This window comes from Phyllobates terribilis, unplaced genomic scaffold (assembly GCF_046119375.1).
Source record: "Phyllobates terribilis strain yellow unplaced genomic scaffold, ASM4611937v1 Scaffold_4__5_contigs__length_816908805, whole genome shotgun sequence".
Classification (NCBI taxonomy): Eukaryota; Metazoa; Chordata; class Amphibia; order Anura; family Dendrobatidae; genus Phyllobates; species Phyllobates terribilis.
The window spans coordinates 101,277,366-101,349,454 of record NW_027362764.1 but is presented as its reverse complement, the minus strand read 5'-3'; the positions used below and the strand labels follow the sequence as shown (position 1 = coordinate 101,349,454).

Below are 72,089 nucleotides of genomic sequence, written 5' to 3'. Positions count from 1 at the left end.
ACTCCATCCTGAACTGTCGGATGCGTACATATCGGTTAGCTGTTTCAGGTCCAGAATCGGACGTAGAGAGCTGTCCTTTTTTGGGACGACGAAGAGATTTGAGTAAAAACCGGAAAACCTTTCCTAAAAGGGAACCGGGACTATGACTCCTGAGCGTAGAAGAGAAGTGATGGCTTGGAGGAAACCGGGAAGCAGAGATGGTTGTGGGGGGCGGGACCTGAGAAAACGCGATTGTGGGCTGGAATCAAACTCGATTTTGTAGCCGGAAGTCACAATTTCTTTGACGCAGGCATCCTCTTGCCGGGAGCCAAGAATCTGTGAACAGAAGGAGACGGCCTCCCACCCTGGGAGAAGTCCCAGGTGGGAGTGAACCGTCATGTTGAGGAAAACCTGTTGGATTGAGATTGTGATCCAGAGGACTTGGAGGAGCGACTCTTTGGGCGCCAGTTAGGCGTGGGCCTAAAGGAGGGTTTACGACTGTCCCGCTGTGCTGGAGTACGGTCCTGTTGAGAGGAGGGGTTCGGTTGAGCGAACTGACGAAAGGACCGGAACTGAAGGGGGCGTTTGGGTCTGGGCTGGGGGAGGGAGGTGCTCTTACCCCCAGTAACATCAGAGATGATCTGATCTAGCTTGGAGCCAAACAGCCTGGAACCTTGAAAAGGAAGATTAGTTAGAGATCCCGGCACGGGCTCTCGTCTTCTGTAACATGCAGAGTCTGATTGACAGCCGTTATAAGGCTGTCTATCATGTCTTGGACCTTGGAATACTGGTCAGAGTCAGAACCAGAGTCTGAATCTGAAGCAGAGTCAGATCCCGGGGCGACCTCCGGGGAGGGGGTGTGAGATGCAGGGAGCATCTTTGAGTCTGGAGAGCTGGAGGATGAGCTTGCGTGAATCCGTTTCTGAGAACGTGACGTCTGTCTGCCCCTGAGAGGAGGGGGCAGGGGTGCCTGCGAATCGTCTGTGGGGACGTTCGGAGCGCTGGTGGCCGTGGATAACATAGGCAAACGTTCTGGCAAGCGTTCTAAGACCTGCACCAGAGATTGAGAAACCTTGGTGAGGTCAGAGACAGACTGTGACATAGCAACAGCCCACTCCGGAGGGGAGGGGGTTACCACGTCCTGAGCGGCGGGGGGGGATCTTGGGGTGCCAGCATAGCAGGAGGTTTGCAGGTCGAGCAGAAGGCCGCAGTGAGACCCGCGGGCCACTTAGTACCGCAACGAGCACAGACGTAGTATGTGACAATGTGAGAGGGACGGACTGAGGGCTCCCTGTGTTTGGGCATATGTACCTGACCAGGGATACTGCAGAGGGGAGCGCTGTGAGCAGGGAGGGATGGGGACCTTGTGTCAGGACAGGGCCTACCCGATCCTGCAGAGAAGCGGTCCCGTGTCCCCCTGAAGGCTCCGAAGGGGAGGTTGGAGTGGGTCGCAGTAGGTGCCGCCGGAGTAGGGAGCAGCGTGCGGCAGAGTGATGGCGCCGGTGCAGAGGACGCTCGTTGATGACGGAGCGCGCGAGGCTCCGATAGGCAGATGGGAAGGGGGGGTGGGCTTGAGAGGCCACCCAATGATAGGACCGCGAAAGGCACGAGGGCGTGACGGAAGCGTCACTATGCCCCTCGGCCCTGATTGGTCAAATAGGAGGGGGCGTATGGGCGTCGGAGCGGGACCGCCCACAGGACACGCCCCCCCGTCGGAGAAAAGCGCGGCAGATTTGCCGCGCATAAGGGGTAAGAAGGAGGAAGTGGCCCAGTGGAAGCGCTGTTAAGCGCCATGTTAGGTGAGAGGGGGAGGGGGGAGGACCGGGGTGCTGGTACCTGCAGCTGAAAGACAGGGTCCGGTAATCGTCCGTTCCTCTCACCTCTTGAGGATGGTCTCAGGATGCCTTCCTGGATAGGGGGGGGATCCTGGCTTTTCCTCCTTCCTGCACTGTCCGGTCCTGGAGACAGATATCGCCCTTGTAGAATGGGCCTTGAGCTTTGCTGGAGGAGGTAGATCCTGGATCTGGTAAGCCTCTGTAATCGCCCTCTTAATCCAGTTGGCTATTGTGGATTTTGCTGCCTTCTTTCCTCTGTTTGGACCTTGTGTATGGACAAATAGGTTCTTGTCTTTCCTTCCTTCTTCGGTTTCCTGAAGATAGTGGAGTACTATTCTCCAAACATCCAGAGTGTGGAATTACATTTCTTTTTTGTCTTTTGGGTTGTCACAAAATGATGGAAGGATTATCTCCTGAGATTTGAGGAAATTTTAGACCACCTTAGGTAGAAATAAAGGGTCAAGTTGAAAAATTAGACGATCTTCCTGAATTCTCAGGTTTGTTGACCGAAAGGGCCTGCAGTTCACACACTCTTCTGGCTGTAGTTATTGCCACCAGGAAAGCCGTTTTCCAGGTCAGTCTGTCCAGTCTTACGGCTGACGAGGGCTCAAAGGGTGGAAGGGTTAACCCCTTCAGAACAATGTTAAGGTCCCAGGGGGGACTCTAGGGTGGATGCGGGTGGCTGCTGTCATAAATCTTCTCACCCACTTATGTTCCGCTAGTCTTTGATCGAAGTATGAACTTTACGCCGCTACCTGGACCTTAAGAGTACTAGGTCTGAGACCTTTGTCCAGACCTCCTTGTAAAAAATCTAGAATCTGTGCCACATCAGCCCTATGAGGGTCTGGGCGAGTGGGTGCACACCATCTTAAGGCTATGTGCCCACGATGCAGAAATGCTCAGGATTTTTTCCTGAGTGTTTCTGCATCTCCCTGGCAGAAAAAAAGCATGGGGATTGTACATGAGTTTTTTCCTGCCAGGGACATGCGGATGTGAAGCGTTCTCCACATGCATTTCTGCATGCGGGTTGTCAAGCGCTTTCCAAGCGATTTTAACATCACTTGGAAAGTGCTTGTCAACTTGGTCACACTATATAAATCCATGCAAACGGCATGGATTTATATTCTGTGACCTTAAAGAATGGTAAAAAAATAAAAATAAATCTATACTTACCTTCTGGTGGCCCCCGCAGTCTTGCTTCGCTCCGTCCTGGCTTTCCGGCAGCTCGCGGTACACTGAAGAGCCTGAAGTCACATGACTATGATGTAAGCGCAGGTCCTTCAGTCCACTGCGAGTTGCCGGCAAACTAAGACAAGGAGACCGCGGGCCATCAGAAGGTAAATATAATATTTATTTTATTCTTTTATTTACAGGTTCTAAGGTACCCGGGTCCGGAGGAGAGTCTCCTGTTCTCCACACCAGGTTACCATCCGCACTTTGAAACGCATAGAATCCGCATGTACAGATGCAGTGATGTGGAATCCAAGCGTTCCAATGAAAGTCAATGGCGGCGAAAACACATCGCTTCCGCAAAATAATTGGTAGTGCTGCATTTTATTCCGCAATGATAACCCGCAGCGGAAATTTCCACAGCATGTGCACATCACATGCAGATCATTGGGGAACATGGCAGGTCTTTTCTGCCGCTGCAGAAACGCTTAAAAAACGCATCGTGGGCACACAGCCTAAGAAGGTTTTCCACATCTTATGGTAAATGGTGTTCGTTACAGGTTTCCTGCTCTTCTGGAGAGTTTTGATGACTTTCTCTGACAGGCCTCTTTTTAATATCAGGAATTCAGAAGCCAGGCAGTTAATTGTAGTCTCTCAGGATCCGGATGGTGAATTGGTCCCTGGAGCAGGAGATCTTTGATGGGAGGAAGGATTACAGGGCTCTCCACACTCAGACTGGTTAACGTTCCGAACCAACTTCTTTTTGGCCAGAAAGGGGCCACTAGGATTACTCTGGTCCCTTCGGTCCTTATCTTCTGTAAGGTTTTTGAAAGGATAGGCAGTGGGAGAAAGGCATACGCTAGTTTGAATTCCCATTTGTAAGCGAATGCGTCCACTCCCAAGCAAGGGCCGTTCGGATCCAGGGAGAAATATTGAGGTACCTTCGCGTCCTGGTGTCCGGCGAAGAGATCTACCTCTGGATAACCCCATCTCTCGACTAACACCTGGAAGACGTCTGGGTTTAGGCTCCACTCTCCTGGATGAAGCTTTGTTCTGCTTAAGAAATCGGCCTGGACATTGACTGAACCTTTGATATGAACAGCCGACAGGGATAGAAGATGTTCTTCGGCCCAGGAAAATATTCTTGCTGAGATTGCTTTAAAGCTTTCATATTTTGTGCCCCCTTGATGACGAAGGTGGTGATATTGTCTGAAAATATCTGAATGTGAGATTTCTGGACAGCCTCTGCTGCTCTGAGGACTTCCTCTACGGCTTTTAATTCTCTGAAATTTGATGAGCGTTGGCACACCTCTCTGGTCCATACACCCTGGAATAGCTCTTGGGAGACCTTGGCTCCCCATCCCTTCTCCCTGGCATCCACTTTTATGGTTACTAGCGGATTCTGGACCCATGGTACTCCCCTGTTGAGATTCTTTACGCTCAGCCACCAGAATAGAGAGGTCCTTACCCATGGTGGTATAGGGATTCTCCTGTTCAGAGACCGTGGGGATCCATCCCAATTCATAAGGATGTGGGTCTGTAATGTTCGGGTATGTGCCTGAGCCCAGGCCACCATTTGAATACAGGATGTCATAGACCCGAGGACCGACATGGAATCTCTCAATGATACTGATCATCTGCTCCTTAGGACATTGATCTTTGCTTTTATCATGACCTGTTTTTGTTTGGGCAGGAATGACATCTGGCTGTGGGAATCCAATAGTATTACTAGAAATGTTTTTGTCATGGAGGGAACCATATCCGATTTTTTGTGGTTCACTAGTCAGCCTAGAAATGATAGGATCCGAGTGGTCAACTGTAGATGTTCTTGGAGTACTGGTACTGAGGGCCCGATTAATAACAAGTCATCGAGGTATGGTACTATTGAAATGTTCTGACCCCAGATATAAGCCATGACTTTTGTAAATATTCGCGGGGCTGGTGAAATTCCAAATGGGAGAACATGGAATTCATAGTGGACTATTTGTTCCCCTTGAGCCACTGCGAATCTTAGGAACCTCCTGTGAAGTGGATGTATGGGGATGTGGTAATATGCATCCTGGAGGTAGATTGTGGCCATAACATGGTCCTGTCCTATCAGGTCGACCTGATGGATTCCATCTTGAATCGTTGGTAGTGGATATACTGATTCAGTGGCCTTAGATTGATTATAACTCTGTGTGAGCCATTTGTTTTTTTTATTAGGAAGAGTCTGGAATAATGTCCTGTGCCTCTCTCTTGTAGGAACCAGGGATATCACCCCTGAGGACAATAGGTCTGTAAGAACGGATATCAGGGTGGCCTGACGACTGAGAAGAGAGCGGTGTTAATTTTATCCTCTCTGGATAGGAGGAGAAATTTATTTTTACTCCGAACTCGACAACCTTCAGGACCCATGGGTCTGAGCAGATTTCTTTCCACTGAGGGAGAAAATTCGAGATGCGGCCCCCGACTACCCTGACGTCATGGTCTGTTCAGACGTTGATTTTGGGAGAGAAAAGAAAAAGATTTTTGCCTCGTCTACCTCTTGGGTAGCTCCATCGTCCTGTTTTCCCTTTACCCCTATATTGAGGGGTCTGCTCCTTGGAGGGACGAAAAGGCCTTTTCCGCACATTCCTTGGTTCCGGGAGGGCACTCTTGTCTGAGTCCTTCTCTAGGAGATCATTTAGGGCTGGCCCGAACATGTACTTCCCTTTAAAGGGGATGGAACCCAATTTCATTTTTGATGCCACGTCGCCGTTCCAGGATTTCAACCATAGGGCCCTTCTTACAGAGTTTGATAGCCCAAATGCTCTTGCCGCCACTCTGATTCTGCAGAAGCGTTTGCTAAAAACCCGTAGCTTTCTGTAGAAGAGGTAGGGATGCCAAGATGTCTTCTCTGGGGGTGCCCGAGACTAGGTGTTCCTCCAGTTGATCTAGCCAACAAGCCATTGATCAAGCTACGCCCGTAGAGACTGCGTTGGTGTTTAATAGTGCTTCCGAGGTCTCCCAGGATTTTCTGAGTAGTCCCTCCATTTTGCGTTCCAAGGGGTCTTTTAATTGAGAGGAATCTTCAAAGGGCAGTGTGGTTTTCTTTACCACTCGTGCAATTTGGATATCCACTCTTGGGACTTCAGACCAGCATTCTGTCGTCTCATTGTCTACAGGAAATCTATCCTTTAACTCAGTAGGGGTATTTAATCTCTTTTCTGGAGATTCCCACTCCTCTAAGACTAAGTCCCTTATACTCTGGTGTATAGGGAACACCAATTTTTTTCTGGAACGTAGCCCCCTGTACTGTTTGGGGAACTTTTTCTTCCTCGACCTCCATAGTTCTCCTTACTGCCATGAGGAGCTCCTCCAAGCTATCTGATGGAAAGTAATCTCTCTCTCGCTGGGAGTTATCAGGAGTTAGACTCCGTTCACCTTCCTCTGGATGATCTTCCGAGATACAGTACAGACCAAAAGTTTGGACACACCTTCTCATTTGAAGATTTTTCTGTATTTTCATGACTTTGAAAATTGTACATTCACACTGAAGGCATCAAAACTATGAATTAACACATGTGGGATTATATATTTAACAAAAAAGTGTGAAACAACTGAAAATATGTCTTATATTCTAGGTTCTTCAAAGTAGCCACCTTTTGCTTTGATGACTGCTTTGCACACTCTTGGCATTCTCTTGATGAGCTTCAAGAGGTAATCACCGGAAATGGTATTCCAACAATCTTGAAGGAGTTCCCAGAGATGCTTAGCACATGTTGGCCCTTTTGCCTTCACTCTGCGGTCCAGCTCACCCCAAACCATCTCGATTGGGTTCAGGTCTGGTGACTGTGGAGGCCAGGTCATTTGGCGTAGCACCCCATCACTCTCCTTCTTGGTCAAATAGCCCTTACACAGCCTGGAGGTGTGTTTGGGGTCAATGTCCTGTTGAAAAATAAATGATGGTCCAACTAAAAGCAAACCGGATGGAATAGCATGCCGCTGCAAGATGCTGTGGCAGCCATGCTGGTTCAGTATGCCTTCAGTTTTGAATAAATCCCAAACAGTGTCACCAGCAACGCACCCCCACACCACCACACCTCCTCCTCCATGCTTCACGGTGGGAACCAGGCATAAAGAGTCCATCCGTTCACCTTTTCTGTGTCGCACAAAGACACGGTGGTTGGAACCAAAGATCTCAAATTTGGACTCCTCAGACCAAAGCACAGATTTCCACTGGTCTAATGTCCATTCCTTGTGTTCTTTAGCCCAAACAAGTCTCTTCTGCTTGTTGCCTGTCCTTAGCAGTGGTTTCCTAGCAGCTATTTTACCATAAAGGCCTGCTGCACAAAGTCTCCTCTTAACAGTTGTTGAAGAGATGTGTCAGCTGCTAGAACTCTGTGTGGCATTGACCTGGTCTCTAATCTGAGCTGCTGTTAACCTGCGATTTCTGAAGCTGGTGACTCGTATTAACTTATCCTCAGAAGCAGAAGTAACTCTTGCTCTTCCTTTCCTGGGGCGGTCCTCATGTGAGCCAGTTTCTTTGTAGCGCTTGATGGTTTTTGCAACTGCACTTGGGGACACATTGAAAGTTTGCCCAATTTTTCGCACTGACTGACCTTCATTTCTTAAAGTAATGATGGCCACTCGTTTTTCTTTACTTAGCTGCTTTTTTCTTGCCATAATACAAATTTTAACAGTCTGTTTAGTAGGACTATCAGCTGTGTATCCACCTGAATTCTGCACAACACAACTGATGGTCCCAACCCCATTTATAAGGCAAGAAATCCCACTTATTAAACCTGACAGGGCACACCTGTGAAGTGAAAACCATTTCAAGAGAATGCCAAGAGTGTGCAAAGCAGTCATCAAAGCAAAAGGTGGCTACTTTGAAGAACCTAGAATATAAGACATATTTTCAGTTGTTTCACACTTTTTTGCTAACTATATAATTCCACATGTGTTAATTCTTAGTTTTGATGTCTTCAGTGTGAATGTACAATTTTCATAGTCATGAAAATACAGAAAAATCTTCAAATGAGAAGGGGTGTCCAAACTTTTGGTCTGTACTGTATATATCTCCTCTTGAGAGTCTTCCTCCCCTCCTTCTGGCGGGCTAATCTTTCTCTTTTTGGCTGCTGAGGGAGTAGATGTAGAACCCTGACTAGGTGAGGGCGTAGGGAGAGTGACCGAGGCTAAAGGCCCCGTCACACTAAGCGATGCAGCAGCGATCCCGACAACGATACGACCTGTCAGGGATCGTTGCTGCATCGCTAATACATCGCTGGTGAGCTGTCAAACAGGCAGGCTCACCAGCGATGAGGGGAGCAGCGATATCGTGGAAAGAATCGTTCCACGATGTCCTGCTCCCGTTCCCAGCCTGCTGCTTAAGCAGGAGCAGGCTGGTAACTATGGTAAATATCGGGTTACTAAGTGCGCGTGTGCCCCTAGTAACCCGCTGTTTACCATGGATACCACTCTGCTACCGTGCGCTGGAGCCTCCGCTCACAGTAGCAGAGTGGTATCTATGGTAAACAGCGGGTTACTAAGTGCGCGCGTGCCCCTAGTAACCCAATATTTACCATGGTTACCAGCCAGATCGTTGGTCCCGCTGGTCACACACAGCGATGTGTGCTGGCCAGCGGGAGGCCAACGACCAAAAAATGGTCCAGGACACTTTGCAACGATCAACGACCTCACAGCAGGGGCCTGATCGTTGCAAAGTGTCACACATAGCGACATCGCTGGTGAGGTCGCTGGTGAGTCACCAAAACCGTGACACAGCAGCGATCTCGCTAGCGATATCGCTTAGTGTGACGGGGCCTTAAGGAGGATTTGATCTCTTGAGGTACAATCCCCTTTATCTCTTCCATTAAGGAAGGTTGTTCCTGCCTGATAATCTTCTCCGTACAGTCCTTGCATAGGGGCTTTCTATGGGAGAATAGTTTTTTTGTACAGATGGGACATCTGCGTGACGGTTTAACTTGGTCTCCAGATGCAGGTTCCTTGTCCCCCTACAAGAGAGGGGAGAAGGGAAGGGGAGCTATAAATCACTATTACCGGCATCTGGGAGATGGACTACCAGTGCCATACTTACTGGGACCGGAACGGCGCTGGGCTCTACAGATGCAGAGCGAGAAGCTTCAACAGACATAGTTTTGTCCTACCTGTAGATGTGTTCCTGTCCAGGGCTCCTTTATGGGCGACTGGACCAGAATCTCCCTTTGTTTAGAGGGCTCCTCCCCCGGTGTCCAGGTGAAGATTTGTGATCACCGGCGGCATTACCGCTCTTTTCCCCCATGGCTTCTGATGCAGTCCACAGTGAAACGCAAAACTGCCGGAAGTGACATCATCCACCGCCCAGCGTCACGGCGTGCGCTCCACATCCTGGAGCCGTCATCGCCCACGCATCCAGCGGGGGAGAGGAGGAGGAGATGGACCGGAAAGCTCAAAGAGGCCTCCGGTCAGAAGATCCTGCAGACCTTGCCAGAGAGCGCGGACTGCAGGAGAGGGTCTCGAATCCGGAGGAGATGGGAGCAGCGCCCTGAGGAGGAGATGTAAAACCGCTCGGTCCTCCGCTGCCCGGCTAATAGCTTTAGCTTTCCCCAAGTGCCTGTCGCCGGCCCAGCACACCGGGGATGACCTCTTCATCCCTGATAGGGACAGGAAATAACACTGGAGGGAGGATGTGGGAGGGGCTATTTAAACCTGTTCATATTTCCTGTCCCTATTAGGGTGGGGTTACATCCTCCTGTGTGCTGTCGTGGGGGGTTATTAGAGAAAAGGAGATTTTTGTGTACTCACCGTGAAATCTCTTTCTCTTAGCCTCTAATTGGGGGACACAGGACCTTGGGTGTTATGCTGCTGTCCACTAGGAGGCGACACTATGCTTATCTGAAAAAGATTAAGCGTGGCTCCTCCTCTGCAGTATACACTCCTGGACGGCATCAGCCATCTTCAGTTTTGTGCAAAAGCAGTAGGAGGAACGTAACATAGATAACATAACCATGCCTATAAGAAGGCAACTATGTAAGAACTCAAAGGAAAACCAATATGAGAACTCAACTTAACGGCCCGGAACGGGCAAAGGGTGGGTGCTGTGTCCCCCAATTAGAGGCTAAGAGAAAGAGATTTTACGGTGAGTACACAAAAATCTCCTTTACTCTGTCGCCTCATTGGGGGACACAGGACCTTGGGACATCCCAAAGCAGTCCCTGGGTGGGAAGCAATGGACAAATATTGTGTAGACGGGTCCCTACAATTGGGGCACCGCCGCCTGCAGAACACGTCTGCCCAGGCTCGCATCTGCTAAGGACTGGGTATGAACGTTGTAGTGTTTTGTAAACGTGTGTAGGCTAGTCCAGGTGGCTGCCTTACACACTTGTTGTGCCGAGGCCTGGTGCCGAATGGCCCAGGAGGCCCCTACCGCACGTGTAGAATGTGCCGTAATACCTGCAGGAATAGGTGAATTTTTGAGGCGGTAGGCCTCTTGTATGGTGGATTTGATCCACCTGGCAAGGGTAGCTTTAGAAGCTGGTAGACCCTTGCGGCCGCCTTCCAAAAGAAGGAAAAGAGAATCAGACTTCCGGAAGGGCGCAGTCCTAGACACATAGATACGCAGTGCCCTGACAAGGTCAAGCGTATGCAAAGCCTTTTCCACTTTATGAACCGGAACCGGACAGAGGGATGGTAGTGAAATTTCTTCGTTGAGATGAAAGCTGGACACAACCTTCGGAAGGAAGGATGGAACCGTACGAAGGACTACCTTGTCCTGGAAAAAAAAATCAGGAAGGGCTGTCTGCAGGAGAGTGCCGTGAGTTCAGACACCCTGCGTAGCGAGGTGATTGCCACGAGGAAAATCACTTTCTGGGATAGAAGACGGAGTGGGACTTCCCTAAGCGGTTCAAAGGGTGTTTCCTGCAATGCTGTCAGCACCAGGTTGAGGTCCCACGCTTCTAGAGGTCTTCTGTAGGGGGGAACCAATCGGGAAACCCCCAGGAGAAATGTTCTTACTTGCGGTTTATGAGCAATGCATTTTTGAAAAAGCACTGAAAGAGCTGACACCTGGCTCTTAAGAGAGGCCAGGGATAGTCTGGCTTCCAGACCCGATTGGAGAAAACCGAGCACCCTGGGTAGGGAATAAGGGAGTGGGGTCTGGTTACGAGATTCGCACCAGGTAAAGAAAGTTTTCCAGGTACGGTAGTAGATCTTGGCAGAGGTTGGTTTTCGTGCTCTGATCATGGTTTTAATGACGTCTGGCGAAAAACCTGCCTGGGTTAGAACCCAGGACTCAATGGCCACGCCGTCAAATTGAGGGCCTCTAAGTTCTGGTGGTAGAACGGGCCTTGTGACAGAAGATCCGGGCGGTTGGGAAGACGCCAGGGAACGTCTGCTGTGAGTCGCACGATGTCGGCGTACCATGTATGCCTGGGCCAGTCCGGTGCGATTAGGATGGTTGGAACTCCCTCCTGTTTGATCTTTCTCACCACTCTGGAAATCAGGGGGAGAGGTGGAAAAATGTACAGGAGCTGGAACTGGGTCCAGTCCTGAACCAGGGCGTCCGCCGCTAGCGCTCTCGGGTCGCGTGTTCTGGCCATGAAGTTGGAGACTTTGGCATTGAGGTGAGACGCCATTAGGTCCACGTCCGGAGTGCCCCAACGATGGCAGATCTGTTGGAAGATTTCGGGATGGAGAGCCCACTCTCCCGAGTCTATTCCTTGTCGGCTGAGGAAGTCTGCTTTCCAGTTGTCTACACCCGGAATGTGGACCGCAGAGATAATGGAGCTCGTTTTCTCCGCCCAGTGGAGGATGCGTGTCACCTCTCGCATCGCTCTGGCACTGCGGGTTCCCCCTTGGTGATTGACATATGCCACGGCCGTGGCATTGTCCGATTGTACTCTGATGTGAGAGGCTGCCAGTAAGTGATGGAAGGCTCTCAACGCCAGGAGGATGGCACGAATCTCCAGGATGTTGACGGGCAAGGTTGTTTCCGCTGGGGACCACTTGTCCTGTGCTCTGTGGTGTAGGTGTACTGCACCCCAACCCGTCAGGCTTGCGTCGGTGGTCAGGACCTTCCATTGACCTGGGAGAAAAGATTTCCCTTTTGTTAGAGAGGTCCGGATGAGCCACCAGTGAAGGGACTTCCTGGTTGACGACGTCATCTGGAACTTCCTGTCGAGAGAAGAAGGGTTCCTGTCCCATGACTTGAGAATGTCTAGTTGGAGAGGTCTGAGGTGAAGCTGGGCAAATGGAACCGCTTCTATTGCCGCCACCATCCTGCCAAGGACTCTCATTGCAAACCGGAGAGATCGAGGGGGTTTGCCGAGAAGGGTGCGAACTCCTAGACGGAGAGGCAGTGCCTTGTCTTTGGGGAGAAGCACTAGGCCCTTGGAGGTATTGAATAGCATTCCCAGGAATGTCAGAGACTGGTTTGGGGTTGGTGATGACTTTTGTAGGTTGACTAACCAACCCAGGTGACTCAGGGTGTCGATTGTGATTGAGACACTGAGCTCGCAGTCCTTGAAGGTAGAAGCCTTGACGAGAAGATCGTCCAGGTATGGAAAGACTACTATGCCTCTGGAGTGTAGAACGTGCATGGTGGCTGCCATGACTTTGGTAAACACTCGAACGGGAGAGCCACTAACTGGTAGTGGTCCTGGTCGATTGCGAACCTGAGAAATCTCTGATGGGCAGGCGCAATCGGTATATGCAGGTATGCATCTTGTATGTCTATGGAGGCGAGATATTCTCCTTTTTCCATAGATGCAATGATTGACCGGAGGGACTCCATACGGAAGTGACGTACTTGTACATATTTGTTGAGTTGTTTTAGGTCTAGTATGGGGCGTACCCCTCCTCCTTTCTTGGGGACTACGAAAAGATTGGAGTAGAACCCCTGGAAGCGCTCGGCTGGGGGAACGGGTATTAGGACTCGTGCTTGAAGAAGCGATGAGACCGCTTGGTGGAAGGTGCGAGCTTTTACTGGCGATTTTGGGGGAACAGATATAAGGAGTCTGTTTGGTGGTTTGGAAGTGAACTCTATTTTGTATCCTGAAGATACTAGTTCCTTGACCCACTTGTCTTCTGTAATAGGTAGCCAGACTTGATGAAAGAGTAAAAGTCGGCCTCCTACAGGTGGAGTGTCTTCCTGAGTCCGTGAGTCATGATGAGGAGAAATTCTTAGCTTTTCCTCTTTGATTTTGAGTGGCCTGCCTTTGACTGCCAGGATTTGTCCGACTTTTGTGTCGGCCTCGAGTCTTCCCTGCGTGTGAAGCGGCTGTTATTTTGTGGTGGCCGTGAAATGGACCAGCCGGAAGAGTTCCGAAAGGAACGGAAGCGAGCTTGGTTACGCTTGTTATAATTGCGCCTGGGTTTCAGTTGGGGAAGAGAGGTACTCTTACCCCCTGTGGCATTTGATATCATCGTGTCCAAGCTTTCACCGAAGAGTCGACAGCTGAGGTATGGAAGGTGCGTGAGCGACTTCTTTGAGGCTGCGTCCGCTTTCCATTCACGCAGCCAAAGGATACGCCGAATTGTGATGGCGTGTGAAATTACAGCCGCTGCACCCCTTGCAGAATCCAGAACTGCATGAAGCATGTAATCTGCCACAGCTGCTATCTGATCTAATCTTGGTCCGACAGTTCAGGGGCAGGAGCTTGGAGGCCGTTTTGTAGATTTTTTGCCCAAGCCAGTATGGCCTTGGCTGCCCAGACTGAAGCAAACGCGGGGGCTAGGGAGGCCCCTGTGGTTTCGCAAATTGAGCGAGCCATACTTTCTACCTGCCTGTCTGCTGCATCCCTAAGGGTTGAGCTATCTGGCAGTGAAAGAAGTGTCTGTGCTGCCAGTTTGGAGACTGGGGGGTCCACTGCTGGTGGGTCTGCCCATTCTTTGGTGGTTTCCTTTGGAAAGGGGTAACGGGCCTCCAGAAACTTGCGGTTGTTAAGCTTCTTGTGAGGCTGTGAGAATTGTTTTGTGAGGATAGATTTAAAATTCTGGATGATCCAAGAAAACCTCAGGTGGTTTCAGAGCTCCTTCAAATGAAATCTTATTTTGTGGTGCGTCCGGGATCGGATCAGAGATGTCCAGCACCCGATGTATGGACGAGATTATGTCCTCAACTAGCGCTGCATTGCTAGGTGGGATTGGAGTTAGGGATCCATCAGTTTCCTTGTCTGAGTCAGAATCGCAGACGCCTTCTGACTCCTGTGTATCACTAAGGTGTCTCCTAGGTGACCCAGAATGGGGTATTTCTCTGGACGGGGATTGGTGCGGAGAAATATCATGTCTGTCCCTGGTAGGGGACTGTGTAGATGACCTGTGACTACGGTATCTCTCCCTAGACAGGGATGACTGTGTGCTATGGGATGACGCAGATGAGCGTGACCTGTGGGTGCGCTTGCGTCCTGACCCTGACATGGATGTGCCTGAGTCAGTATGTGACTGAGTCCGGCTTTCCCTTTGTTGGGTAGCATTCATAGTCGAGGTATGGCTTTGCAGAGCCTGAAGCAATTTGAAGGTCATGTTATCTATGGACTGTGTCATAGATTGTGACATTTGAGTGACCCATTCCGGCGTAGCATCAGACACTGAAGGGTTGGTAGGGGCTACTTGGGACTCCAGCACAGTAGTCGGAGCACAATCCTTGCAATGCGGATATGTGCAGCCGCTGGGAAGAGCATTACTGCAGGCTGTACAGAAAGCGTAAAAGCAGTCCTGCCTGGTTTTCTTAGACTTTGAGCCCGGCATGGTGCACCTGGAGTGGCTATGCAAGGGGGCTAACTGTGCAGAGGAGGATACAGAGTGATAAAAATTCACAGCTGAGGTAACTCAGACTGAAGAGCCTGGTCCTGTGCCTCCCCGGAGACTTGGCTGGCCTGTATGCGTCCTGCAGCTGGATATGGCCGCCGTGGCTCTTCTCCTGCTTGCAGAAATGAAGGAGAAGGGGGGCGGAACGCTGCAAGGGCGGCAGTTGCTATGGAGATGCGCGTCCTGCAGCCTAGATCCGCCCCATGTGTGACACCGCAGTGAGTCAAAATCGTCATCCGGGGGGCAGAAAATGGACGGCGGCTTCGGCAAGGCCGCGGTGTAAATTTGTTTTCTATGCCCAAAAGGGATCCAGGCCAGCGCGGTAGTCCGGGGGGGTCGGATCAGAACCGGACCCCCCCGGATTGAAAGGCAGAATGGCGGTGGGGACATAAGTGGAAGGGGATCTCTGAAAAGAGTCCCCCTTAGGCGCTTAACATGAAAAGCTGCCGCAGGTGCAGGGCCTGTGAAGGCCTGTGCCTGTGTGTGCCATGGCTGCCTGCACTCCCCCCGGCTCCTACAGGGTCCCGCAGTCAAGCTGGGGTTCCTGTATTGCTGCTGGTTCTCGGCTGCAGTGTGCTGGCTGGTGAGAGCTGCAGATGCTGCCGTCCAGGCCCTACCTGATGGTTTCTCAACCTAATACCCCCAGGGGGGATTAGGGAGGGTGCCGCTGTCACCTGTCAGGGGGCTTTGTCCTCGCCTCAACTTCGGACCAAGACCGAGGGAATTGGGGAAGGAGGGGGGTTCTCAACTTCGAGCCTGACCCAAGGGGACGGAGAAGGAGCAGCATGGTGGCTACGTCATCTCAACTTTAACTGTGCACCCCTAGTAGGGGGCAGAGGAAGGAGCCATGCCGGGGGTCTATATAGAGACCCTCTTTTCTTCATCTGTAATCCCGTGCTGAAGCGAGGGACAAGTGAAGGTCTGAGGTGTGCCTCCTTGCGACACTAAGCAAAAACTGAAGATGGCTGATGCCGTCCAGGGGTGTATACTGCAGAGGAGGAGCCACGCTTAATCTTTTTCAGATAAGCATAGTGTTGCCTCCTAGTAGACAGCAGCATAACACCCAAGGTCCTGTGTCCCCCAATGAGGCAACAGAGTAAATGCATCTTTGAATTAGAAGCAGAGATTTCACATATTGTGCTCCAAAAGCAATACATGAATACATGAGAGTATGCCTGCAATGGAGCTACTACACAGTGCAAAATGGGAAGGAGAAGCAGAAGAGATTTTTACAATATAATTGACTGCATTTTTTTTTTTTCTTTAAAACACACTACTTTAAATATAAGAAAATTTCACATACTAAACAAGGCGCCGGCACGGGTTTCATCATTTAGTCATATGTAACACTGAAGGAGTGAGAAGGTGAAATGATCTTACCTGTGAACGCATTCATAAATGTTGACAAGGATCGATTTAACATCTTGAAGAAAGGGTCTCTACAGGGAAACTTCAGGGAGCCACACAAAACTGTATGTTCCAGGATATGTGGGACGCCGGTGCTGTCCATAGGAGTCGTCCGGAACTGTACACTACGAAACAGGAGGTGGAAGGAAAACTTCCTAAATAATTGCTCTATGGCTCCCAAATCATAGTTTGCACGAATGCTCCTTCACAATCATTCTGCAAAATCTCCCAGAATCAGATCATGGGGAATTCACTTGTGTGACATAAAAATGATCAGCGCATCCCCTCGTGCCAACACTCAGCTGTCATTCATAACAGAAACTTGTATGATGGGGAGGAAAAAAAAAAAGACTCAATTTATTGTAGTATATAAATGCCAGGAAACAAGTGCTGAACCACTTGCTACATCATTAGTCGGTGCTCGGTAACTTATGCACCCGTGTAAGAGAATAAAAGGGTCAGTCGTGAACACTGGTGCTCAAAAGGTTAACATAACATCTGTTATCTCTGCCCAGCTGAAGGCCTTGTGTGAACACCATCCTATCAGTCTGTGACAGCCCCCTCCTGACACAAGTGGTAGCATTACACTACACATTTACTATAAAGAAGGCATGAGGCAAGATGAGGGCTCTTGCAGAAAGCTGCAACTCCAACCAGTGCTTTCCCTCATTTTGACAGGATAGCACTCTACCCCATGTTATTCTAAGGGTCTGTGCACATGTCCGATTTTTTTCCTCAGACTGGATCGGTCCAAAGAAGAAGGAAAAAAAAAAAAAAAAAAACCTCTGCATGCACGATTTGCCTCCGAAAATCATATTACTCTCGCCCAGTCATGTCTATGGGTCTGTGGTAAGACGGAAAAAAATAAATAAAATCAGACCATCATACAAGCACGGTCCGACATTACAAAGAGAGTGGAGAAACTTTTTTTTCTCTCCTCCGAGAGAGAAAAAAAAAAAATCAGAGTCTGATCATAGTGTAATTAGAATAATTGGACCGATTTTCTCAAAAGTGTAAAAAACAGTCATCTGCACCAACAGCGAGAAAACATCTGAAACAGCAAAACAAATTTACTAAAAGTTTATTCTTTTTGCACCAGCAGATTAATTAGTTGAAACCTTAAAGGGAACCGGTCACGTCATTTTTAGCAACTAAACTGTTCACAGTGTGTTAGTGATGCAATGTGCATGACTAAAAATGGGGAAAACACACTCAAAACTCAGCGTACCCGCAAGAGAAATTCACATGTTGTGGATTTCAAACATGCACCGCGGGTCAGTTTACACTGAATTAAAAAAATTTAAAAAAAGCACAGAGGGCAGGAGATTTCTATAAGTCTCAGGCTTCATTGGAACCGTAAGACGCTGTGGTTTTTTTGTGTTTTGTTTTTTTTTGCTCAGCAAAAATACAGAGTCAAACACTCATTTTGGAATCTTAATCTAAAGAAAGTATTGCGTCTTGTAAGGAAAACTATAACATCAGACAAATAACACTGGCTACGTGGGGGTCTCAGGCTGTACATAGGCAGGGCACTGTGAGGGGGCTCACACGTTGTATATAATATAGGGGGGCCACCCCAGTTCTAAAGAACCCATAGCCTCTCAGAGAGTATGTGGCTTTTTGACTGAAAGACAGTGGTTTATATTTCGGGGGCGAGTGGTGGCAGCGTGTTGCGGTGTGATTTATGCTCAATTTGAAGTTTATAACAAAGGCTGAGTGCAAGATTGAGTGAGGGGAGCTCTTGAAGTCGCACCGCATGTCATATCCGAGACGTGCGTATGTGATAATTCTTTTTAAAGAATAGCTATCATGTGATTTTTTTTTTAATGATATGTACTACCTAACAAGTGCAGAAGATCAGTGGGGTCCTGGTCCTGAGACTCCCATTGAGCCGCTCTGCAGTGCATTGCTCAGCAGGCATAAGCGCTGATCTTCTGCATTAGGGCACACATCAAACTTAACATAATATGGACATTAAAGAGCTTTCTGCACAAAAAGTAAAGGCAGTGTGATAATGCTCTGCTGTTTACCTGAATAAGTTATTGGTGTCTTCTCTTGCAACGTGCAAATATCTGGCCCCGGTGCCCTCATGGTTCAGCCTTACTGCAGTTAAAAACATGTCAGGAACAGGAGTGACCTGCAATAAAATAATATGAAAAATACATATTGTATTAAATACACAGGAGCGTTCTGCAGATTTCCACCATGTAGAATACCAGAACTTTCTGATTACATATTTTAAGCAGGTTACATTAGCTGCTGCCCATCAGGGGGTCTCAGTGCAGCTCAGGTGGTCTTTATCTTTCTGTGAAACATTTTTACAGCATGACTACGTCATACCTCCTTCACAGTGAATCCATGGATACTTTCTCCTGACTTATACTGTAAAGCTCGTTCGCTCGCTGAGCTTGTTTGCCATCTCCATGAGTTCTTGAAAAGTGCACTAAAGAAAAGGATAAAAGAAAAAAAAAAAAAAAAAAAAAGATATATATATATATATATATATATACACACACATACATACACACATACATACATACATACACACACTCCGTTACTCTCCCCTCATTTGAGGTGCACTGTGTGCGCATCTACTCCCCCTCCAACTGGCCGTCATTTACTGCCCCCCAGGGCTAGCCACCAATTTCTTTGACCACTTCACCACCTGGCTGCTTCACTTCCTTTCCACTGACATACCCACTATCATTATAGGCAACTTCAACATCCCCATTGACACTTCCCAGTCATCTGCCTCTAAGCTTCTTTCCCTCACTTCCTCCTTCGGCCTTGCTCAATGGTCTTCCGCAGCCACTTACAGAGATGACCACACTCTGGACCTCATCTTCACCCGCCTCTGTTACCTATCTAACCTCTCTAACTCACCCCTCCCTCTTTCTGACCACAACCTACTTTCATTCTCTTCCCTCTCTTCTCCAGGGCAACAATCCCTACTCCACAAACTTGTACACCCTCGCAGAAATCTTAAACACCTTGACCTACACTCACTCTCTGAATCCCTCCGCCTTCTTCTTCTTACATAAATCAGTTCCTTACATGTCGCAGATGTTGCTGCCGCTTTTTATAACACAACAACAGCTGCAGCTCTCAATTCGGTCGCCCCCCTCACACAAACCAAAGCTCGCATAATCAATGGGCAACCCTGGCACACCAGCCTAACCAAAGAACTGCAAAGGGCCTCCAGGGTTGCTGAGCGTAGATGGAAAAGGTCCCACTCCAATGAGCACTTCATCACATTCAAACAGTCTCTCACTACAGAAAAACAAACATACTTCTCATCTCTCATATGCTCCCTGTCCCACAACCCTAAACAGCTATTTAACACTTTCAATTCTCTCCCCCGCCCCCCAGCACCTCCTCCCATCTCAGCCAAAGACTTTGCTTCATTCTTCAAGCAGAAGAATGACACCATCAGACAAAGCTTTTGCCTCAAGTCCCCCCAGCCTCTCCTCACACCTACTTAATCCTCCTCCTCCAAAACCAGGTTCTGGACCATTACAGAAGCTCAACTTTCCTCTTTACTCTCCAAATCACACCTCACCACCTGCAATCTTGACCCTATCCCGTCCCACCTCATCCCCAACCTTACCACTATCTTCATCCCAACCCACCTCTTCAACCTGTAACTAACTGGTGTCTTCCCCTCATGCTTCAAACATGCCTCGATCACACCCCTTCCTCAAAAAGCCCTTCTGACCCATCCTCTTTGACAAGCTACCGCCCCATATCACTTCTCCCCTATGCCTCAAAACTACTGAAACATGTCCACCTTGAACTGTCCTCCCATCTCTCCTCCTGCTCCCTCTTTGACCGCTTGCCATCTGGATCCCGACCGCATCACTTGACAGAAACAGCCCTGACCAAAGTCACCAACGACCTACTAACCACCAAATCCAAGCAACACTACTCTGTCCTCCTCCTCCTGGACCAGTCATCTGCCTTTGACACAGTGGACCATTCCCTCTTACTACACTCATCTCTTGGCATCACAAACTTGGCCCTATCTTGGATCTCTTCATACCTAACAGACAGGACATTCAGTGTCTCCCACTCACACACCACCTCCTCATCTCGCCCCCTATCTGTCGGTGTCTCCCAAGGTTCAATTATAGGACCCCTGGCTCTTCTCCATCTACACTTTTGGCCTGGGACAGCTCAGAGTCTCACGGCTTTCAGTATCACCTCTATGCTGACGACACAAAGACCTACCTCTCGAGACCCGATATCACCTCCCTACTAACCAAAATCCCACAATGTCTGTCCGCTATTTCATCCTTCTTCTCTGCTAGATTTCTAAAACTTAACATGGATAAAACTGAATTCATCATCTTTCCACCATCTCATTCATTCCCCCCACCTGACCTATCCATCATAGTCAATGGCTGTTCACTCTCCCCAGTCCTGCAAGCTCGCTGCCTCGGGGTAACCCTAGACTCTGACCTCTCCTTCAAACCACATATCCAAGCCCTTTCCACTTCATGCCGACTCCAACTCAAAAATATCTCCCGGATCCGCACATTCCTCAACCACGAATCTGCAAAAACACCAGTGCATGCCCTCATCATCTCCTGCCTCGACTACTTCAACCTCCTGCTCTGTGGCCTCCCCTCTAACACTCTCGCACCCCTCCAATCTATCCTAAACTCTGCTGCCCGACTAATCCACCTGTCCCCTCGCTATTCCCCGGCCTCTCCTCTCTGTCAATCCCTTCACTGGTTCCCCATTGCTCAGAGACTCGAGATCAAAACCCTAACCTTGGCATACAAAGCCATCCACAACCTGTCTCCTCCATACATCTGTGACCTAGTCTCCCGGTACATACCTGCACGCAACCTCCGATCCTCACAAGATCTCTTTCTCTACTCCCCTCTTATCTCCTCTTCCCACAATCGCATACAAGATTTCTCCCTGTTAGAACCTTGCTGTTAGGTTTTTTTTCCTTTGCTGGTCACATGACCTTGTTGGCCTATTTAGTCCTGCTCCGCCCTTCTGGCTTTGCTGGACTTCATTGTATATCTACTTTCTAGCTAGCCTGTGCTCTGTATCTAACTCTGTTAGTTTGCTTGGTCTACGGACCTCTATGTTCTATCTATTTTGTTTGTTCGTCTGTCTGCTACTATTTCTGTTAGGAGGTGTCCCATATTCCTCCCAGTCCTTAGTACTTGTAGGGATTCCCTCCCCACATCTATAGGTCTTCGTACAGACTAGATTAGGACTTTAGCAGGTCTGATCGCAGGATCAGGTTCCCTGTTACATCGTAGGGATTCAGCTGAGTCTCATAGTAGGGACAGATCTCCTCTCTTTCCTTAGCTTTGGTAGCAGAACATAACACTCCCGTGCATCCCCCCTACTCTAGAACTCTCTACCCCAACATATCAGACTCTTGCCCACTGTGGAAACCTTCAAAAGGAACCTGAAGACCCACCTCTTCCGACAAGCCTACAACCTGCAGTAACCACCGCTCCACCACCAGCTCTACCCTCACCCATCCCTTGTAGACTGTGAGCCCTCACGGGCAGGATCCTCACTCCTCCTGTACCAATCGCCGTCACGTTTTGTTAAAGATCATTGTAATTGTTTTTGTATGTATACCCCTTTTTCACATGTAAAGAACCATGGAATAAATGGCTCTATAATAAATAATAATTATAGGCCAAGCAATGCTCCTCTGGGAAATTAAATTGTCTCTTCAGAGACGAAGAGGTCTTGAACTCTAGCACCACCCATTGGTAATCTCAAAAGTCAATATCCACCCTTTAACGGGCCTTGCCACAAGACTGAGGATAAAAGCAAAACCAAAATGTTAATATACAGACACATGCTTCGGGATGTTGCCCCTCATCTGTGCAAAAGCATGAGATTTGATTTGGCTGGATAAAAGGCCTATGACTGGGGTCTAAGGGGTAACGTTTTTCCTTATGAAGAGTGACAAGCCCGACATGTCAGGGTAAGGAGACCTATAAGCTGTGCAATGCTCCTCTGGGGAATAAAATATGCAAAATTGTCAGGCATGTCACTTTCCATAAAGAGAAACAAAATCTTAGACCCCAAGTTTTTTATCCCAAGTCATGTGACAAGGCTCGTTAAAGGGTGGATATTGACTTTTCAGGTTGCTACTTCTAATAGGTGGCGCTAGATTCAAGTCCTCTGTCTCTCAGAAAACGCAATTTGCCTATGTATGACTGGTACACAGAGCAGCAGTAAGGCATCAAGTGGCCCTGTCTTGGCGATGTCATTGAGGGTAAAGCCGTGAGATACAATCATCACTGGGTTTCTCACATTTCACAACCGGCAAAATCGTTTGGACTTGTTGAATTTCAATATGTCCAATCCTTTATTTTCTAGACACTGCCAGATGTGTTGGGCAGCACCTTGATCCCTTCTCCCCACAGAGTATGTATGTATGGAGATATATGGGGGTGAGCAGGATAGTCATTTAAAAAAAAAAAAAAAAAAAACTATCAGAAGGTGTATAGCCATGTGATGTGTTGTACATTCACATGACTGCTGCAGCCAGTCACTGGCCTTAGCATTGTCATGCTGTATCTACAATCAAGGCTGCGGAGGTCAGTTATTAAGTGCACAGAAGCTGGCAGGGACCTAAGGAAGTGACCCTCCAGCTGGATGGCAGCAAATAGCCCCTTCAACTGATGAGGTTTGCTTGCAATATTGGAAAACAAAAAACACAACTTATTGTCTATTAAAATCCTAGAAAACCCCTTTAAAAAAATCTTGGAGACACCATCCACCTGTGAATCTCATCAGAAGTGTAAGGACAGGGTCCCACGCTTCATATCCAAGTGGAAATCTCTATGATTCTGTGAAGAGTGAGTCAGGAGATCCGCAGCCGCTTCAGGGATCGTAGGGTCAAAAGCGGCCATTGGGATTATTTACATCCAAAACTGCAACATGTGCATGATCCCAACAGCCGTGGTGGGAGAAGACGTCCGGGCACCTCAGTAATTGTACAAGGCTCCCCCCTCAGCTTCTTTGGAGCGCTGCCTGACACCCGGCTGTACCGCTTATTATTATTGAGCCATTTATTCCATGGTTATGTGCCAATTAGATGGCAGCTGCCAAATGTGATCACAAGGTTCAATAGAAAATCTCTAAATCCTCTTATCTTCAGGCTTTGTTCACACTGGTGTCAATTTTTTTCTGAAAACGTGTGCAAGAAAAATAAGGAGTAAAAACATGGAAAACATCACTCAGGACTCTGCTGGACGGCAGAGGATAACACAAAAGCAGACCAGCCCAGAGCCGGCACTACAAGTCCCAGCAACACCAGCCACTGACAGGCAGAAGGACGTGACAGCTCTGATGGTCCCAGTGCTGGACAAACACGTGTCACCTCACCAGACATGACAGCAGTGACAGGCACGCCGAGCTCACTACACACAGCGCCGCGCACACCTCCATAACCCCGCGCGCACACCTCCATAACCCCGCGCGCACACCTCCATAACCCCGCGCGCACACCTCCATAACCCCGCGCACACACCTCCATAACCCCGCGCACACACCTCCATAACCCCGCGCACACACCTCCATAACCCCGCGCACACACCTCCATAACCCCGCGCACACACCTCCATAACCCCGCGCACACACCTCCATAACCCCGCGCACACACCTCCATAACCCCGCGCACACACCTCCATAACCCCGCGCACACACCTCCATAACCCCGCGCACACACCGCCGCGCACACACCTCTATAACCCCGTGCACACAGCGCCGCGCACACCTCTATAACCCCGCGCACACCTCTATAACCCCGCGCACACCTCTATAACCCCGCGCACAGCGCCGCACACACCTCTATAACCCCGTGCACACAGCGCCGCGCACACACCTCTATAACCCCGTGCACACAGCGCCGCACACACCTCTATAACCCCGCACACACCTCTATAACCCCGTGCACACAGTGCCGCACACACCTCTATAATCCCGTGCACACACCTATATAACCCCCGTGCACACCTCTATAATCCCGTGCACACAGTGCCGCACACACCTCTATAACCCCCGTGCACACCTCTATAATCCCGTGCACACAGTGCCACACACACCTCTATAACCCCCGTGCACACCTCTATAATCCCGTGCACACAGTGCCGCACACCTCTATAACCCCCGTGCACACCTCTATAATCCCGTGCACACAGTGCCGCACACACCTCGATAACCCCCGTGCACACCTCTATAATCCCGTGCACACAGTGCCACACACACCTCTATAACCCCCGTGCACACCTCTATAATCCCGTGCACACAGTGCCGCACACACCTCTATAACCCCGTGCACACAGTGCCGCACACACCTCTATAATCCCGTGCACACACCTCTATAATCCCGTGCACACAGCGCCGCACACACCTATATAACCCCCGTGCACACCTCTATAATCCCGTGCACACAGTGCCGTGCACACCTCTATAATCCCGTGCACACAGTGCCGCGCACACCTCTATAATCCCGTGCACACAGTGCCGCACACACCTCTATAATCCCGTGCACACAGTGCCGCACACACCTCTATAACCCCGCACACACCTCTATAATCCCGGGCACACAGTGCCGCACACACCTCTATAATCCCGTGCACACAGCGCCGCACACACCTATATAACCCCCGTGCACACCGTACCGCACACACACCTCTATAACCCCGTGCACACAGCGCCGCGCACACACCTCTATAACCCCGTGCACACAGCGCCGCGCACACACCTCTATAACCCCGTGCACACAGCGCCGCGCACACACCTCTATAACCCCGTGCACACACCTCTATAACCCCGTGCACACACCTCTATAACCTCGTGCACACACCTCTATAACCCCGTGCACACACCTCTATAACCCCGTGCACACACCTCTATAACCCCGTGCACACAGCGCCGCGCACACACCTCTATAACCCCGTGCACACAGCGCCGCGCGCACACCTCTATAACCCCGTGCACACAGCGCCGCGCGCACACCTCTATAACCCCGCGCACACCTCTATAACCCCGCGCACACCTCTATAACCCCGCGCACACAGTGCCGCACACACCTCTATAATCCCGTGCACACAGCGCCGCACACACCTCTATAACCCCGTGCACACAGCGCCGCGCACACACCTCTATAACCCCGTGCACACAGAGCCGCACACACCTCTATAACCCCGCACACACCTCTATAACCCCGTGCACACAGTGCCGCACACACCTCTATAATCACGTGCACACCTCTATAATCCCGTGCACACAGCGCCGCACACACCTCTATAACCCCGTGCACACAGCGCCGTGCACACACCTCTATAACCCCGTGCACACAGTGCCGCACACACCTCTATAACCCCGTGCCGCGCACACACCTCTATAACCCCGTGCCGCGCACACACCTCTATAACCCCGTGCACACAGTGCCGCACACACCTCTATAACCCCGTGCACACAGTGCCGCACACACCTCTATAACCCCGTGCACACAGTGCCGCACACACCTCTATAACCCCGTGCACACAGTGCCGCACACACCTCTATAACCCCGTGCCGCGCACACACCTCTATAACCCCGTGCCGCGCACACACCTCTATAACCCCGTGCACACACCTCTATAACCCCGTGCCGCGCACACACCTCTATAACCCCGTGCCGCGCACACACCGCCGCGCACACACCTCTATAACCCCGTGCACACAGCGCCGCGCGCACACACCTCTATAACCCCGTGCACACAGCGCCGCGCGCACACACCTCTATAACCCCGTGCACACAGCGCCGCGCGCACACACCTCTATAACCCCGTGCACACAGCGCCGCGCGCACACACTTCTATAACCCCGTGCACACAGCGCCGCGCGCACACACCTCTATAACCCCGTGCACACAGCGCCGCGCGCACACACCTCTATAACCCCGTGCACACAGCGCCGCGCGCACACACCTCTATAACCCCGTGCACACAGCGCCGCGCGCACACACCTCTATAACCCCGTGCACACAGCGCCGCGCGCACACACCTCTATAACCCCGTGCACACAGCGCCGCGCGCACACACCTCTATAACCCCGTGCGCACACACCTCTATAACCCCGTGCGCACACACCTCTATAACCCCGTGCGCACACACCTCTATAACCCCGTGCGCACACACCTCTATAACCCCGTGCGCACACACCTCTATAACCCCGTGCGCACACACCTCTATAACCCCGTGCACACAGCGCCGCGCGCACACACCTCTATAACCCCGTGCACACAGCGCCGCGCGCACACACCTCTATAACCCCGTGCACACAGCGCCGCGCGCACACACCTCTATAACCCCGTGCACACAGCGCCGCGCGCACACACCTCTATAACCCCGTGCACACAGCGCCGCGCGCACACACCTCTATAACCCCGTGCACACAGCGCCGCGCGCACACACCTCTATAACCCCGTGCACACAGCGCCGCGCGCACACACCTCTATAACCCCGTGCACACAGCGCCGCGCGCACACACCTCTATAACCCCGTGCACACAGCGCCGCGCGCACACACCTCTATAACCCCGTGCACACAGCGCCGCGCGCACACACCTCTATAACCCCGTGCACACAGCGCCGCGCGCACACACCTCTATAACCCCATGCACACAGCGCCGCGCGCACACACCTCTATAACCCCGTGCACACAGCGCCGCGCGCACACACCTCTATAACCCCGTGCACACAGCGCCGCGCGCACACACCTCTATAAGCCCGCGCACACACCTCTATAAGCCCGTGCACACAGCGCCGCGCGCACACACCTCTATAAGCCCGTGCACACAGCGCCGCGCGCACACACCTCTATAAGCCCGTGCACACAGCGCCGCACGCACACACCTCTATAAGCCCGTGCACACAGCGCCGCACGCACACACCTCTATAAGCCCGTGCACACAGCGCCGCGCACACACCTCTATAAGCCCGTGCACACAGCGCCGCGCACACACCTCTATAAGCCCGTGCACACAGCGCCGCGCACACACCTCTATAAGCCCGTGCACACAGCGCCGCGCACACACCTCTATAAGCCCGTGCACACAGCGCCGCGCACACACCTCTATAAGCCCGTGCACACAGCGCCGCGCACACACCTCTATAACCCCGTGCACACAGCGCCGCGCACACACCTCTATAACCCCGTGCACACAGCGCCGCGCACACACCTCTATAACCCCGTGCACACAGCGCCGCGCACACACCTCTATAACCCCGTGCACACAGCGCCGCGCACACACCTCTATAACCCCGTGCACACAGCGCCGCGCACACACCTCTATAACCCCGTGCACACAGCGCCGCGCACACACCTCTATAACCCCGTGCACACAGCGCCGCGCACACACCTCTATAACCCCGTGCACACAGCGCCGCGCACACACCTCTATAACCCCGTGCACACAGCGCCGCGCACACACCTCTATAACCCCGTGCACACAGCGCCGCGCACACACCTCTATAACCCCGTGCACACAGCGCCGCACACACACCTCTATAACCCCGTGCACACAGCGCCGCACACACCTCTATAACCCCGCGCACACCTCTATAACCCCGTGCACACAGCGCCGCACACACCTCTATAATCCCGTGCACACAGCGCCGCACACACCTCTATAACCCCGTGCACACAGCGCCGCACACACCTCTATAACCCCGTGCACACAGCGCCGCGCGCACACACCTCTATAACCCCGTGCACACAGCGCCGCGCACACACCTCTATAACCCCGTGCACACCTCTATAACCCCGTGCACACCTCTATAACCCCGTGCACACAGCGCCGCACACACCTCTATAACCCCGTGCACACAGCGCCGCGCACACAGCGCCGCACACACCTCTATAACCCCGTGCACACAGCGCCGCGCACACACCTCTATAACCCCGTGCACACAGCGCCACGCACACACCTCTATAACCCCGTGCACACAGCGCCGCGCACACACCTCTATAACCCCGTGCACACAGCGCCGCGCGCACACACCTCTATAACCCCGTGCACACAGCGCCGCGCACACACCTCTATAACCCCGTGCACACAGCGCCGCACACACCTCTATAACCCCGTGCACACAGCGCCGCACACACCTCTATAACCCCGTGCACACAGCGCCGCACACACCTCTATAACCCCGTGCACACAGCGCCGCACACACCTCTATAACCCCCGTGCACACAGCGCCGCACACACCTCTATAACCCCGTGCACACAGCGCCGCACACACCTCTATAACCCCGTGCACACAGCGCCGCACACACCTCTATAACCCCGCGCACACCTCTATAATCCCGTGCACACAGCGCCGCACACACCTCTATAACCCCGTGCACACAGCGCCGCACACACCTCTATAACCCCGTGCACACAGCGCCGCGCACACAGCGCCGCACACACCTCTATAACCCCGTGCACACAGCGCCGCGCGCACACACCTCTATAACCCCGTGCACACAGCGCCGCGCACACACCTCTATAACCCCGTGCACACAGCGCCGCACACACCTCTATAACCCCGCGCACACACCTCTATAACCCCGTGCACACAGCGCCGCACACACCTCTATAACCCCCGTGCACACAGCTCCGCACACACCTCTATAACCCCCGTGCACACAGCGCCGCACACACCTCTATAACCCCCGTGCACACAGCGCCGCACACACCTCTATAACCCCCGTGCACACAGCGCCGCACACACCTCTATAACCCCGTGCACACAGCGCCGCACACACCTCTATAACCCCGTGCACACAGCGCCGCACACACCTCTATAACCCCGTGCACACAGCGCCGCACACACCTCTATAACCCCGTGCACACAGCGCCGCACACACCTCTATAACCCCGTGCACACAGCGCCGCGCGCACACACCTCTATAACCCCGTGCACACAGCGCCGCGCACACACCTCTATAACCCCGTGCACACAGCGCCGCACACACCTCTATAACCCCGCGCACACACCTCTATAACCCCCGTGCACACAGCGCCGCACACACCTCTATAACCCCCGTGCACACAGCGCCGCACACACCTCTATAACCCCCGTGCACACAGCGCCGCACACACCTCTATAACCCCCGTGCACACAGCGCCGCACACACCTCTATAACCCCCGTGCACACAGCGCCGCACACACCTCTATAACCCCCGTGCACACAGCGCCGCACACACCTCTATAACCCCCGTGCACACAGCGCCGCACACACCTCTATAACCCCCGTGCACACAGCGCCGCACACACCTCTATAACCCCCGTGCACACAGCGCCGCACACACCTCTATAACCCCCGTGCACACAGCGCCGCACACACCTCTATAACCCCGTGCACACAGCGCCGCACACACCTCTATAACCCCGTGCACACAGCGCCGCACACACCTCTATAACCCCGTGCACACAGCGCCGCACACACCTCTATAACCCCGTGCACACAGCGCCGCACACACCTCTATAACCCCGTGCACACAGCGCCGCACACACCTCTATAACCCCGTGCACACAGCGCCGCACACACCTCTATAACCCCGTGCACACAGCGCCGCACACACCTCTATAACCCCGTGCACACAGCGCCGCACACACCTCTATAACCCCGTGCACACAGCGCCGCACACACCTCTATAACCCCGTGCACACAGCGCCGCACACACCTCTATAACCCCGTGCACACAGCGCCGCACACACCTCTATAACCCCGTGCACACAGCGCCGCACACACCTCTATAACCCCGTGCACACAGCGCCGCACACACCTCTATAACCCCGTGCACACAGCGCCGCACACACCTCTATAACCCCGTGCACACAGCGCCGCACACACCTCTATAACCCCCGTGCACACAGCGCCGCACACACCTCTATAACCCCGTGCACACAGCGCCGCGCACACCTCTATAACCCCGTGCACACAGTGCCGCACACACCTCTATAACCCCGTGCACACAGCGCCGCACACACCTCTATAACCCCGTGCACACAGCGCCGCACACACCTCTATAATCCCGCGCACACAGTGCCGCACACACCTCTATAACCCCGTGCACACAGCGCCGCACACACCTCTATAACCCCGTGCACACAGCGCCGCACACACCTCTATAACCCCGTGCACACAGCGCCGCACACACCTCTATAACCCCGTGCACACAGCGCCGCACACACCTCTATAACCCCGTGCACACCTCTATAATCCCGTGCACACAGTGCCGCACACACCTCTATAACCCCGTGCACACAGCGCCGCACACACCTCTATAACCCCGTGCACACAGCGCCGCACACACCTCTATAACCCCGTGCACACAGCGCCGCACACACCTCTATAACCCCGTGCACACAGCGCCGCACACACCTCTATAACCCCGTGCACACAGCGCCGCACACACCTCTATAACCCCGTGCACACACCTATATAACCCCGTGCACACAGCGCCGCACACACCTCTATAACCCCGTGCACACAGCGCCGCACACACCTCTATAACCCCGTGCACACAGCGCCGCACACACCTCTATAACCCCGTGCACACAGTGCCGCACACACCTCTATAACCCCGTGCACACAGCGCCGCGCACACATACCGCCTCAGCAGCAGCCCGGCTCTGCACTGCCTCATGTCTTCAATGCACCCGGCCGCCGGCTTCACCCACTAAGGCTGGAGAGGAGCAGTTTACACAGCAGGTCACATGACCGCCGGGCAGGAAGAGGCGGGGCTTATAGCTGATATCAGATACCAGACAGGCAGGGAAAGAAGCCACAGCACGAGGATCCGGCAGGGAACAACAGCAGCGGGGGGGAGGCGGAGGAGAGAACAGCACTGCTATGGTCCCACTCCCACGATATAGTAGCGCATTGGACGCAGCTTATTTTCGCTGTGTCCGACCACGCAGGTAAATCCGCATATGGTCATTGAACAATGTGGATATACGGGACAAAACATGGGGAGGAGCCTGTGAGGTGGGAGACATGGGGAGGAGCCAGTGAGGGGGGGGACATGGGGAGGAGCCTGTGAGGTGGGAGACATGGGGAGGAGCCTGTGAGATGGGGAGGAGCCTGTGAGGGGGGAGACATTGGGAGGAGCCTGTGAGGGGGAAAGACATGGGGAGGAGCCTTTGAGGGGGGAGACATGGGGAGGAGCCTGTCAGGTGGGAGACATGGGGAGGAGCCTGTGAGATGGGGAGGAGCCTGTGAGGGGGGAGACATTGGGAGGAGCCTGTGAGGGGGAAAGACATGGGGAGGAGCCATGGAGGGGGGGAAACATGGGGAGGAGCCAGTGAGGGGGGGCATGGGGAGGAGCATGTGAAGAGAGAACCATGGGGTGGAGCCTGTGAGGAGGGGACCATGGGGAGGAGCCTGTGATGGGGAGGAACCTGCGGGGGGGGGGAGATATGGGGAGGAGTCTGTGAGGAGGAAACGATGGGGAGGAGCCTGTGAGGAGGGAATCATGGAGTGGAGCGTGCTAGATGGGGAGGAGACTGTGAGATTGGGAGGAGCCTGTGAGGAGGGAGACATGGGGAGGAGCCTGTGAGGAGGGAGACATGGGGAGGAGCCTGTGAGGAGGGAGACATGAGGAGGAGTCTGTGAGGAGGGAACCATGGGGAGGAGCCTGTGAGGAGGGAACCATGGGGAGGAGCCTGTGAGATTGGGAGGAGCCTTTGAGGAGGGAGACATGGGGAGGAGCCTTTGAGGAGGGAGACATGGGGAGGAGCCTTTGAGGAGGGAGACATGGGAAGCCTTTGAGGAGGGAGACATGAGGAGGAGCCTTTGAGGAGGAGCCCATGGGGAGGAACCTTTGAGGCGAAACATGGGGAGGAGCCTGTGAGGAGGGAACCATGGGGAGGAGCCTGTGAAGAGGGAACCATGGGGAGGAGCCTGTGAGGAGAGAACCATGGGGAGGAGCCTGTGAGATTGGGAGGAGCCTTTGAGGAGGGAGACATGGGGAGGAGCCTTTGAGGAGGGAGACATGGGGAGGAGGCTTTGAGGAGGAGCCCATGGGGAGGAACCTTTGAGGCGAAACATGGGGAGGAGCCTGTGAGGAGAGAACCATGGGGAGGAGCCTGTGAGATTGGGAGGAGCCTTTGAGGAGGGAGACATGGGGAGGAGCCTTTGAGGAGGGAGACATGGGGAGGAGCCTTTGAGGAGGGAGACATGGGGAGGAGCCTTTGAGGAGGGAGACATGGGGAGGAGCCTTTGAGGAGGGAGACATGAGGAGGAGCCTGTGAGGGGGGAACTGGCTTAAAAGCTTTGAAGAGTTGTGTTTTTTTTGTGGAAAGCAGTTTTGCACAACTTTTGGCCTTTTAATGCACAGAGCTGAGCAGGAGTCGGGGCAGAACGGGGCCTGGTCTTGGCTGCTCCTCACATTCAGTGGAAATACTGGCGTTTCTTACCCCAGAAATGCTTTTCCAGACTCTGATTGGATGAACATTTCTGGCGATGGGCACACCACTAACAAGATGCATCTTTAAATTCGGTGCCTCATACTCCAGCAAGCCTTTGATTAAGACTGCTGTGCTCAATGCCAGTTTTAATGAATCGACCTCCCTTAAGATTTTTGGGGGGGTTACACTCTTGCTTAAACCCCTGGGGGAATTGAACCTCTACAATATTGTCAATATTTTCTCATGCATTTGTCTCTTGCTTTTTCTATTTAAAATCATTAAAAGAGACGTCGCACTAAAAACATTTGTTATTTTTATGTGTGAGTGTTACATAGAGGAGGAAGGAGATGGTGAGTATGTTTGGCCACTCGCCACTGAAGCCTATGGAAAATAAGGAAATGTCTGTGGTCCTATCTCCTATGAACTGCAACAGGGGGCGCTCATAAGTGCTGTTATATCTCCAAACTTCTTTATCGTTTGAGTTTCCCATCTGTGTGCGTCCAGCTGCTGACCCCGCTGAGCAAGAGTATAAGGGGTGGTTTGTGACTAAGCACATATCATAGACTGATGGTGGACATAAATATGAGATGTCTGTAGTCCAATCATTCAGGCAATAGCCATCTCTACCATACACAGGCATTCGGCTAAGCGCTCCTATGTTCTCTTTGAGAGAGCCATCGTCAGACATCTTTGCCAGCATGTTATCTCTGGGCAAGCAAAGCAATCAGCATTCCCCCCAGATCTCCTCCAACATTATAATATTGGCTGACATCAGACTAATGAGTACGGGGGGCTTTAGGCTCTGAGTAATGAAGACTGGTGTCTTGTACGCCCATCCTCATGAAGGGTGTGCTGGATTAAGATGTGGCAAATATTAAGAGGCCCATCATTCAGCTGCTGTAAGACATCTCAAGAAATGTACTCCAGCTACAGATCGGCGTACATGTCTGTCGTAATTTACATGCGACTTTTATGGCTTAAATGATGACTTTTTTTGAAGGGAGTGGGCTACACTCAGCCCCGCCATCTCAAAAAAAAGCCCCAACTTTTCAAAAAGTAGGCGGACGTGGCTGAAACAAACTGCCTAAGAATCATTAAAAATCTCAATACTTTCTGCACCACTATGAGTTGTGCAAACATTTTGAGACATTTTCAGCAGTTTTATGGTAGAAAACTGATGTATGGAGAGTCTATGTCCCATGGTCTGTCAGGTGACGCATATCTGGATTATTTTTCCTTAGATGCATTGCCATTTCTCCGTCCATTATATAGCTTGTGATTGAGCAGGGCATGTTTTGTAATTTGGGGGATTTTTTTCTCTATTCATTCCTTGTTGGCACCCAAACCAGCATCTCTTGTTAAGGAATACTTGTGGAAATGCATGTGGCAGTCAGAACAAGCTTGTATCTTGTGCCAGTCCATGACTGGAGCAAGGAAATGCCCAAGTGCGGCACAAAGAAGGGAAAGAAGGTAAAGGTTGCCCTGACACGCTAGGGAAAGGGGAGAAGGGACACCCCTGAACACTCGCCTAAGACTGCACCCTGTGCTTCCTATTGTTCCTGGATGGGTCCGCCCCCCCCCATGCGCCATCAGGTGCCTAAACCCTGGCTGGCTCTAACTAGTGAGTAAGTCAGCAAGACACAAGTCTCACAACTAAGGTAAGGAAACGGGAGGGAAACAAACAGGGAGCAATCAAACAACAACTGGAACTCCACAACTTCTTAAACTGGAACAACTTCTCCAGGGAGGTCAGCATAGGACACCTATAACCGACACAGGACAGAGCGAGGAGTGAGTTTAAATAATGGAAGGGAGTGACAGTAAGATGCAGCAGCTGAGATTAGAGCCATATGGAATCCCAGGAGGATCAAAAAGGAACTCTTAAGCCCATCTACACCAACCAGAAATCAATCTGCACATTCAAGTTAAACGCCAAGCGGACTCCAAAGAAGACCTGCGATCTGCCAGTCTGATCCCAGATACCACAAAGGTCTAATCAGGATGCAGCACATTCGTGACAGTCCAGTGCCACGTGCTATCACAAGCATGGATGCAAGAAATCCTACACAAACTGCGCAGTCACTTAGAGCTTACCTAGACGGTCATCGGTTGCTGAACTGGTCTGGAGATTGGGATATAGCACCACTATTAGTGTGGGTACCATAACAAAATTTATTGCTTTTGGCTGAAACTGACTCCACTAATGCAGGACTCTTACATACAATTAGGGTATGTGCACAAGGTCGGTATTTGCTGTGCTTTGAACGCAGGATACTTGATGCTTCGTCCAAAGCGCTGCACGCAGGTGAATCCACATGTGTTCAATGAACCATGTGGATTCACCGCATCCTATACATTACAATGAGAATTTCTCTTGCGGAGACTATATCGTCTCTGCAAGAGAAATTGACATGCTGCGGTCCGTGAAGACATGCTGCATGTCCGTGTCCACGGGTGATCCGCAGGAGTACGGAGACGCATAGTGGACTATGCTGTAACATCTGGCCGCTGTGGATTGCACGCAGCGCAAGTGTGCTGCGTAAAATCTGCAGTGTTTCCGGACCGTGTGCACACACCCTTACACTACAGCTTTCAGAGCAATGGTTTGTAACTTGCCGTGCACCTCCGTGTCCATCACATGGCCATTTCTGACTTTCATCAACTGCAAATACAGTGGACAATTCAAAATAGAGATCCAGAAAACCATAAATTATACAGCAAGTTTATTTGCAAGCTTTTTCTAATTATGCAATGAACACCTTTTATTTTCAGATTGTCAGACCCGGCTCCGTTTCCATAGCTATACAAGCAGTCCCTGTGTGCTAATAGTAGTATTGGATCCACTGGAACAAAGCAGAGAATCCTAGTCGACAGGTTACTCAACAGCACAGTGCAGAATACAATACTTCTCCAGCACTACTGTAGGCACTTAAAGGGAAGGAGGTACGTGGCTCTGGGCATCCCAGGACTTAAAAGGTACCTGTCATCAGGATTTTAAACCCCAAACTAATAATATGTACAGTGGGAACGGAAAGTATTCAGACTCCTTTAAATTTTTCACTCCTTGTTTCATTGCAGCCATTTGGTAAATTCTAAAAAGTTATTTTTTTTTTCTTATTAAAATACACTCTGCACCCCATATTGACTGAAAAAAAAAAATGTAGAAATTTTTGCAAATTTATTAAAAAGGAAAAACTGAAATATTACATGGTCACAAGTATTCAGACCCTTTGCTCAGACACTCATATTTAAGTCACTTGCTGTCCATTTCCTTGTGATCCTCCTTGAGATGGTTCTACTCCTTCATTGGAGTCCAGCTGTGTTTAATTATACTGATAGGACTTGATTTGGAAAGGCACACACCTGTCTATATAAGACCTCACAGTGCATGTCAGACCAAATGAGAATCATGAGCTCAAAGGAACTGCCCAAGAAGCTCAGAGACAGAATTGTGGCAAGACACAGATCTGGCCAAGGTTACAAAAGAATTTCTGCATTACTCAAGGTTCCTAAGAGCACAGTGGCCTCCATTATCCTTAAATGGAAGAAGTTTAGGACCACCAGAAGTCTTCCTAGACCTGGCCGTCCAGCCAAACTGAGCAATCGTGGGAGAAGAGCCTTGGTGAGAGAGGTAAAGAAGAACCCCAAGATCACTGTGGCTGAGGCTCCAGAGATGCAGAAGGGAGATGGGAGAAAGTTCCACAATGTCAACTATCACTGCAGCTCTCCACCAGTCGAGCCTTTATGGCAGAGTGGCCCGACGGAAGCCTCTCCTCAGTGCAAGACATATGAAAGCCTGCATAGAGTTTGCTCAAAAACACATGAAGGACTCCCAGGCTATGAGAAATAAGATTCTTTGGTCTGATGAGACAAAGATAGAACTTAGTGGTGATAATTCTAAGTGGTATGTGTGGAGAAAACCAGGCACTGCTCATCACCTGCCCAATACAATCCTAACAGTGAAACATGGTGGTGGCAGCATCATGCTATGGGGGTGTTTTTCAGCTGCAGGGACAGGACGACAGGTTGCAATTGAAGGAAACATGAATGCAGCCAATTACAGAGATATCCTGGATGAAAACCTCTTCCAGAGTGCACTAGACCTCAGACTTGGCCAAAGGTTCACCTTCCAACAAGACAATGACCCTAAGCACACATCTAAAATAACAAAGGAGTGGCTTTAGAACAACTCTGTGACCATTCTTGACTGGCCCAGCCAGAGCCCTGACCCAAATCCAATTGAGCATCTCTGGAGAGACCTGAAAATGGCTGTCCACCCACGTTCACCATCCAACCTGACGGAACTGGAGAGGATCTGCAAGGAAGAATGGCAGAGGATCCCCAAATACAGGTGTGAAAAACTTGTTGCATCATTCCCAAGAAGACTCATGGCTGTACTAGCTCAAAAGGGGGCTTCTACTCAATACTGAGCATAGGGTCTGAATACTTATGACCATGTGATACTTCAGTTTTTCTTTTTTAATAAATTTGCAAAAATTTCTACATTTCTGTTTTTTTCAGTCATGATGGGGTGCAGAGTGTACTTTAATGAGAAAGAAATTAAATTTTTAGAATTTACCAAATGGCTGCAATGAAACAAAGAGTGAAAAATTTAAAAGTAGTCTGAATACTTTCCGTACCCACTGTGTATAAAGACGATCTATGGGTTCGCTCACATCAGAGTATTAAAAATAGCTAAAATGTTGCTCCTGAAAAGTCGGACGAGTGTAATGCGAACACAATGCGATTATTCTCACCTAGCATCTGTATCACATGCGTTTTTAACATCTTTTACATATTGTAATTCTCTATGTAATTTAAAGCTAGTTGCTATATAAAGATACAGATAGAAGATATTAGATAATAAATAGCTAGAATAAATAGATATCCTGTAGACATATAATTTCACAAGCCCCCTACATATAATAAAATTGTACCCTTTAGTGACTTTCATGTGGCACTAAAGGGTGTTTAGCCTTATTTAACCAAATTAAAAAAAAAAAAAAGATGTAGAGTCCTCCTTATTTTTAATAACCAGCTAAGGTAAAGCAGACAGCTGCAGGCTCATATTATCAGGCCGGGAAGGTCCTTGGTTATTAGGCCCTTTCCAGCCTAAAAATACAAGCCTGCAGCTGCCCCAGAATTGGTGCATCAGATGACATGCGCCAATTCTGATGCTTTGCCCGGTTCTTCCCGATTGCCCTGGATCAGTGGCAATCTGGGTATTTGGGCTGGAGGGTTGATGACAGCTGTGATTTGTCATAAATCTCAGCTATCATCAAGCCCTGGTGTTAGTAATGGAGAGGTGTCTATCAGACACCCCCATTACTAACCAGTTAATAAAAAATAAAAACACACAGAACAAAAAAACACTTAATTTGAATAAAGAATCCCCCACACTATCATTCGCTCACCAACTTATTGAAAAAAAATCCCTTGCAGGTCTGCAGTATTACACCAAATCCGAAGTACTCCAGTAAAGGAACCCTGAGAAACATAAAAAGACAAAAACAACCGACAGTACTTCGTACACCAATTTATTACCCAAAATGTTCCCATGAAGCTTCGCCGTAGCTCATGTTCCCTGAATCTGTCTCTGGTGACTGTGAATAGCAGTAAAATTACTATTCACAGGCGCCAGGTTGTGACGATAATGCTCATCAGAGCCACCGGGTCTCGCTGAGAGCAGCATGAGGCAGCAACAATAATGAGCGTTGTCATGAGTACACAGTCGCCAGAGACAGATGTAGGGAACGGGTCTTTGGGGGACATAAATCAGTGTGTAAGGGGCTGTAGGGGCCATTATACTATATATAGTGAGCTGTGCGGGCCATATTGCTTTAGTGGCCGTAATACAGTATATAAAGGGCTGTGAGGGTCATAATACTATGTATAAGGTACTATGAGGCTATAGGTGAGCTGTGGTGTACTATATATAAGGCTGTGGTGGTCATAATACAGTATATAAGGGGCTATGGGACTATAATACAGTTTAAAAAGGGCTGTGAGGACCATAATACAGTATATATGGGGCTATAGGGGCCATCATACAGTGTATAAGGGGTTGTGGGGGCCATCATATAGTGTATAAGTAGCTGGAGGCCATAAAACAGTATATAGAGAGCTTTGGGGACACTTGGGACATTTGTTTAAATGGGGGCATTGTTACTTTTTTGATTGGGGCTCTCAGGTTAGCATAATTACTTTTTTGGGGGGCATTATTACTTTAAGGGAACACCACTTTGCTTGACGGGGCACTTGGGATGTTATAACTTTTATAGGAGTATACAGGGGGCATTACTACTTTCTAGGTTGGATAGTGGGAGCATTAATTCTTTGCATGGGACACTATAATTTTTAGAGGCACCGTCTATCTGACACAAAGTCTCTAGCATTTTTTGGGGGAAGAGGGTAATCATAGTAATGACACAATTTTTTAATTATTGGGGTCACTGTTCACACTGCAAGAGCAGTCAGGATGAGGCGTTTTTGTAGTTTGGGAATAGATAGGGACAGTGCTGGAAATGTGAGAAGTTAAAGGGAAGCTGTCAGCAGAAATAATGCTGTTAACCTGCAGATATGCGGTTAAGCTGCAGGGTAATAGCATTATGCTGTGCGGTGCCTGCATGCAGCCGAATGCAGCAGGGAGAAAATTAACTTTATTCTCCCCGCCAGCATTGGGTATCAGTCATGGGGGCAGTGCTGGTTCAGTCATCACTGAGTATACAGAGCGGAGACTGTAACCGCACCCCCGGCGCCGGGAAGCATAATAAGCTATTAACCTGCAGCACTGGCGGCACAGACAGAAGACAAAAACAATATCAGGGTGCTTTGCAGCCAAAAATCTGATAATAATACACATTTTCTCCTGCTTCGAAGGTGGAAATGGGTCCTTTTACCTCTTGGGCTTCTGTGCGGCCTCACAGGTTTCACCAATGGTATGACCTGCAGATTAACCGCATATCTGCAGGTTAACAGCGTTATTTCTGGCGACAGATTCCCTTTAAGGGTATGTGCCCTTGGTCAGGAGCTGCCTGCGGCCCCGATGCTGCGGGATAGCTGCGTGGCTTATACCTTCATTTTATACAAATGAGCTGCGTGATTTTTTTTTTAACATGCGATTTTCCTCATAGTTGTTAATCTATGGGGAAAGTCCACATGCAGACCCACAAGTGAAATTGACATGCTGCGGTCCTGAAAGACACGCTGCATGTCAGTTTTCGTGGGTGATCCGCAGGTGCACAGAGACGCATAGAGGAGATGGGATTTCTTGAAATCCCATCCACTATGCTGTAACATCTGGCCGCTGCGGCTCCTGACCGTGGGCACATACCCTAACTGTGTTTTTCTTCTAAACTCTGCAGGTGAGTTGTGGCTGGAAGAAGTCATTATGTCGGTCTGTGCCGGATAGAAGAGACTGGAAAAGTGAACGCTGTTGTAATAGTGGGGAAGGATGTAGCCTTCCCTAGGCACTGAAGTAGTTAAGGAAAATGTTCCCTTAGTTAATCCTCTCTGAACTGTGGTAGGCCAAGCTAAGGGGTTAGCTTCAGTGGTCCAGTCAGTAGAGTAGAGGGGGAACTTAGTGCCCGGATCAAGCCTTGAGTGATATAGAGCTTGTTCCTGGCATAATTCATTGTGGGCTGCAGTACCTGTAAACAGCCACAAGATGCCACTGTCCTGGGTGCAGATGTCAGGTTGAGTCTGCTAGCAGTGTTACAGACAGGGATGAGTTAATGCTGTGTGATGACAGCTCACTGAGGGTGGGCACATTAGGAAAATCTCTGTTTAGTTTCCAGAATCAGGAAGTGATTCTTCAGTAAGAGATTGGACAGCAAATCGTTCAGGCAGCCTGACTATAGTGGCTGCTAGGGTAGACGGGAGCTCCATACCCTCAGACAGTGGGATCACCAGTGTGCAAGTCTCCCCACACAAGAGCACGAGTCCTGTCAGCCGGCCGGAGAAACTCATCAAAGGTAGTGAGGACCCGGGGCACTTCTAGTCTGCAGGAAGCAGAGGAAGATAAATAGGACTCCAAGCTAAGATGTGGGGGAGAGATATCGGATCCAGGTCACTGTCAGTATTACAGAAGAGTCTCTTGGGCCAGAGATTAGAGTCACAGAGATGCTTCACTTAAAGAGGGAATCAGGGCTGAAGGAGTTACCAGCACCTGTGAGAGAGATGATAACCTGTCGGGCCTTATCCATTATATCTGCCTGAAAATATTGTACATATTCCTCTTCCCCAAGTAAAGTCCAAGTTCTGGTTAAGAACCTCGTGTCCTCTGAATTTATTGCTGCCCTGGTCCCAGAAGAGAAATGCCTGGAGACAGCCGCGATCGGATGGCTTGAAGTAAGTGAAGAGCACTACATACACAGCCACACTTCAGAGGGAGGACACGTATTGTCTGTAGGGTGCCATAGCGAGAGAGGGCTACAGCTCGCCCACGACTACCTCGCTGGGGCACCTTACACTGTCACCATAAAGAACATCAGCTGTAAGTCACTATATTATATATACTTGAACCGCAATCCCTTATATGTTCTACAGGACTGGTAGTCACTGTATGGTGTTAATATTGGTCTTTTTAATATTATGTTTTTTATTTCTTTTTTTACTTAGTAACAGCAGGGGCGTATCTAGAAAGGGGTGGGCAGGACATTTGCCCCGGGTGCAGCCACAAGGGAGCGCCGTCGGTTCGTCTAATGTGGTGGTCCGAGGTGTCACTCAGGCGGCAGCGTTTTGCTGCCCCTTGGGAGTAGGATTCAACCATTTTCCACTCCAGCTGTTAAACTGACAGCCAGCATGGAGAACATGCTCAATACTGGCTCCCTGCACTCAATTTTCCCCACATATGGGGTATCAGAATGCTCAGGAGAAATTGCACAACAAATTTTGTGGTCCATTGTGTTACCGTTGCGAAAATAAAAAAAAAATTGGGTCTAAAGTAACATTTTTGTGAAAAAAAAGTTAAAATGTTCATTTTTTTCTTCCACAGTCCAAAAATTCCTGTGAAGCACCTGAAGGGTTAATACACTTCTTAAATGTGGTTTTGAGCACCTTGAGGGGTGCAGTTTTTAGAATGGTGTCACTTTTGGGTATTTTCTGTCATATGCAGGTTCATCTCACAAAATTAGAATATCATCAAAAAGTTGATTTATTTCAGTTCTTCAATAGAAAAAGTGAAACTCATTATAAAGAGTCATTACAAACAGAGTGATCTATTTCAAGTGTTTATTTCTGTTAATGTTGGTTGATGATTATGGCTTACAGCCAATGAAAACACAAAAGTCATTATCTCAGTAAATTAGAATAATTAACAAAAAACACCTGCAAAGGCTTCTTAAGCGTTTAAAAACGTCCCTTAGTCTTTTTCAGTAGGCTCCGCAATCATGGAGAAGACTGCTGACTTGACAGATGTCCAGAAGGCAGTCATTGACACACTAAGTCAATTTTGCATTTCAATTGGAAATCAAGGTCCCAGAGTCTGGAGGAAGAGTGGAGAGGCCACAATCCAAGCTGCTTGAGGTCTAGTATGCAGTTTCCACAATCAGAGATGGTTTGGGGAGCCATGTCATCTGCTGGTGTAGGTCCACTGTGTTTTATCAAGACCAAAGTCAGCGCAGCCGTCTGCCAGGAAATTTTAGAGCACTTCATGCTTCCCTCTGCCGACAAGCTTTTTGGAAATGGAAATTTCATTCTCCAACAGGACTTGGCACCTGTCCACACTGCCAAAAGTACCAATACCTGGTTTAAAAACAACCGTATCACTGTGATTGATTGGCCAGCAAACTCGCCTGACCTTAACCCCATAGAGAATCTATGAGGTATTGTCAACAGATGAAAGACACCAGACCCAACAATGCAGACGAGCTGAAGGCTGCTATCAAAGCAACCTGGGCTTCCATAACACCTCAGCAGTGCCACAGGCTGATCGCCTCCATGCCACGCCGCATTGATGCAGTAATTGATGCAAAAGGAGCCCCGACCAAGTATTGAGGGCATTTACTGAACATACATTTCCATAGGCCAACATTTTCAAGCTGTTGTTATAAAGTATTCTAATTTACTGAGATAATGACTTTTGTGTTTTCATTGGCTGTAAGCCATAATCATTAACATTAACAGAAATAAATCTTGTATTGAAGAACTGAGATAAATTAACTTTTTGATGATATTCTAATTTTGTGAGATGCACCTGTAGACCAAGTCACTTCAAATGTGATGGTCCCTAAAAGAAATGTTTTTGTAAATTTTGTTGGAAAAATAAGAAATTGCTGAGCAACTGTTAACCCTTATAACTTCATAACAAAAAAAAACTTGTTTAAAAAATTGTGCTGATGTAAAGTAGACATGTGGGAAATATTATTTATTAACCATTTTGTGTGACTTATCTCTCTGATTTAAGGACACAAGAATTCAAAGTTTGAAAATTGCAAAATTTTCAAAATTTTCCCCAAATTTCCGTTTTTTTCACAAATGATATTGAACAAATTTCATCACTGTCATAAAGTTCAATATGTCACGACAAAACAATCTCAGAATCAGGGGGATCCGTTGAAGCGTTCCAGAGTAATTACCTCATAAAGTGACAGTGGTCAGAATTGTAAAAATTGGCCCGGTCATTAACATGCAAACCACCCTCGGGGGTAAAGAGGTTAAACAGTTTAATCCACACTCAATGCACTCAGTATCATGTCATACCTGGACATATATAGATACTGGCTGGATTATAAAGCTTTGTATATATAACCTTATTTATTATAGTGATGGCTAGACCTTACAAATACAAGCACTTTTTACCTATTTCCTCACAAGCTCTTGTGAGCAGGGCCCTCACTCCTCTTCTTTGAATTGTAAAGTAATGTATTGCTCTTTAATGTCTGATATTATTTGTACATTTCCCCCCTGAAATCAATGAATATGGTGGTGCTATATACTGCTAGATAATTATTATTAATAGTAATAGCACCCACAAGCTTCTTTGATCCCATTCTTTACCTCTGCTGCCTAGGATGTTAGCAGAATCTGACTTTCCATCGGAAGCGGTATTATAGGCTGGGATATGTCTGGCATATAGTGTAGAATTATGGATAAATACACTGTGTTCCAAATTATTATGCAAAAAGTGTTTAGGAGTGATAAGGTAAGAATTTTTTTTTGTTTGTCAATTAAACTCATTGATGGTGATGTGTGTCAGGGATCTTTATATCACTGTAAGCAATTGCAGACACCTGTGCTAGATAGTTTGGCAGGTGTGTCCAATGAAAGGCAAGACTGTCCCACATTATTAAGCAGCCTACATTTTCTGCCAAAATGGGAAAGAAAAAGGATGTGTCGGCTGCTGAGAAGCAACAAATTGTGGAGTGTTTAGGTCAAGGCATGACTACAATCAACATTGCCAAGACACTTCATCCTGATCATCGCACAATCAAGAAGTATGTAGCTGATTCACAGTACACACGTGTGCGTGCTGATAAGGGAAAATTGAGGACTCTTTCCTACAGGCAATTACGTCAGGTTAAAAGAGCAGCGGCAAAAAAGCCTTGTCATAGCAGCAGACAAGTTTTTGAAGCTGCTGTTGCCTCCAACGTCCCCCGAACAACAAGATGCAGGGTCCTTCAGAGGTTTGCAGCTGTGCGTAAGCCATCCTGTCGACCTCCTCTATCCACAAGCAGAAACGGCTCCAGTGGGCCAAACAATACATGAAGACTGACTTCAAAACTGTTTTGTTCACGGATGAGTGCCGTGCAACGCTCGATGGTCCAGATGGATGGAGTGGAGGATGGCTGGTTGATGGACACCCCATGCAAACACGGCTACGGCGCCAACAAGGAGGAGGTGGAGTAATGTTTTGGGCTGGAATCATTGGGAGAGAGATTGTCGGCCCCTTTAGGATCCCTGAAAGGGTAAAGATGAACTCCATAAAGTATGTTGAGTTTCTCAAACAGCACTTCCTTCCATGGTTCAAGAAGAAGAACCGTGCATTCCGCAGCAAGATCATTTTCATACATGATAATGCACCGTCTCATGCTGCACATAACACATCTGCATCTCTGGCTGCTATGGGCATAAAAGGGGACAAACTTATGGTGTGACCCCCATGCTCCCCTGACCTCAACCCCATTGAGAACCCCTGGAGCATCATCAAAAGGAGTGTCTATGAAGGCGGGAGGCAGTTCACATCTAAGCAACAGCTCTGGGAGGGTATTCTGTCCTCATGCAAAACAAATGAAGAAGAAACCATCCAAAACCTGACAAATTCAATGGACGAGAGAGTTCAGAAGCTCCTTTCGAACAAGGGGTCCTATGTGCAAATGTAACATCACCTAGAATAAAGTTTTGAGTTGAAAACTGTTTGATTTCAGTTTGTAATAACCTGCTAATGCTTATAATTTCAAAAATGACCATTTTTTTGTTCTTTATTAAAATTAAAAGGTTGAAAACTCTGCTGTGCATAATAATTTGGAACATACATTTTGAGTGCAGTTTGAGTTTTTTATTTTTTTAAAAATATACTGTTATCATAGGCAGTTTGTACAAAAACCTTTCAATTGTACTCTAATAGTTACAGTCATATGAAAAAGTTTGGGCACCCCTATTAATCTTAAGCTTAATGTTTTATAAAAATTGGTGTTTTTGCAACAGCTATTTCAGTTTGATATATGTAATAACTGTTGGACACAGTAATGTTTCTGCCTTGAAATGAGGTTTATTGTACTAACAGAAAATGTGCAATCTGCATTCAAACAAAATTTGACAGGTGCATAAGTATGGGCACCTCACCAGAAAAGTGACATTAATATTTAGTAGATCCTCCTTTTGCAAAAATAACAACCTCTAGTCGCTTCCTGTAGCTTTTAATGATTTCCTGGATCCTGGATGAAGGTATTTTTGACCATTCCTCTTTACAAAACAATTCCAGTTCAGTTAAGTTTGATGGTCACCGAGCATGGACAGCCCTCTTCAAATGATCCCGCAGATGTTCAATGATATTCAGGTCTGGGGACTGGGATGGCCATTCCAGAACATTGTAATTGTTCCTCTGCATGAGTGCCTGAGTAGATTTGGAGCGGTGTTTTGGATCATTTTCTTGCTGAAAGATCCATCCCCTGTGTAACTTCAACTTTGTCACTGATTCTTCAACATTATTGTCAAGAATCTGCTGATACTGAGTGGAATCCATGCGTCCCTCAACTTTAACAAGATTCCCGGTGCCGGCATTGGCCACACAGCCCCAAAGCATGATGGAACCTCCACCAAATTTTACTGTGGGTAGCAAGTGTTTTTCTTGGAATGCTGTGTTTTTTTGCCGCCATGCATAACGCCTTTTTGTATGACCAAACAACTCAATCTTGGTTTCATCAGTCCACAGGACCTTCTTCCAAAAAGAAATTGGCTTCTCCAAATGTGCTTTTGCATACCTCAGCCGACTCTGTGGCGTGCTTGCAGAAACGGCTTCTTTCGCATGACTCTCCCATACAGCTTCTCCTTGTGCAAAGTGCGTTGTATAGTTGACCGATGCACAGTGACACCATCTGCAGCAAGTTGATGCTGCAGCTCTCTGGAGGTGGTCTGAGGATTGTCCTTGACTGATCTCACCATTCTTCTTCTCTGCCTTGCTGATGTTTTTCTCGGCCTGCCACTTCTTGCCTTAACAAGAACTGTCCCTGTGTTCTTCCATTTCCTTACTATGTTCCTCACAGTGGAAACTGACAGGTTAAATCTCTGAGACCGCTTTTTGTATCCTTCCCCTGAACAACTATGTTGAATAATCTTTGTTTTCAGATCATTTGACAGTTGTTTTGAGGAGTCCATGATGCCACTCTTCAGAGGAGATTCAAACAGGAGAACAACTTGCAAGTGGCCACTTTAAGTAGCTTTTCTCATGATTGCATACACCTGGCTAAGAAGTTCAAAGCTCAATCAGGTTACAAAACCAAAAAAAGTGCTTTACTAAGTCAGTAAAAAGTAGGTAGGAGTATTTTAAACAAGAAAATGATAAGGGTGCCCATACTTATGCACCTGTCAAATTTAGTTTGAATGCAGATTGCACATTTTCTGTTAGTACAATAAACCTCATTTCAAGGCAAAAACATCACTGTGTCCAACAGTTATTACATATATCAAACTGAAATAGCTGTTGCAAAAACACCAATTTTTATAAAACATTAAGCTTAAGATTAATAGGGGTGCCCAAACTTTTTAATATAACTGTATTTGACTGGAAAATTACAATGACTGCAATTCATATAGGTCATTTGGGAAAATCTGAGAAAATATTATTTGCATAATAATTTGGAACACAGTGTATTATAATTTCCATGCCAGTTTTTGATCTACTGATTAGACGTATTCTGCGGTCTCTCATTAGGTGGCAGTAGATGTTTATATTTGGAGTTACGGCCATTGACACAACTTGAAATACTTGAGCTTTGTTCTGACAGTTCTTCCTATTTTCTCTTTATTTTATTTTTTTTTAACAGATCTGTTTGCAAAACTGCAGGAATTGCCGACTTTGCAATTAGAAAGCCCAAGGGGAAGAAAAACGCATTGGAGCAGCATTTTATCAATAGCAGAGAGTTAATGGCTCCTAAAAATGTACGTTATTCATGGCCCTCAGTATGTTGTAACCTCATATTTGTCAGGCGTGTCGACATGCTGCTAGGACTTCATGTACTGTACCAAAGACTTCCTGTCTCTTCACTTTTAGCCCAGAGCAGAATACTTATGAGCTGTTATCACTTACATTTCTTTAATCTTGTAATCTGAAGCTCATAGTTTCATCTATTGTTATTTGTCCCATTTTCATTTTAGTCTGAGATGTGAGAATACTAGAACGGGACCCCCTTTGTAACGGTCAGCGTCGGATTACAGTGAAGACACCTCCCTTCCCGGGGATCAGACATACTATATATTATCATCCTGTAGAAGATCATAAATGTCCGCCTTGGAAAAATAAACAAAAACCTTTAAATTGAATCGTCTATGCACGATTTTCCAGTTAGTAAAATGTTTGCATTTATTAGGACTCATTGAGACATTCCTTTTTGTTCTGCATAAGAGAAACAATGATCAATTTTCACCAGTGATTTTATATTCTGATTTTATCCAATTTTCTGTCCATTTTTTGCTATTACTATAGAATCAATTTTTCTTGTTTGTAAGAAGGGAGAGAGAGAGAATTTTTTTAAGTTTCTCATGAGTTCGAGTCTCCATTATTTTCAAAGGGGTTCGGGTTCTGATGGAAGTTCCGGTACTGCTCTGGTACCCGAACCAAACTTTTTCAAAAGTTATGTACCAGAAACGAACTTCCATCGGTCTGCCCATCCCTACTCAGCACCTATGGGAACCCTTTCAAAACTGTTGGAAAGCCATTCCAGGTGACAACCTGCTGAAACTGCATGAGAAAATGTCAAGGGGGTGTAAAGCTGTCATTAGACTAAAAGGGGATTACTTTGAGGAATCTAAGGTTTAAAGGAGTTTTCCAGGACTTTGATTATTTTTACCTATGGGTCTAAAAACTTACAGGCATTTAGTTGCTAATGGACAGTTCCTGGTGGCAATTCTGTGGCTTCCGGTGACATCACGTCAACAGAGCAGCTTCTTCTTTTCCGCTCTGCTCTGTCAATGTGGCGTTTCTGCCGATGTCTTGCTGATTGACCGCCTAACTGCAAGGAACCGGCTGTCAATCAACATGACATCATCAGTGACGCCCCGTCAACAGGTCAGAAGAGCTGCTGTGTTGATGTGAGGTCAACTGATGCCACAGAATCGCTGGCAGGGGTGGTCCGTGACCACTCTGAGATGGCAGAGATTGGCGCCGGGCAGAATAGACAGGTAATTAAAAACTACCTGCCTGTAATTTTTTAACCCCGTAGTGAAAAATAAGCAAACTCCCAGATAACCCCATTAACCCATTTTCTGGTTTGTTTCACATGTGTTTCTTTACTGTTTATCTACAGTGTGTACATTCCAACAAAAACAAGGAAACCATTGCATGAACAGATGTGTCCAACACTGACCGGTAACGTGGAAACATTCCCATAGACTATAATGGATATGTGTTCTATACATGAAAAAAAACCTGACTGACCTTGTGAATGAGGCTTTAGCATTATGACGCATACTAGGGTCAGTAATTCTCTCACTCTGTTCCATCAAACGCAAGAGGTTTCTGAGATGAGATGTAAACTATCCGCTCTTTAGCCTATGAAGCTGCTCCGTTCATACCAGTTAGTCTGAAAATCACGGTCTGTATTTGTACCGTGGTTCATGGCCATTTGATTTCAGCTTAATACTGAGCACTTTCTGCTCTATTTTAGCTGCTTCCTTATGGGCATTCACCAACATCTAGGAAGAATGGACTCAAATGGAGCAGAAATCTATGAGTCCTACAATGTAGTGTCCATCTGCATTGGGGCCCAGAGGGGGTTTAGGAACCCAGTAAATTACTTACTCATTAGGTCATTTTACAGTGGGTGGATCTATGTAAAATGGTATTGAGCATCAGGCTTGGACTGGCCCATAGGAAAACAGGGGAATCCTCCGGTGGGCCACCACCCTCTTATATGAGCAGTACTTGGCACTGTATACTTGAATCACGATGTACAGACAAAGGCAGCATCTTATTCATTTAACAATCTACCCAGTTCATTGTAATATAAATTTGTGATTAAGGATAATGTCACATTTGCATGTAGTTGAAAAGTGGGGCCCTGGAGTTGGTTATTGGTGGGCCCTTGGCACCCCAGTCCGACACTGTTGAGCAGTATAATGCCTCAGATCAGGAACTGTGTAACATTGCAATTTGAGTGAATCCCCCAAAAAATTGAGCATTAATGTGGTATCGGACAACTTGTTTTATAGTCGGGTAGGGCAGACTGCTAATGGCAACCAACTAATTCTGAAAACAATTCTAAAAATAAATGGAGAAAAGGACAACCTCAAATTGATACAAAAACAATAAAGCAAAGTATTTACCCATTGGTTGTTTTTCCTATTATTTTTTTTTATTTATGACTCATTAATTCTGTATAACTATTAAATTGTGTAAGATTATCATCCGCAGCGTTTCAGAATCAAACATACACGGCTAAATCATGTAGCCAGTGTCTGATACATGCTGTCTCTGGATAGGGCAGCATTTATCAACTGTCAGGTTTAGTGATGAGCGTGCATGCTCGTTACTCAAGATTTATGAGCATGGTCGAGTGTTTCCCGAGTATCTTCAACGTGCTCGGGTGTTATGTTTTAGTCAAGCTGTGTGCATGATTTGCGACTGTTTGACAGCTTTAATAAATGTGAGGAATGCCTGTTTCTTAGGCATACCTCACATGTATTAAACCTGTCAAACAGTCTCAAATCATGAGCACGGAGTGACTAAAACATAACACCCGAGCACACTGAAAAAACTCGGCGAGCATGCTCAGGTTCCTTTTACGTGTGTGACATCGAAAGAATGGAATATTGATATTAAATCTGATGGAGACCTATAGATAATATATGTATAAGATATGCTATGATATAGATGCATAAGCCCCCTACTGTACCTCCAGATGCCTCCAATGGCATGTAAGGGTGGTTTCATATGTTTTATGAGGCTGTTGATTTCAGGGCAGGAGACCCACAGACGGTCTGGACATTGTGGTCCATACTTAGACCGTGATTGTTGGACATGTGAAAGTCTCCACCTGCAATTGCTTCTAAATTTTAAGGTTTACACAATTTGCATATTTAATTTCCCACAGAGGCATGCAAGGTGTTTAAGTCTCCTCATACTAGCATGACAGACCAGGGATGTCATTCTCCACTAGGAGAAACTTTACCCCTTAGATCCAAGTCTTACCCTCTCACCCAGCCAAATCAGATCTCATACTTTGCACTGATGAGGGGCAATACCCCAAAACACCTTGTCTACAAATTGAGATTCTGATTTGGCTTTTATCTTAAGTCATATTTCAAGGCTCGTTAAAGGGGTTGTCCACTACTTTCACATTGATGCCCTATCTGTGGGATAGTGCATCAATATATGATCGGCCAGGGTCCGGCAAGCGGCTGTTATCCGTGCTGCCGGCAGCGGCCGCCAGCCGGAAGTCTTTCCCTGCGGTGCTTGGCCGTCAAGTTGTAGTGGCCGGTGCGGGGTACTGCACATCCGCCTCCCATTCAATTGAATAGGAGGCGGATGTGCAGAAAAAAGCGGCGGCCACTTACAACTTGACAGGCAAGCACCGCAGGGAAGGACTTCCGGCCGGCGGCCGCTGCCGGCAGCACCGATAAAAGCTGATCGGCGTGGGTGCCGCGTGCGGGACCTCGGCCGATCATACATAGGGCATCAATGTGAAAGAAGTGGACAACTCGTTTAAAGGGTCGATAATGACTTGTAGGATTGCTACTTCCAATACGTGGCACTAGAGTTCAAGTCCTCTTTCTCTCTGAAGAGACAATTTGCACATTTAATTTCCCAGAGGAGCATGGAAGGCATTTAAGTCTCCTCATACTGGTGTTCCAGACCTGGCATGCCACTCTCCACAAGGAGAAACACTACCCCTTAGATCCAAGGTTTACATTGGAATTTCTCCATATCCATATACAACAGATGCATGAAATCTGCTGCAGAAGATTATTTATGATGCAGATTATGCATTATTGCAATGGGTGAAACAGCTGCAAATTTGGAAGAAATTCATGACAGATCGTGTATGTTGCAAATATAAAATTTTGCAGCATCCTTTAAAGCCCTTAAGCTTGAATTTTTGTTATACCAGATTACAAATGTATTTGGCAAGAATATACAATATATGTGGCAGTGTGTGGTAAAAACACAGGATAACACAGAAGTAATGGTTATTTTATACCTTTATTTAAAAAGACGTATAGAAATGTCACAAACTGTTTTCCAAACAGCCTTTTTTAACAATGGCTGTTACTGTTCTCATATAATTTAGCTGAGCTCTAAAAGCTGAATCAGCTGCTGTGATGTGCGCTTCTGAAGTGTCGTTCCATTGCCAAAATGGTCATATTTGATCAGTGCAGCAATAACATTGCATCACCGAGCCTACCCACCAGCAAAAATGACGCCGTTTCATCTGATATTAACAGATGGCAGATATCTTATTCTTCAAAATTGGCCTCATTTGAATAGAAATGTTATCCCTGTTATTTCTCCCGCTCCTTCAATTAATTGCCGCTAGAGCAGAAAATCATATGTAATCAGTCACTGCATAATCTAAAACTGCTGCAGCGCTCAGAGATTATATTATCACGTCCCCTTTTTTGTATTTTAAAGTCCATTTTATCTGTAGTTTAACAGATGTATTGGGGGGAATGATTTTGTCTCACTTACTAATTAATAAGTTCTCATATTTCCCAACTTTGAATGATAAGAAAGAGGGACAAAAACTGCAGTGCCTCTAGTGCGCTGACAGAATTTATATCTTAAGACAGTATTCTAACCTCAGCCAGTGCTTCCTATACATCCTCACAGACCACACAGCAATATTTCCCTAGTGAAGACCATTGGTGTTCCCACACAGTATAGCACCTATTTCATGCCCCCCTCCCCACAGTGCCTTCCACACACAGTGTAATGTCCCTATATTGGATTTCCCACCACACAGTCTTATGCCCCCACAAGCCCAACCTACAAAGTATTTTGACTCCCCACACTGGTCTGCTACATTAACACACAGCGCAGCTACATCTACAAACAGTTTAGCTACATCTACATCTACACACCCACACACAGCACAGAAACATCTACATACACACACTGCTCAGCTACAGCTACACTCACAGCTTACCTACATCCACATACAGCTCAGCTATGTCTACACACAAACACTACTCAAGTACATCTACACACACACAGATCAGCAACATATACACACACACATAGCTCGGCTACATCCACACACGGCTCAGCTAATTTACACACACACTGCTCACCTACATCTACACACACAACTCTGCTACATCCTGCTCTTCTCCACTGTTAGTCCTGTTCTTTTCTGCTGTCTAGTCATGTGACTGTCATCTGATACTAAGGTCCTGGCAAAGCTTTACAAAGAGTAAATGGGGAAGGAAAGACCTGTTGGCTCCTTGCTCCATCACTCAATCAATATATATATATTTAGCTATATCTGTGTCCTGTGGATACAGACACAACTCCACCCTCCCAGGGCAGTGGGGCAGCTCTTTAATTCCTGGAAAATCCCTCTGGATCTGTGTTGATTGGGAGGTAAACTGGCATCATGGTGGCTCAGTGGTTAGTACTGCAGCCTTGCAGCGCTGGTGTCCTGGGTTCAAATCCATATTGAAGGTTCCAGTGAGCACTGTTGGGGCCATAATCCCGAAGTGGAAAGATCATCATTTTACTATGAACTGGCCATGACCACGTGCACCCCACAAGATTTCAGACAGAGGAGTAAAACGAATCAAAAGGGTTGTCCAAGAGCCAAGGAACACCTGTGGGGAGATACAGAAAGACCTGGAATCAGCAGGTACAATTGTTTCAAATAAAACAATAAGTAATGCACTCAACATCCATGGCCTGTATGCATGTCACCACGCAAGACTTCATTGCTGAACAAAAAGTATGTTCAAGCATATTTAAAGTGTGCTCAACAAAATTTAGACAAGCCTGTGAAAGACTGGGAGAATGTAGTTTTGTCAGATGAGATGAAAATTGAACTCTTTGAATGCCATAATACCCAACATATTTGAAGGCCAAGAGGCACTGCACATCATCCCGAAAACACCTTACCAACAGTGAAAACTGGAGGTGAGAACATCATCTGGGGTTGTTCAGCTTACGGCTCTGGCAAGCTTCATATATTTAAAAGGAAGGATGAATGGACAAATGTGCTGAGACATTCTTAATGAAAATCTGCTGGCATCTACCAGGATGATGAAGATGAAATGGGGTTGGACATTTCAGCAAGACAATGAACCCAAACACACTGCCAAGGAAACTCTCAATAGGTTTCAGAGAAAGAAAATAAAGCTGCTAGAATGGCCGAGCCAATCACCTGACCAGAATCCAATAGAAAATGTATGGAAGGAACCAAAGCTCAGAGTTCATAGAAGACGCCAATGGAACCTTCAGGAGTTGTAGAGTGTTTGTGTGGAAGAATGGGCCAAAATCACACCTGAGCAATGCATGCTACTAGTTTCTTCATACAGGAGGCGTCTTGAAGCTGTCATCACCAATAAAGGCTTTTGTATGAAGTATTAAATACATTTCAATAAGCATGTTCAATACTTATTCCCTGTGTCATTTCTCATTATTACACATGACTTAATTTATGGACATCTATGGTTTGATTTCTTTGCCTGTGTGGATTGGATGGGTTGTTATTGTCATCTGGTGAGAATTTCATGTCAATAGCACCTTCAGAAATATATTTACTTAGAAAACTGTATATATACAGCGGGTGAAATACTTATTTCACCCGCTGTATATATATATACACACAGTATAAGCATGCTTAAATCTTAAAATTGTTCCTCTCCAAGAGCTTTGTATCTCGCTGATTTTGTGACTGCTTTTGTCACATGAGTGCTGCAACCTATTACCATCTGTTGATGGGTTGCAGCGCTCATTTTACATAATATCACAAGATCTTCAGGGGATACAACTTTTGGAGCGAGGAGGGGAGCCAATTCAGGAAGTTACATAGTTATATTGTTAATACAGTTGAAAAAGACACATGTCTAATAAGTCCAACCAAAGGATGGGAAAGGACAAAGGAATCGCACAAGCACAGCCATAATGCATGATCCAGTCTGCACAAAAAGAGGAAATCTTTTCCTCCTGATCGCCATTGTTGATCTACTGGACAAAACATTTAGAAAACAACTTTCTCATTTACACAATTATGTTAATTTCTTCTTAAAAAGCATCTAAGCCTTTTTTTAAACCATTGATGGACGATTCCTGCTGTGACCTGCTCCTGAGACAGACTATTCCACAGATAAATATTCTTATGATACAGAAACCCTTTCTCCTCTGGAGATTGAACCCGTCTTTCTCCAGATGGAGGGGTTTTACGTTAAAGAATAGTAAGTATGCCTTTCTTTTATTTTCCTAGACTCACTTTCTTCTTACAGACTGACCTTTAGGCCACGGCCCCACTATCAGTATTTGGTCAGTATTCGGTCAGTATTTTTTCTCAGGAGTGGAAGCCAAAACCAGGAGTGGGTGATAAATGCAGAATTGGCGAGTTGTTTCTATAAGGCCACGGCCCCACTATCAGTACTGATAGTTACTCTAAGCAAGTACAGAGGGATCATTATTACTGTATAGGGGCATGAAGGGTGAAACTGGTATTGTGTGGGACACAAAAGGAGATTAGTATTACCATACAGGACACAGAGGGGCTTTATTACTGTCTAGGATACTCATTATTGCAATACATGGTTTGTACAGAAATGGGGGAGTAAGTCAAAGAGGTGTCTGTGTTACATTTTGCAGGGACGAGTTATGGGTTGAAGAAGTGATCATGGTGCTTTAGGCCGAATGGAAAAGGAAAGGAAAAATGAATGACTGCGATCATTGAGAACGTCACTGGTGAGAACCTGCACAGTGCACACATATATGGTCTGAAGAGCACTGGTGTAAAACTGATAGTACCATTATATGGACACTGTATGGTGGTGACATCAGTACTAGTACATTGGTTTTGGTTAATGATCAATATGGAGGCACTATCACCACTGTATATTCTGGTAATATTTGGATCTGCTCTGGTACTATGTGTTTGTTAGGTTAAGTTCCCATGATGAGTAGTTGATGAGTTTTTGACGTTGCAGCATTCTGCTGCATTTCTCCACCTATTCAGTACAATAGGTTACTTGCCTTTTTATTGCATTTTTGTCTCTTTTTGACTCTGCGGTTGTTGTCTCTTTGGTATATATTTCACCCAAACTTTTGGAACCCTTCTGGGATGCTCTTATACACATATTTCCCTCTCTATAGTGGAAGAAAGGGGGGCCTCAGTCTAAAAGTCCTGGAACTGTTTCTGGACACTGCAGCACTATTAAGCCCGTCATTGACTTCCACAAGGCGACTATTAAGCACTCCACCGACCATATTGAATGAATCTGCTTTATTTTTGTTACTTCCTCGTACTTTAATAAAACTTTAATGATCGAGTCATGTGTGGATTTTATGCGCTTTGTATTTTTTACCTGCGTATTTTCCTCATCTAATGCAATTCTATAGAGAAAATCTGCATACAAAACTCCGCATAATTGCAAAAGAAATTGATTCTTTATGTTGTGGATTTCAGCGAAAATACTTAGCAAAACCTCATTGTAAAAACATAACCTTATTTTGCAATATTATTATTATGAAATCCAATAAAGCAGTATTATTGGAAATATATTTAGTAAATCTTAATTTCATTCAGGCAGCATAAAATTAGTATTAGAGACCCCAATCTGGGGAAGTGGGATGCCGACAGCATGGACTAGCATGCTTTGAAATTCCAGGACTGTATTTTATTCCCAGTCCATCCCTGGTCATAATCTCTAGAAAAAGCAAATGTTTCCACGTCTGAAGAACATTTAGCATCCAAACTCTGTTTTAAATATTTTATGGGGGAACAGACAGATGTAAAAGCCTGCCCTACTGATCAAAGCCATGGTTCTTCTTCCCATGCCTCAGTCTGTTACTGATGCTCAGCCTATGGTGTTGCCACCTTAATTGTTGCTAGGCAATGTCCTTTTATGGTAAGATGCCCCTTTAAGATTGCATCACCGGATTCCTAAATGACATCACTGATGACATCACTGATTCCCCCACCACAAGATTCCATCATGACATCATAATGCACCCCCAGCATTTATTCAAGTGCTTACTGCCCCGGTGTCATTGCTGTTAGTGATTGGCTTTATAGCTGGTGATATACTGACTGCGATTGGATTTGCTATTTGCTTGAAATGTCTGGAATTTCTCCAGTCAAACTTGAGAAGTTGGCACTACTCCAGGGGATTGTTACTACCTATGACCCTGACTTTGTGCTGCCACTACCCGATGGCGTCCTCAGCTTCACTTACCGGCTGGTTATGGAGCTAGTGAGAGATTGCCTGACCAAATACCACCAAGGTCGTATAAGCTCAGAATATCTTGAGCATTTACAGATGAACATCAGGACACTAGTACGACAGGTAGGAAGATAATATTCATAAAATACAAGCTATAAGTTCTTTTTTTATTTAAGTGGTGAAAAAAAAATCCGACTTCGTAAGAAAAAAAAATTAGCTTATGTCCCCATTTTCAGAGACCCGTAGCGCCTCCATTTTTTGGGATTTGGGGCTTGGTGATGGCTTGTTTTTTTGAGCCCTGAGCTTCCATTTTTATTTATACCATTTTAGTGTAGATAGGATATTTTGATCGCATGTTGTTACATTTTATTGCAATGTTGCATCGGCCAAAAAAACGTAATTGTGGCGTTTTGATTTTCTTCTTGTTACGCCATTTACAGATTAATTTAATTAATTTAGCTTATATTTTGACAGATTGGACATTTCTAAACACAGTGATACCAAATGTTTTTTTTATATTTTTTAATTGTTTATTTCCAATGAGGCAAAAGGGGCGCGATTTGAACTTTTGTGTTTTTTTTTGTTACTAGCTTCAATAGTCACCTTAGGAGATTTGAAGCAGCGATCATCCGGGGCTTCAGCACTGCTATGTATATCATAAATCACAATCTTCTTTAAACGCCGGCGACAAGCCGGCATTCATAAAAAAATTAACAATGACTGGCACAGGGATTTTCTGCAGACCCCCGGCTGTCATAACACATCGGCAACCCGCGATCACGTGACAGGGGCGCAGATAAGAGGGACTTGTGATGCACTTTTGACTGGCACGTGTTAAATGCCGTTGTCAGTGATTGACAACGGCATTTAACTAGTTAACAGACAAGATCCACCTGTGTCCATTTGAGGCATATGACAGTTGAGCACATCAGCTTTTGTGTGCGGGGAAAGATGTGAGCTCTGGCGCTGCCTAAAAAAGGCAGAAATACAAGCTTGGACGTACCTATATGTTCAAGGTTGTAAACGGGTTAAGATTCCATCACCGGATTCCATGATGACATCACTGATGACATGTTAATATTCCACCACAAGATTCCATTGTGACATCATAATGCACAGCCACTATGTATGCAATGTTTACTGCCCCGGTGACATTGTTGTCAGTGATTGGCTACGAAGCTGGTGATATATTGACTGCGATTGGATTTTCTTGAAATGTCTGAAATTCCTCCAGACAAACTTGAGAAGTTGGCACTACTCCAGGGGATTCTTACTACCTATGACCCTGACTTTGTGCTACCACTACCCGATGGCGTCCTCAGCTTCACTTACCGGCTGGTTATGAAGCTAGTGAGAGATTGCCTGACCAAATACCACCAAGGTCGTATAAGCTCAGAATATCTTGAGCATTTACAGATGAACATCAGGACATTAATACAACAGGTAATTAGCAGACAATCTGTGCAAAGTGTGTAAAAATAATAAAGGATAATATTAACAAAATGCAAGTTCATTTACATAAAATATGTATTTTGGCCTAGACCAATATAATATATAGTCTATACCAAATACCCAGATAGGTAGTAATTGTAGCTGCAGATAGCAGGAGTAAAATGGTAACATAAATGGCGTCCTACATTCTCCACTTTTTCTCATTATTTTCCTTTATTTCCATCTTTATAGGCTGAAGAAAGATCCCAAAGTGCAGATTTGGCCTTTTTTAAACAATTGGCCCAAAATGTCCTGTACGTATTCCTGTATGTACTAGATTATCCGGCCCATTCACTGGAGCGCCTGGTAAGGATCCCTCATCTTCTATATCTCATGTCCTTATTGTATGATCTTCTCCAGATTACCAGACATATGGCAGATTTTTTGTTTTAGAGGCCTCCCTGTCTGCTCCAGGCGGACGAAGGGTATTTATGGCAGTCTGTCTCTGCGGCTCCATCCTCTGTGGTGACAGTCTGTACTCAGTGGTGCGGACTTTGTATATCACCTCTGTCTTCCTATAAATTCACAATCTTCCTTCTTGTAAATGCTGCAGTTCTGATAATAGATGCTATTGGAGAACCATGGTATATACTAGTCCCTTATATATTAATGTGGACTTACTGGAGGGAGCGGTCGTGTATAGTCCACGCAATACTGCAATTATGTAAATCCTGGCTTAGTCCTTTCTGTCTTATGTATATGGTAATTTAGTATTTGTGAAATGTTATATTAATTGTATATATTATATCCATCAGGAAATACCGGACGGCGACTCCGAAGATGGGCAGAACCTAAATATGGCTGACCCTAATACCAGTCAGCCAGGGCTAAAAAGTGATCTGATTGAAGGTAAGCCGAACATTTCATATTCCTACAAACATATTACTATTATAAGGACACCCGAGAATATATAAATTTACTCTTCATCCTCTGTTTGAGGCCGGTGACGGCTCTTGAACCTCCGGTAGACTATAATGGAGAAGGTCCATGTCATTCTGAAAACCCCTCTGGTTCTCTCCTCTGGGATATTATACGCCTCAAAATGTACAAAGAGCCTCATAGGATCCCCATTCAAGTCATTGTCAGATCCTGAGCAATTATTACACATTTATGGTGGAGTATATCTATCTATGGATGTACCATAAGTATACACAGTATGTGCAGAATATCCATATATTTAGTATTATACCATTTACAGAGGTCTTATCTTTCCTTCCTTATAATGATGTGTTATATATTAAGTACTGATATCGTCTAATACATGATGTCTCTTCATTATTTATCATTATATTAGAGGCAACTGATCCGCCGGCAAATGCTGATGGGGGAATATGTGAGACACCAGAGATCCCCAAATCTGGCAATGTAAGTATATAATCAGATAACGGGGTATGAATTACACATCCCATATTATACCCCATATGACAGAGGGATATCTGTTCTTGATGTAGATTGGAGTTATTATCAGTGATGTTAGCATTATTATTCCTGTCTCCTCTGTGTGATGTCCCTTATCCTCCGCTGCAGTAGAATGATATACCATATTTTGTGGACAATAAGACACGCCCAAAATTTTGGGGAGAAAATTTTTTGTAAAAAATAAATTGTTATTGTCTGATTTTATGGTGCCTTTTTGGGGGGGGGAGCGGCTGAGGTGGAGCGGGGTCCCAGGAGGCAGGGTTGCTGCTACAGGATGCTGGCTGCGGCAGGAGTGGGGAGCCGAGATCTCAATCTGCGCATGCGGCCATTTTCCCAAAGTCCATCCCAATGAAAACAATAGGAAGTGCAGGGACTCCGCCGACATTTTCTTAAAGCCCGCGGCCCTCCGCAGCCTTGCACCTCCAAACACCCCTTCCTTCCAGCTTGGGGCCTGCAGCATCGCCCCACTCCTGCCGTCGCCAGCTTCCTGCAGCAGTAACCCCTCCTCCTGGGACCTGCTCCACCTCAGCCGCCCCCTCCCAATAAGCTACATTCGGATTATAAGACACCCCCCCTTTTCCCCAAAAAATTTTTGGGGAAAAAGAATGGGTCTTATAATCCGAAAAGTACGGATCCCGTTATTATGTAATAGTGTCTGTGGAGCGTCCTGCTTGTATCATGTCCTCTACATCTGCTGCAGTGTAATCAGTGGGGACATAATGTAGAGGAGAAGTTCCTGCATCTGGAGCTTTTTATTTTCCTGCAACTTTTATGTCTTATTGTCATTTCTTATTCTTTTAGGCTGTAATTGGATTATTGAGCCCAATGAGAAAGCCTAGTAAGAGCGACTATAACCAGATCAAAGAGATCAGCAGTGGAACTTTTGGGTGAGCTTTCTGTATAATCTACATTTTTCACAAGTTGCTTATGATGATGCCTCTGTCTATAAGTCCTGCCATAGTGAAATTACTGTATATAAGTCCACATCTAAATGTTACTGTTTTCCAAGACCTGTCACATTTTTATTTTTCGTTCGATAGAGCTTTGTAAGGACTTGCTTTTTGTGTGGCGAGCTATTCTTATTGATACCACTTTGGAGTAGATGTAATCCACATCTAGTCATCTAGTCCACATCTATTCAGCTCAGTTGGGATGTGACATGGATGAGAACCTCCATAAGTGATCATTTATGTTGTGATATTCTATGTATTTCCAGACATTGATTTCTAGTGACGGCCGTACATCTAGTATTAACTATTAGTACAGAGGATCATTTGACATATAGACAGACTGTTAGTAGGAATTTATTATAAATTATGGATTTTTCTCCTCTACAGGGCCGTCCACTTAGTGCGTCATAAGGACACAAACAAGGTATTCGCCATGAAGAAACAATCCAGGTGTAACCTGCATCATCCAATGTTTCTGGAATCGGCCTATCTAGAAAGGGATATCGCAATATTCTCCGATTGTCCCTTTGTGGTCTCCACGTTTTGTTCCTTCCCAACTAAAGAACATCTGTGTATGGTCATGGACTTTGAAGCAGGTAAGACATATCCATTGTATCTATATCCAACCCATATCTGCTCAAATATATAAAGGGACCAATGTATTTATATTTCATTGACCTACATGTTCATAGAAACAGTTTAGGAGGGTTAAATCTTTGACAGATTTTTTTTAACCTCTTCCTGACCTGACAATTTCCCGTTTTTCGCTTTTTCCTCCCATTCTTCCAAGAGCCATAATGTTTGTATTTTTCCATCCACATAGCCGCATGACGTGTTTTTATGTAGAACCATCTGTAGTTTTGATCACTTTACCATCGAATGTATTAGAAAGTGGGGAAAAAATCCAAGTGCCGTGGAATTATGTAAAAATTACAATTCCGCAATTGTTTTTTAAGTTTTATTTTTACAGTGTTCATTGTGTGATGGAAATGACCTGGTATCTTAATTATACAAGTTACTATAATTTCAGTCATACCAAACATGTATATAAATATGTTTTATTTTATGTTGACAAAATCCTTAGAAATTTATAAAAAAAGGAAAATTTACATTTTCCTTTTTCAGCAAATGGAGCTTTTTATTGTCTTATTTTTTTCGAAGCGAGCTGATGATTTTATTGATAACACATTGTAGTAGATAAATCATTTTCATTGCCCGAACATCACAAAAAAATGCAATAGGAAGAAACCAAAACACTACAATGTGTTCTGAGTTTATTTATTTTTTCATTATTTAGTTTTAATGGGGAAAAAGTGATTTTTATATTTTATTTACCCAAACATTTTTATTATTACTTTATTTTTTAGCCTCCATGAGGGACTTGAACTTGTTATCATATAACCGCTTTTACTATGTACTGTGATACCATGGTATTGCAGCATATGGTGCAAATCTTGGTCCCCTATGAAGCCAAGCTACACACTGGTCTTCACAGAAGTACCATAATGGCAGGAATAGAGGTCTTCCACAGACCCCCAGCAGCCATAACAAACCATAGACATGAAATGGGGGGTGATGAGTGCATGGAGCAGCTCGCCTCCGGGCCGTGTGCTGTAAATGCCGCTGTCGGAGATTGACAGTGCAATCTAGGAGGTTACCGGCAGCGGGCAGAGCTCACCTCCCTTTTTATATAGGATTACTCTGCAGTATACGCTCTACATTACACAGTGTATCTCTATTATTGACACCCTGCCCCAATGTCTCAGCTTATCTCTCATTCACACTCATCATGTGTAATTTACATTGTAACAAACCCTCACCTGTCATATTTGCTTTCTGCTTTAGGAGGAGACTGTGCCAGTCTTATGACGTTATATAGTCCTTTACCCCTCTCCTTGACCCGCATGTACATTGCAGAAACAGTTCTTGCTGTGGAATATCTGCACAGCTATGGTGTGGTGCACCGAGACCTGAAGCCTGGAAAGTAAGTGACCCCTGTGGGATAATAAAGGGAAATACAGTTATAGTTTGATATACCGTCTATGGGTTATTACTTAAAACTGACAATATCTTTTTTTTTACAGCCTCATGATATCGTCAACTGGACATATTAAAGTCACCGATTTTGGCCTTTCAAAACTCGGCCTCATGAGACCAACATCAGACATATACAAGGCTTCAACTGTGGACATCACCAGAGAGTTCCCTGATGATGGGGTCAGTTTTACTTACAGAAACTTATTCTTTACAGATCTGATCTATTTCTGCTTCTCTGATATATTCTCATCTAGAAAATGTTTCTACTGATATTATTTGTCACAATTATATTCATTGATCATCTTCTCATTGTTCTGTTTCCAGACGACTGGCACCTTTTGTTTTGTAGCCCCAGAAGTCATTTTACAGAAGGGCTATGGAAGGCCTATTGACTGGTGGTCAATAGGGATCATCATATATAAATTTCTAACTGGGCATGTGCCATTTAGAGGACGTTGCAGAAGTGCTATTTTCCACAGTATCATCACGAGTAAGTAAAATAATCTGAATGCTGTGTGATGTCATAGTAATTGGTTCGGTTTTTAGGTTAATTCTTTGGTTTAGTTACTTGTTGTTTTTTGATAATGTGTTTAAATTATAGTAAATGTAGAGATTTTCTTTTCTGTAATTATTACTTTTTTTTTTTATAACAGATGAAATCACTAGGAAATTTCGCAAATCTGCTCTTCCTCTCGATGCTCAGAACATCATGATTAAGCTCCTCAGGAAAAATCCAGCACATAGACTCGGAACAGGTAATGTAACTTATAACTCCTCTGTGTCCTGACAAAAATATAATTTCCGTGAGGATCAGCGTGGAGGACTCTGCTTTACCTTCTTGTCCATTCCTCATTCTTCATGCTATGACTTACAGAATATTTTGGCTCTGCAATGTCTTCAGTTCCAATTAACATACAATATACAGATATAGAGCAGTCTTCCTGACATTGTCTGTATCAATTTTTTCTTATCTACCATTTTCAGGAGGAGCAAATGAGATCAAGAGTCATCCATTCCTGAGGGAGTTAGACTTTGAGAACCTTCACAATCAGGAGCCACTGTTTAAGCCAAATTTAGTATCAGAGGTGGACACCCACTACTTTCCTAGTAAGTAGATTGAAACGTCATCTAGCTCATGCTGCGGTTTGTCTCGTCTTCCATTTTATTTGAAAAAATGTGTCCATTATTAGCAATAACATGGTGATTATCTGTAATTATACTAATAATTTCTGATAATATTTGTATTTTGTAGTTGGCATTAGGAGACCCAAACATACAGATTCAGATGAGGGTGACGCAAGTGAGGTGAATGACTGGCCAGAAAGCTTAAACTATGTATCCTCTTCTCAAAGACTGTCTATGGTAAGTATGTGATCAGTAAATCCATAAAACTGTAACTAAAATTGTTTACAAATATATTTATTTAATTTTACTCTGTGTGTTTTAGCTATATACAACCAATAGCAGGACAATGAGCAAAGAAGAACGCGAGTCATCTCCAGATTGTTCCCTAGAGACCAGCACAAAACACTCAGACGTGTGAGTAGATTATTATTATGGGGCTTAGTACTTATATATGTTCAGAACACCAAATACAAGACACATATGATACAAGACTAAATCCTGAACCCACCACCCCATGATTGCTGATGACTGTGGTATTTGGCTTGTGATAGCGCTGGTGATAACAGCTGATCATTGTGACCAGCCTTTCTTTTTCAGTTCATTAAAGCCCTTTATTACTAGTTATTCTTCATTCTTGCTGATGGAAGTGAGCCCTGTGAAAGGTATCCCCTCCATTTTGACCAAGTGTCTTAATTGCCCTTACAGACAGGAGTTCTTGTATTTTTAATTGCATTCACTTGTAATTTATTTGTTTTTCCTGTACCAAACAGGCAGAAAGAATCTTCTCCTACCATAAGTGATTGTGACATTCAGTGTTTGACTACTGAAAAGAACAAGTCATCGTCTCCCACATTGTCAGGTATGTGCAGGTCTATAAGACATCTTGTTGTAGGCAATGATCAAAAGGTGTAATGTGAATGTTACATAAATGCTCAGAAGATCACTGCTTTTTTTGCGCCCTTAAAACGATCAACAATACAACACTTCAATGTATAAAATACTCAATCTTTTGTGCTGTGCATGAAAAGATATAAGGGGTCATACAGCTGGTGCCTGATACTGATACTGAGTACTGTGCCCATGGCCCCATCAGGCCCCAAACAGACCCTACATATACCCTTAATGTTAGACAAATATTTTATGTAATTGATTATATGAGAACATTGCTGTTATTAATGTCATATTAAAGAGAACCTGTCACCAGATTTTTCCCATATAACTAAAAACCACGACCTTTCAGCCCTGTGTTACAGCATTCTGGAAAGTTGTATATAAGTCTCCAAGCCGCCCTGCAAAACAAAATAAAGACCTTTTTTTATACTCACAGATGGTGCGGTCCGGTCCGATGGGCATCACTGGTCTTGGTCCGGAGCCTCCGCTCTTCCTGTGATGCCGCTCTCCTTCTCTGCTTTGTTGATGATGCGTCCTATATCATTCACAGAGTGTCCTTCATTTTGCTTCTGCGCAGGTGCTCTTCTCTCTGCCCTGCTAAGGGCAGATTAAAGTACTATAGTGCGCATGCTCAGACGCTCTTTGGCCTTTCCCCATGCATGCGCATTGCTTTCTGTGGTTGAAAAAGCACTGCAAGAACGCTGAAAGAATTGACATGTTGCAGATTTCAAAAACATTGCAGTTTTCAAATCCCGTTAGGAAAAAAAAAACAAATGTCTGCATGAGATTTCTGAAATCTCATAGCTTTTACTTTCACTGTAAAAAATAGCTTATAAATTGAATGAAAAAAATGCTGCAAAAAATACTGCAAAAATGCTTCATGTGAACAAGGCCTTATGGTGCAATGCCAGATTCCCAGGACTATAGGGTACAAAAATAAAATAATTTTGCTAGATAAAGATATGAATCTAATCTTATAGTAGTTTATCGTTGACTTATTTTTCTTGCTTTTTTATATAAATTTCCAGTTGAAAAGAATAATACATCTGCATCAAAACTGGGAGAAGAGCAAAAAGCAGAAATAGTAGAAGAGGGACAACCTATAAGAGGTAAGTGTAACAATAAGCTCCATGTAGGCTGATGTCGGCCAGTGAGAATAATCCATGTGGAGCAGATGTGATCGGTCAGTGGTGGGATTGTCACATTTATGATAACTGAAAATGATAATTAACTTGTGTTTATGACTTTTTTATATGAATTTCCAGTTCAGAAGAAGAATAAATCTGCTTTAAAACTGGTAGAAGAGCAAAATGCCCAAATAGTAGAAGAGCAAGAACCTAGAAGACGTAAGTGTGACAATAAGGTCTATGTTGTCTCATGTCGGCCAGTGAGAATAATTCATGTGGAGCAGATGTTATCTGTCAGTGGTGGGATTGTCACATGTATGATGACTGACAATGATCCCATTCCTCTGTACGGATAAAATTCCTTTACCGTCCTGCCACCATGACACCACAGCAGTATCCCCTAATATGGAGCCCCATTACTTACATTAGTTTTACATCTCTTCTCACAGGTTCCATCTTCCGCCGGATGATATCATCCTGCCGGCGTGGGTTATCCAGGGCTGCTCGCAGCATCAGAAGAAGATGCATTTTTCCAGTCTGTCATTAGGGCACCATAGTCATCTCAATGACAGAAAACTTTCCACATCTAGTGCCCTGAAGAAAGTACAGCAAGTCCACCATCAAAGCTGTACTTGGGCAGCACGGTGGCTCAGTGGTTAGCACTGTTGCTTTGCAGCACTTTGATCCTGGGTTTAAATCTCACCAAGGACAAGATCTGCAAGGAGTCTGTATGTTCTCCCCGTGTTTGCGTGGGTTTCCTCCGGGTTCTCCGGTTTCCTCCTACACTCCAAAGACATACTGATAGGGAATTCAATTCTGAATTAAAAAAAATAATAATTCTGAATTAATTAATGTTCTTTTGTATTTAATAGAATATTTCTGAAATGTATGGCATATCAATACTATACGTCTTACACGTTTGATTGCTGGGGTCCGAAACAGGAGACTAGTGGTTCCATGTCTCCCATTAAAGGAGCACTCTCATGAAGTTTTGTTTTTTACACTAAACATGTGTATGTACAGTTATATGAAAAAGTTTGGGCACCCCTATTAATCTTAAGCTTAATGTTTTATAAAAATTGGTGTTTTTGCAACAGCTATTTCAGTTTGATATATGTAATAACTGTTGGACACAGTAATGTTTCAGCCTTGAAATGAGGTTTATTGTACTAACAGAAAATGTGCAATCTGCATTCAAACAAAATTTGACTGGTGCATAAGTATGGGCACCCTTATCATTTTCTTGTTTTAAATACTCCTACCTACTTTTTACTGACTTACTAAAGCACTTTTTTTTGGTTTTGTAATCTTATTGAGCTTTGAGGGAGGAACAGCTCCACACACAGTAGTCACCGTTCTCAGGTTCTGCTATGTAAGCTCCTATTGAAGTGAATGGAAGCAAGGCTGTGATTCCCACATACAACCATACTTCCACTACACAGCTGTTCCAGCTCCAGCCACTATTTACTTCCATTGATCGCAGGACCGGCTAACAGTGGATTTAACCCGATCAAACAGATAATAGTGACCTATATCCTCTATCGCATTCAAGGACAACCCCTTTAAACAGATTTATCGTTACAACAAAATGATGCATTTCTAAAAAAGACAAAAGAAAAACCAAGAACCTACCGCACTGCTCCACCTCTGCTGTCGAGGAACCTCAGTGTGGGGATCAATGCGCTCAAACTTGCTCAATGCATCTTCATGAATCTGTTTTAAGTGTTGCTCCAATGGAAGATTCCCATAAGTAAAAAACCTGGAGAGGAAAAGCAAATGCACATCTGTTTTACAGGTTAGCACTGATGGCTCAGTGGTTAGCACTGTTGCTCTACAGCGCTGGGGTCCTCAGTTCAAATCCCACCAAGGACAACACCTGTAAGTTTATGGAGATGGGGGGTTTCAGGACAATAAATATAGTAAAAGAAGACGGCTTAACGTTATAGATATCCTACCAAAGACCGAGAAAATCAATACATCTTCAAAAAATTGATTAAAATATAATAATATTTAGATTTGAGAGTTCTCAGTGGTTGATACCTTTTACTGAGGACTCTCAAATCTAAATATTTTTTTATCTACTGGCTAACATGGTCCAAAAATTATATATTTTAATACAGGGAAAATATATATGAAATTTTTAGTGAATCTACATGTACAAAACACTAAAAAAATGGCCATGCCATACAGCACTGCCATATCAGGAAAATTTTCCACATACGGTAAATACATCAATTGAGGTTAACAGAATGAGCTCAAAGCAAAAGAGGGAGACAGAGCCTGGGTACATGGGACGTAAAAAGAGGTAGCAAAAAAGTACGGGGGTCACAGCACCAAACTTGGCTGCAGATAGGCATAGATATACAACACCCATCAAGGTAAATAAAGTTGATATGGGTGTGACTTGCCTCAAGGCAAAATAAACACATAGATCAATCAATGCTGGATCTATTAATTATGTTGTATTATATATGTTCTTGTGTAACCATACAGAATCAACAAATAGTAGTTACACGCATGGTGACTCCAAACCGAACACACAGTAAATACTAAAGTACCTTACCCATGCCCCAACGCACGTTTCGGAATCATCTTCAGGTATTGGAGCTAATGTGTCAGTGCATGTTGCGCATAATAATAATGATAATATATTATGGTCCGGACGTGTGGCGCCCAGCTGCATATTGGTGCCACAGATCCCAGAGGGGTGCATGGATGGATTTCTCCACAAGAGGCCCTCATAGCATTCACACACCTCCACCTTCCACCTCAGACCAGCAGAGGGAGCCCGTTAGGGATATATAAAGGGAAGGTGGAACCAGGCAGCTCAGTCTGGAGTATGTAGTCTGGAGTCCACAGAGAGTGAAGTCAGTGAGAAGGTCAGACTGATCGGAAGAACTCCTGCAGAAGCTAGCCTGCAGTGCAGCTCAGTCCAGACTCAGTGAGCTCAGATTAATGAGCCTAGGGAGTGCAGACGCCAAAAGAGCGGCGAAGCGCAGTGTGCCTGCTGCAGTGTGAAGCCTAGTGAGGGCCCCGAGCGTGGCCGAAGGAGAGTGGAGTAAGCAAGCAACATAGGGGGCAGAGGAGCTTAACCAGCTCACCCCAAAACCATTTACCGGACACAGGGTCCGTGTCTGCAGGGATCCCTTACATCCAGCAGAAATAACTGGAACCCCTGGAGAACTATATGTCCCAGGAACACCAAAAGCTGATTACGTACCAGGGTCAGGAGTCACGGAGGCCCAAGAGACCGGGGAGTGTGATCTCCAGCAGAAGGCCCTACCACCAGGTCAGCAGGTGCAAGACAGAGACTAAGTTAGACCTAGCTCCAGGCAGGTCAGAAACTTATCAAGGAAAGGCAAGGAACAGGAGGCCCCACACCCGCTCACTGGGTCCTGATATGCACCCTTCACCCTGAAGTACCCTGGACCGTGCCAGAAACACCACCAGTAAAGGTACTGAAGTGAACTGTTGTGTGTGCGCCTATTCTTCCTCTGACCCGGCTGGGTCACCTCTGTCCTGCATCCCTCTCTACACTGCCCTGAGGCCCCGCTCCACCTGTGGGGAGCAGCACTAACTAAGCTGCCTGAACACCGGCCTCAGAGGACTGTCGCAGCGGTGGTGATCCTCACCAGACATCACAGGTGGCGTCACGAACATTCCCTATCCCATACAACTTCCCCCCCTTTTTAAGAGTGACCCCAGGGTACGGGCCTGGGAGCCAACCACCGCGACATCCCCCAAGGTCAGGCAACAACAAGGCCCGGGCGCCGAGTAGTCTCCATCCCCTGGGCGCGTCAGACGCATCGCACAGATACCGATCAGCATGCGCCGTGTTATATTCACTCTATACACATGATCTAAATCTAAATAAATATTTTAAATATAAAATATAAAATTTATATTTATATCAGGTGTATGGAGTGAATATAACACGGCGCATGCCGATCGGTATCTGCGTGATGCGTCCGGACCATCCCAATATACAGAAGGGGTCATTCCTTAGGCATCGTTCCCTTTAGGTCTTAAATATAAATATACAGTCCTATAGAAAAAGTTATGTCTCCTCTAATTCATTAGCATAGGATACCCTTTCTAGCTGAAAATTATGTCTTAATACCTACCGCTCTTGTTTTTTTATGCACTGTAGTAGGAATGGTCGTCCTCTTAGATGGAATGTTGCCATCTTTTCAGTAGCATATATTATATACACAAGTGATGCCACTTCATATCGACATTCGGTATCTGTCCAAGGTCACCTTCTGTAAGTATTTTCTTTTTTATATTTATTTTTGAGTAAAACACAGTTTACCGTGTTTTGTACTATATGGTCTATTCCTATTGGGAATGTTTTTTTTATTGTATCTATGAGTTGGGTATTATGTTCACTTGTTGAAACATTGCTTCTCTTCCTCCACTTGTAAGAAGTAGTATTGTCATAAATGTATGTGATTGAACCATATATTACTAAAACACTTCAATTGCACTGTGCACTCTCTTTGGTTTGTCTTCACATTTGTGGTTGATGGGCATTAGGCTCATCCTTGCACTCGCACTACCTCATCTGCGTAGGTACCATTTTCGTGGATGCCACATGGGATCACATTATATTCCTCTTTTTTCATTATCACACTCTGTATATATTACACTTTACCCATGTATTCACTTTTTGTCCCCGTCAGTGGTTTTTGGTTTTCCATTGCCTGTTTCTCTTTCCACTTTTTATGTTCTCATGATACTTTTGTTATCCATTCTGTGTTTCCTGTTATAATATTTTTTGCATCCATATGTAACACTAGTATTTGTTTTTTTACATATATTTGTTTTAATTTTTTTTTCCTCCACACTTTTTCATGTGTATATATGTTGTTTATCCAAGAATCATGAGGTCCAATGATGTTATTGAGATAGTGTTAGGCCGCGTGCCCACTATGCGTTTTTGCTGCGGAATTTCAGTAGTGAAAACGCTTAAAAAACGCTTGGTAATACGTGCCCCATGGTCCCCAATGATAATCCGCATGTGCTGTGCACATGCTGCGGAAATTTCTGCTGCGGATTATCATTGCAGAAAAATAAGCAGCATGTCCATTAATTTTGCGGACACGCAGCGTAATTGCCGCCATTGACTTGCATTGAAACGCTTAATATCCGTGTCAGCACATTTGCACATTCGGATATTATGCGATTCAATGTGCGGATGGTACCCGGGTCTGGAGAAGATGAGACTCTCCTCCAGACCTGGGTACCATAGAACCTGTAAAGAAAAAAAATAGAATTTAAAAGATTATACTTACTTTCCGATGTCCCCCGGCCTCCTCAGCGATGCATCCGGTCTCAGGTTCGGCTTGCGGTGGTGTGAGGACCTGACATGATGTCATTTAGTCATGTGACAGGTCACGTGACCGCTGACGTCGGCGGTTGCATGACCTGTCACATGACTCAATGACGTCATCACAGGTCCTTTCACACCACCGCGAGACACCGGGGAGATCGGACGGAGCGGAGAAAATACTGGGGGCCATCGGAAGGCAAGTATAATCTTTATTTTTTACCATACTTATTCTTTTTTTTTTTTTTTCAACTATTACTTGGTCACACTATATATGCCGGTTGCATGGATTTATATAGTGTGACCAAGTTGTCAAGCACTTTTCCAAGTGGTGCTAAAATCACTTGGAAAACGCTTGATAACCCGCATGCAGAAATGCATGCAAAAACGCTTGACAAACGCTTCTAGCTGGCAGGAAAAACACATGTAAAATCCGCATTTGTTTTTCCTGCCAGGCAGAAGCGGAAAAAATATGCAGCATTTCTGCATGGTGGGCACATAGCCTTACTGTCCATATGTGGAGCGCTTAAATGCCTTCATCCTCCTTCTATTTTACCATACTTAACTCACACTTTCCAGCGGTGCGCGCTCGCAATGTCTGACTCAGTCTCTTGTCTCTGTGGCAATGGGTCCTGCCAGCCTCGCTTCCTCCTGCCCACACCATGACACGCGTCTGTTGTGGGTGGCGGGAAGTGACATTGGACGCCAAACCGCGGGGCTTCCGGGCACGGTGGAGACAGCATGAGCGCCATTACAAGCTCGTTCTGATTGGTGATTGACGATATAAATAGGCTGGCTGCTACCCTAGAGTCAACCCTTAGGGAAAGCTGATGCAAAACGCGCGCAAGGGGTCTTCCCTAGCTGCACAAGCACTCTGATATGCCTCCCTTATGCCTTTACTGTATATTGATGGTTTGAATATGTATTTGTGTCTTCCCCTAATGCTTGTATTACCTTGCTATCCCCTTATGCACACTTAATGCAGTGCATAATTTAGCATTTATATAGAATACCCATTTGGACACCTCTACCATACCTAATTCAGCACATGCATGCACTATGATTCATTTGGTTACT

The 72,089-nt window shown here is 46.4% G+C and overlaps 1 long non-coding RNA gene across 1 annotated transcript; it reads left to right on the top strand.

The window, feature by feature from the left end:
- The first annotated feature begins 40,379 nt into the window (after positions 1 to 40,379).
- On the top strand, positions 40,380 to 47,626 carry LOC141264221 (uncharacterized). The gene is made up of 3 exons (XR_012319840.1): positions 40,380 to 40,947; positions 47,082 to 47,196; positions 47,413 to 47,626. It is a non-coding gene; the product is annotated as an uncharacterized lncRNA (long non-coding RNA).
- The last annotated feature ends 24,463 nt before the right edge of the window (positions 47,627 to 72,089 follow it).